This window comes from Camponotus floridanus, unplaced genomic scaffold (genome assembly GCF_003227725.1).
Source record: "Camponotus floridanus strain SB8 unplaced genomic scaffold, Cflo_v7.5 scaffold243, whole genome shotgun sequence".
Taxonomy (NCBI): Eukaryota; Metazoa; Arthropoda; class Insecta; order Hymenoptera; family Formicidae; genus Camponotus; species Camponotus floridanus.
In genome coordinates, this window is record NW_020229374.1 from 44719 (window position 1) to 99320 (window position 54602).

Here is a 54602-nt window from a genome sequence, read left to right on the forward strand (position 1 = left end):
AAGACTGTCAAGAGATAAATGAACAGGAATTAAGAGGAAAAGAGAATGAAACTGAATCAAATGTAGGACAAAAACAAAAGAATAATCAGGTTCAAGAAATAAGAAAGTCAAGTAGAGTAAAGAAAAAGCCAGTTAGGTATGATGAAAATTATGTTTACAATAACTGTATTTATATTAATTATTGTAGTGCAGATAGCCCGAATAATTTTGAGGAGGCGATAAATTGTGATGAATCTGAATGTTGGAAGCAAGCGATGAACAAAGAGTTTAATTGTCTAAGTAAAAATAAAACGTGGAAACTAGTCGATCAGCCAAAGAATAAGAAAGTCTTAGATGTAAAGTGGGTGTATACAAAGAAATCCGAAAATAAGTTTAAAGCTAGATTAGTAGTAAGAGGCTTTCAACAAAAGGAAGTAGTAGATGATATTTATTCACCAGTGGCTAAAATGCAAACGCTAAAAATTTTATTGTCATACTGTTGCCAAAAGGGTTTAATTATAGAACAAATGGATGTAGAGACAGCATTTTTAAATGGTAAAGTTTTATCAGAAATTTATGTTAAACAGCCAAGAGGTTACGAAGACGGGTCAAATAAAGTATGTAAGTTAGAAAAGGCGCTGTATGGTTTGCGAGAAAGTCCGAGAGCTTGGTATGAATGTCTTGATGAATTTTTAAAGAAACTAGGATTTAAGCGTAGTAAATATGACTATTGTTTATATGTGTTGGCTAATGACGATAATATAATATACCTAATAATATTCGTTGATGATCTATTAATTTGCTGTAAAAATAAAAAGATAATTGAAATTAAGAGGTCGTTGTCAAATAGATTTAGAATGAAAGATATGGGGGAAGTGAAGCACTATCTAGGAATTGACATTGAGTATAATTACGAAAGAAATGTTATGGCTCTAAATCAGAAATCTTATATTGAATCATTAGCCAGAAAATATCAAATCGAAAATTCAAAGTTGTATAACACCCCAGTAAGCAAAAAATTATTACCACAACGTTATTATAATGATATTCACTAACATAGTAATGTTGTCAAGTATGTAGTTTTTAACATTGTATGCAACATCATTATGAACAAACTTTGACACCAATTTAGAGGTTTCGGTAATGTTGAAATAACATTTTCTATGTCGTTACAAGTAATATTGTATTAATGTTGTTTTAACATTCTGATAATGTTTCTCATAAAATTAAATCAATAATAAAATAACATTAGTATCAACATCTACATAACTTAATATTAATATCACAATAATATTAATTCTAACATTAATTTAAGACTTTTAGAACTTTCACTGAAAAATCTGAGAATATTTAGACATATCTCTAAAAATAACTTACAATATATTATAACACACTGGAAAAAAACACTTTCCTCTTCTTTCGTGCAGCACTATACTCGCAAAAACACTGTAACTTACTTATTATGCGAGATCGTGTAAGAGCACATGACATGCTGGCAGCCGGCACGAGTGTTCTGAAGTCAAAGAACAAAAGAATAAATCACGCATATGTATAGAGTGTATACGCATATCCCACCGAATGTTGCTTCTCAGTAACGTATTAGGTGTCGTCATGCCCGTCACGAGGAAGAAATTAAGATATATTATGAAAAGAATAGTCTAAAGATATGTATGAAATAAATAATACGACGTTTAATAACAACGCGAACGAACTTGTAACTGGATGTTATATTTTTATTTATAATAAACATATTAATAACATATAAAAAACATTTTGACTAATGTTTCTAAAATATTTTATTAATATTTTAAGAGGGATGTTATTAAATAACATTTTTTAAAAATATTTATAAAACATAAATTAAAATATTTTTTAAATGTTATTAATATGTTTATTAGAATATTTTTAAAATATTTATAAAACATTATATCATAATGTTTAGAAAATTTATATAAAATCAACATTTTAGAATGTTGATTAAATGTTTCTTGCTTACTGGGACACCAATGGAAACTAACTTAAAATTGGAACGAGCGAGTGTCGTATCTAATGATATACAATTTAGAAATATAATTGGCGCACTTTTATACATCAGTTCTGGGACTAGGCCCGATATAAGTTTTAGTGTCAACTACTTGAGTAGATTTCAAAATTGTTACAATGCAACTCATTATAAGTATGCGTTAAGAATGTTAAAATATCTTTACTTAACAAAAGATTTAAAGTTAATTTATAAAAGAAATGAAAATGTAGAGATTATAGATTGTTATGTAGACGCAGATTGGGCAGGTGATTGTGAAGACAGAAAGTCGACAACAGGCTATATTGTAAGGTTTTTTGGAAATGTAGTATATTGGAAATCTAGAAAACAGGGTAGTGTAACAAAATCTTCTACTTCTGCTGAATATGTAGCTTTATCAGAAGCTGTAAGCGAGATACAATTTGTAAAAGATATTTTAGAGGATTTTGATATTTATATTAAGAAGCCGATTAAAATATTTGAAGATAATTCAGGAGCATTAAGTATTGCAAAATATGGCAACTTTACAAAGAATTCTAAATTCATAGAAGTTCACTATCATTTTGTAAACGAAAAGTATATGAAAGGTATTATTGACATTGTAAAAGTCGAGACTGAATATAATACTGCTGATTTACTTACAAAACCATTAAGTAAAGAAAAATTTGAAAAATTTAGAAACATGTTAAACATTAAGGAGTTTATTATATAAGCATTTTATCATAAGTACTATAAAAGAAAAACTAATATAAATGTAAGGAGGCGTGTTGAAGTATGTACATTTATATTCAATGACGCCATCTATGAGTATGTAGGGAGCGCGGTTGGTGTCCTGTCTTTGATGTGTGTATTCTTATGTTCTTGGAAGAATAAAGAGACATGTGGTGCAACGCAGTGGTGCGAGCACGTTCTTAAAAAGATATTAGAAAGAGCTATTATAAAGCCCCAGATTGTATTATATCAGTCCTTCTAAAGATCCCGGTAAATATGACAAATTTCATAAATGAAGATGCTTTCGGAATCCATGATAATATTATTCTCAATGAAGATGCTGAAATCGGTAATAAAATTCAAGAAAGAAACGAAGACGAAACACTTGAAAATATAAAACAAAAAAGGATGAATCAAAATAAAAGAAACAAAATTAAAGGAGGAAATAAAACTTATACAAATAAAAATTCTAACAATTTAACAATCCCTGAAGAGGTAAATTATCAAACCTCTTTAGAAAAAAATAATTCTGGAATTTCGGAGGGAAGTTTCCAAACCTCGACAGAAAATTCCAGCTCCGAGGTAAATTACCAAACTTCTTTAAAAAAAAATAATTCTGGAATTTCGGAGGGAAGTTTCCAAACCTCTTCAGAAAATTTCAGCTCCGAGAGAAATGACCAAACCTCTTTAGAAAAAATTAATTCTGGAATTTCGGAGGGAAGTTTCCAAACCTCGTCAGAAAATTCCAGCCCCGTCGATTGCAAGGAGGGAGGTTACCAAACCTCACTACGAAAATCGACATCTTATCCTAAAAAGAAAAGAAGTTCTTTATCCTCTTTAGACTTTACATCTTCAAAGAATGGATTATTTACAAGAAAAAATGATAATAATAAACTAGAAACCTCCTATGTTATAATAAAAGACCTCGTCCAAGAGGCTCAAGGAAATAATTCGAACATTAGAAAAACCGAAAATTCTCGAAAAATTAATCACAAGAATAAGCCGTCTTCGAAACTTTCTACGTCCTTATGTAATAAATCTCAAGAAATAATAGATAAATTTACGAGAAAACATAAATCTAAACACGAGATTGACATTACAACTTCTGAGCCGCATCATTGCTTGGTACTTTCCGAGGAAACTAAAGAAGATCGACTTTCTAAAATTATCGACTTATTGCGATTAAAGCATTTAAATGAAAAAGAACAGGAAAACGTAACGAAATTAATAGCAAATAGTCAAGATCGTTTCCACAATCCCGGACGAGCTCCCAAGATACACGTGTTACGCCCTTCCTTCGGGCCATCCTTCCTCGGGACTGGACGTAACAAATACATTCTTTATTAATTCCATAAAAACGAAACGTTTTACGAATAAAAGAGAAAAAAATGTATTTTAAATGTATTTTAAACATTTTTTAAACGTTTTTTTTGTTAGAAAAGAAACGTATCTCTTAACGTTCTTCAAGTGGACATTTTAACCAATCAGAAACATTTTCAAGAGTCGGTTATAAAACGTTTCGAAGAAACATTTGTGAAACATTTTTGAAACGAATATGTGCTACCTGGGTTGTAACTGCTGTATTAGTGCTCTATTTACTGTTTTTATTGATAATATATTGATTCACTTTTAAACAGTGTGTATGAATGCATTGTTTTATTAATTCCATGAGAAAACAAAGGTTTAACGTTAAAAAATTTTAAACATATAACGAACATATAACTAACGTTTAACGTAAAAAACCGTATTTTAAACGTTTTTTTATCAGAAAGATACATATCTCTTATCTTTTCAAGTGGATATTTTAACCAATTAGAAAGAAGTTTTCAAGAGTCGGTTATGAAACATTTCAAAGAAATATTATTTTTGAAACGAATATGTGCTAACTGAGATGTGTTCCTCTCTCTCGCCCTCTCTCTCTTTCTCGTTTTAAAATTTAGAGTGTGTATGAATGCATTGTTTTATTAATTCCATAAAAAAATAAATGTTTAACGTTAAAAGGTGTATTATAAACGTATAACGAATGTATAACAAACTCTTAACGTAAAAAACTGTATTTTAAACGTATTTTAAATGTTTTTTAAACGTTTCTTTTTATCAGAAAAGAAACGTATCTCTTATCATTTTTCAATTGGACATTTTAACCAATTAGAAACGTTTTATGAAACGCTTCAAAGAAACATTTTTAAAACGAATTGAAAAAATTTATAAAATGTTTTTAAAACGAAAAAATTTATAAAACGTTTTTAAAACGAATATGCACTACCTGGGGTAATTGCATAACAATATAAGCACTATAAATATTATACTGCAAAGCGAATTTGTATAGTTTCCTGTGTTTTATCGCGTAATAAAGTGTATTTCCTCTTTTTTTGTCTATTTTTCTGTCATGATTATAAATTTCACAGTATACGATAAATTTTAGCTATGAATGAATCAAAATCTAAGATTCAATCTTTCTACAAAGACAAGACCATCTTCATTACTGGTGCTTCTGGTTTCATGGGCAAGGTCCTTATAGAAAAGTTGCTATACAGCTGTTCTGATCTCAACAAAATCTATATCTTAACGCGAGCCAAGAAAGGTTGCAGTTGCGACGACTGACTTGAAGATATATTCAAATTACCTGAAAGATATTGTGTGAATTATATTATCCTTATATTAGCTTTATTGTATCCTTAATGTCAAGATAATTTTTCACAGGATAATGTTGCTGTACGAGGTGTGTTCAAAAAAAAAGATGACTTTTTATTTTTCTCAAAAAATATTTATTTATTCATTAATATCTATTTTGTCCCCTTCAAAGTAATCCCCCTCAGATATTATACACTTGTGCCAGCGCTTTTTCCAATCCTCGAAGTACTTTTGATATGCGCTTTTTGGTATGGTCTCGAGCTCTTCCAGCGATGCGATCTTTATCTCCTCAATCGTGGCAAATCTCCGTCCTTTCATGGGTCTTTTGGGAACAAGAAAAAGTCCAGGGCAGGGGGCCAAGTCCGGTGAATACGGTGAGGCATGGTTACGGTGTTGACTTTGGCCAAAAAATCACGAACAAGCAACGACGTGTGAGCTGGCGCATTATCGTGGTGCAATATCCATGACTGGTTCTTCCATAATTCCGGGCGTTTTTTTCGTATTGCTTCACGTAAACGGCGCATAACTTCAAGGTAATATTCCTTATTGACCGTATGACGATTCTCTATAACAATTTTCTTCACTGCTTCGACGTTGTCATCGGTTGTTGACGTGCTGGGGCGTCCAGGGCGGGCATCGTCATTAACATCTTCTCGACCTTCTGTGAAGAGCTTGTAAACATTTTTTTTGCTCAAAGTAGACTCGCCAAATGCCGCAGTCAACATTTCAAGTACGTCAGAGCACTTAATTTTATTTTTCACACAAAATTTAATACAGATTCTTTGATCCATTTTTTTCGATAGCAAAAAATCGCCAAGCACACCAAAACACGTCTAATCCTTATATCTGTGAAAAACAAACCAAACATGCAAAACAGCTGATAATGTCAACATATGTTGGGGACATGTATACCAACATAAAAAAAAAAATTCCAAAATCGAATGTACATAGCCCGCGAAATTTGAAAAGTCATCTTTTTTTTTAACACACCTCGTATATTCTGACATATTCTTATAAGAATCACATCACATTACATTTGTACATTTGTATTTTCCATTTAGATTTTATTAAATTTTTTTATTTGATACAACTAATTTTTATATTAAATTGTTAATTATAAATCGATTCTTATTCTTATCAAGATTTGTAATAAGAAAGCTATATCAACTGCATTGACTTATTAGCTAATATAATAATATAATATAATAGTATAATATAAAGAATACTTTAAGAATAAAAATGACTAAATAACATCTCTTATAAGAATTTTTCTATTTAGCGACATTTTAACTTTTCTAAGTACATTTTTTAATAACTTTTAAAAATAATATAAAATTTGTTTTTAGAATAAAATGTATTATACACACACAATTTTGTTCCTAGATAGCATGTTCGTTTTATTATACGTTTCTTAAACGTATTCAATGTTTTTTAATCGTAAAGCATTAATAAAAAACGTTTTTATAGAAACATTTTTAAAATTATAATTAAGGAAACGTATTTTTCACATTTCTATAGACAAAATAAGAATTAATTTTTAAAATTAATTTTAAATTAATTTCAAATTATACATACACATACACACACACACACACACACACACACACACACACAAAATAATTATATACAATACATATAAACACACATATGCGCGCGCGCACATACACACATGTATATACACATATGTATATACAGAGTGTCCCAAAAGTTTCGGAACCAAGCCAAATATTTCGAAAATAATGCATTTTAGAGAAAAATGTTTTGAACAAAAGTTATATGGCTCAAAATAAGGCACTTGATGGTGACCTTGACTTTGACCTAGGGGTCTAATTTAGAAGTCATTTTAAGGTGAAATTTTTATCGTACTTAAATTTTAATCATGAGAATTATATAAAACTTGCAAAGGGCTAGGTAGATAAAATTAAAAGTATTACTTCGATTTGATATCCGATACAATCTGAATAGAGGAACTTCAGATATTAAATCGATTTTATAAATCGGACAAATAAATATCAGGCCAATAAACAAAAATGATCCGTTTATTATATATTTAAGTAAAATAAATCATTATCTATTTAAGATGCATGTTTAATATATGTATGTAAATACAAATAAAATTTTTAATTTTATGCAAAGATAAATTATAATCGGGTGTAGTTCCGAAAAGGTCAAACCCCCGATTTTGCTGTTATCACGTATACTTACGTATTTTGATGCGCTGATTACGAAAATGATAGTTAAAGTTACCGACTATTTCATTTTTATGGTGGAAACCATAAAAAATCGTTAAAAATGACGTTTTTTGATTTTATTTTATCAAATACTGAAAATTTAAAAAAATGTTTCAAACAAAAGTTGTAGATCTCTTCGGAATATGCATTTTATGTGCTATTCATTTTTACCATACAAGTGATAGTTCTCTAGAAAATCAAACTTAAAGATATATCTCATCACACTACGATATGCTGTGTACGATAAGTTAACTTTCCTTTGGCATTACCCAGAGCTAACGACGTGGACGTAGAAAGTTTTTGTAGCTCCTTGTTTTTGTTTTTTTGTTTTTTTCTTGTTTCTTTTAATTTTTTTTTGCTTTTAATTTATTTTTTTTTACTTAAAAACTAATGTTAGATGCTATTGTAACTGCTTTCATATATATATCTATGTATATATTTCTTTAATACGTTACATTTTTCCTGGATAACATTTTTTAATATCAATAATTAATTGTTTGAAAGGATCTTCATTCAATTTTCGAACACGGCGACGCCACAAAAATTCGCATAAATGTTGTGCAATATTCTCCTGATGAGCACCACGAGATAAATGTCGACGCATCCAGCGCCAGGAAGACTCAATATTCTGAGTATGAACATTAGTTTCAGGGTCTACAAAATTCTCACAAGGAAAGGGTCGGAAGTGTCCCCCTCCGATTTTAATGAGCTTTGAATATGTTGTAGTCTAGATCAAAATAGGAGACACGTATTTTTTTATAAGTGCTGAGTCGGCCGTTAAGGGGGTGAAACACCTTCTTGAAAAAAATCGATTTTTTCATTTCTCAGCGGATACCGTCGAAGCGATAAGAGATATAAACAAAAGTTTCAAATAAAAGTTTTATGGTCTTTAATGTACTTCAAAATCATGTAATCAGATTTGTCGAAAATGTCATATTTTTCGAAATCCCCCCCCCTCCCTTTTAATGTTTGAAAATTTTTAAATTTGTCTCATAACAAAACTTATAGCTCATTTAACGACAAATTCAATCATATATAATAAAGTTGTATTCCGAAGTCATTATATATATGTATATGGAAATATTACATAAAATACCGTACATAATTATTGCATACAAGAATAACAAATATTCATGGTTGATATCGGTTACAAAGATGATGATCATGAAAGAAATGATTTATACAAAGGGATTTTTTACACCATGCGCAAGAAATTACAGCAATTTCACCGCAAATATCACATGTTGGTTTTAAATTAGTTTTGAAACAAAAATCTACTGGTGTATCAAATTCTTCTGGTTTCTTTTCTAAATAACCACTTTTATACCATGCATATTTGAATAAATTTTTAAACCTTGGTGATGAAAATTGATTATGTGTTAATGATTGTAATTTTAAAATATTGTTTCTTGAATGAAGCTTGACGTCAAGATCTAAAAGCATGATGGTATCTGAAAAATGTCTAACAAAATTTTTCCATAAACGAAAACCGAATACATCTAAAGGTTGTATTTTTCCCGTTGCTCCAGCTGGTATAGTTAACAAATTAATATTGTCTATAAAATCTGGTTTGTTTCTTTGAATTATATCAGGACAATGACCAGTCCAAGAATCTAATAATAACACTGATTTTGGTCCAACATTTGGAAAAAACACTTCTTTTATCCAGATCTCAAAATGATGCGATGTTAATTTTCCAGATTTTGATGCCATGACAAAGATATTATTATCTTTAAACATTGTTTCTTTTACTATTGGACCAAATGTTCCAGTAGGTTCTTTTAAAACAATAAACAGAGGCGATAATAATCTACCATCAGCTGAAACAATAGGTTGTATAGTATAACTATGTGTAGTTGCTGATATGGATTGTACTATGCGCTCTACTTTTTTAATACCAATAGGTGATAGTGAACGACCGGAATGAAATTCTAATTGAAATCCACTTTGGTCTGAATTATATACATTTTCAATTCCATATTGTATAATAGAAGATTTAACATTTTCGATAAATGACTTGCTTCGTGCTTCTAAATCTTTGTCTGACGCTAAATTTTTTTTTGTTATAAATTTTGTAATTTTTCTAGATATGATATTATGTGCAAGCTTAAACCTTTTTACCCATGATAATGATGCTGTAAACCCAAGTAGATTTACTTCCTTCTGTGCGCGAAGAGCCCATCGAGCAATATCAATGTCATGAATAATTATTCCCTTTTCAATACCTTCATGGAATTTATTTAACGTATATGTTGAAATTTCTTTCAGTTTATCAAATCTGTTGCCACCTTGATTTACTTGCTGCTCCCATCTTCTTAATTGACGTAATGACGTGACTTTCCGAAATCTATTTCTTATAGATGCAAGAGTTCTTGACTTTTTTGTTCCACTTCTCCATAACTCTACTGCATTTCTTTTATATTCTATTGGTACAGAATCCGCAACACATTCAATTTCTTTTACAAAATATGTGTCTTCTTCTCTTTCTTCATCAATTACAGGTTCTACTTCAGGTATATCAAATTCGTTTTGAAAATCTAATGATGATTCTTCATAAACTTCAAACGCTTCTTCATACATTGATCGAAGCATATTTTCCATCATGTCTTTTGTTTCATTTTCATCTGTTGTAACAGGACTTTCTGGGAATTCCCCAGTCATATACAGTGCAGTGTATAGCAGTACTGCTACATTTCTTGGATTAAACATTATCTAAAAAAATTATTAACATTATGTATATTTGTTTTATAAATATTAGCAAAAAAATACTTATTAGCAACAAAAATATTTTATTATTTAATGCGTATTAATAATTTGTTACGTTTTCCGAGTTTCATGAAAAATAGAACAGTTTTATCACATAACTTAAATAAAGTAATAAAATATTAATTATAATTTAAATACATTAAAACAAAACAGATAAACCGCAATTTTGAATGAAGTGTAAGTAAAAGCAAAAAACTATAAAAGTTTTAAAAATCGAAAAAGTACATACATACTGTATTGTTGTGTGCGTGGGGCACAATTGTTTTTTCAGGATAACGGCTAGTCTTGTTAATTAACTCGAGCACTTGTTAATTATTTGATAACTGATTTGTGACTGTCCGCCGCTTCTAGGCGGTGGCTTTTAACGCCTCCGGTTCTGAACGATTATCGGAGGAGGATCGCGCGGTGGCATGACCAAATAAAATCATTGGTTATTTCTAAAGTGGCGTGATCAAAATGCAAGCGAAGGAAGTCCGAAGACTTCCTCGCATTTTATTGCAATTCAGCGCTATTTCGAGAGTGATTTCTTCCTCTGTTTGATGACTTGGCCGTGTGATACTGGCTGTATCAGCACTTCGGGCAGCTGACTTTCTTATCGCGACGCATTTTTTCGCTCGCTTTATAAGTTATAATCCTTTTAATTATTTTCTTATATATATAAATATATTTACTATCGCGCTCGCGTATATTCGATAGACGCTTTAATAGTAATATGTGTTCCACTGCACGCAGTTGTTAATAAAATAATATATTGCACCAACTCATTTCGCGAATGCGACATCTGTTTATTCATAGAATTGAATCTATTAACATCGGCATCTGATCAATAATTTTCCTTGTCCGACTAGTTTTATTTTTCATGCATTAAAAACATTACTTTTCCATATAAATTATATGTATATTTATTGTCACATAATATAGACATATATTATAATTATAATTATTATATAATTTATAATTATATTTATAAATATAATTTCTATAATTTATAAAAATATATTCTCATAAATTATTTATTGCTAATTTATGGTTGCCTCTGTGAGTTTGCGAAGAAAAATGACTGTCGCTGTGAATAACGAGCGTCATAAGGCGGATAAAGCGGGCGTATAGTAGTGTATAGGGATATTTTTAATTTATTTCTGAAAAATGTGACTTCGGAATACAACTTTATTATATATGATTGAATTTGTCGTTAAATGAGCTATAAGTTTTGTTATGAGACAAATTTAAAAATTTTCAAACATTAAAAGGGAGGGGGGGGATTTCGAAAAATATGACATTTTCGACAAATCTGATTACATGATTTTGAAGTACATTAAAGACCATAAAACTTTTATTTGAAACTTTTGTTTATATCTCTTATCGCTTCGACGGTATCCGCTGAGAAATGAAAAAATCGATTTTTTTCAAGAAGGTGTTTCACCCCCTTAACGGCCGACTCAGCACTTATAAAAAAATACGTGTCTCCTATTTTGATCTAGACTACAACATATTCAAAGCTCATTAAAATCGGAGGGGGACACTTCCGACCCTTTCCTTGTCAGAATGATTTACCGTTTTATGAACATATCCGTGCTTATCCAAATTGATATAACCTTTCCAGCAATCTGTATGAATCTCTGTTCCAGGTGCCACATGTTTTTTTATCAAAGCTAGAAGAGTATCTTTGTCCCTTTTGTTGTCTGGGCAAATTTCAAGCCGATAATTAGCAGGATGTCCACGATGAATCATTCCAAGAATCCATGACCCCTCAACAATACGTCCTCGTTCATATTTTCGACGACCAATCTTACATTCGTCAATTTCTACTACTTCACCAACACCTCCTAAAAGATCTGTATTTTCGAAGTGCTCATCAAGTGCAGCCATGCAGACTTCTCGACAAAAAGAAAATCTATCAGCCACAGTTTCACGAGATATCTGTTGCCTATCACAAATGCTGCTTTCTCGAATTGTTTGCTCAAACGTCATATTGACCGAAAAACAATACGTTATAAAGATACATGCTGCAGGAGAAATATGGCATCTCTCAAACCATGTATTTTCAGCAACAGTTGCAATATGTCGATATTTTCCTTTTTTCATACAAAGAAATTGTCCACAAACATGCTGTGATTCTTGTAAAACCATATATTTTTTATGAGTTTTACAAAATTTTTGCGTCGGAATCAAACCAATATCTCTAAGCCATTGGAGAGTTGAGGAACGATTTTGAAGAATAGACGCCAATGAAAAAAAATTATACGTTCTGTCCATTTTTTTATGATAAACAAAACAGAAATAAACTTTTAAACAACCAGTGTTAAGAATGGTAAAGCTCATTTATCTATAATAAATATTAAAAAACCTTAAAAGGCAGGCTAAAGCAAATCAGAACTTAAAGATTTTGAACAAAAAAAATAGAAAAACAACTACTGCAATTGTCACAAAATTTATCTGAAACCAAATGCTGCTTTGCTGTAAAGCTCTATATACACTCTGACTTAGTGAGAAGAGTAGAAAGATATACAATATACTGGAACTTTTGGCGTGTGAACTGTTCGAGACTGTCCGCAGTTTCGGCCGATTTTTGATCTTCCGCACTTGTTAGTTAATATACTATAGTGTTCAAATACATGTTTCCTAATCGCGGAGCCCGCCCCTCGGAGCGGGGAAGGCGGTAGGGCGCGCGTTAGCGCGTCTATCGCCTAAGGTAGTTATTTTTTAGCGGGCCGCAGGCCGGTGCGGCGAGCGAAGCGAGCCGTATCATTTCTTTTTAGAGTGTTTAGGAGGGACCGTGGTCAATCGGGACCGTGGTGAATAACAGTAAAAATGAATAGCACATAAAATGTATATTTTAAAAAGATCTACAACTTTTCTTTGAAACTTTTTTTTTTTTTTAATTTTCAGTATATTGATAAAATAAAATCAAAAAACGTCATTTTTTAACGGTTTCTTTCTTTATGGTTTTTACCATGAAAATGAAGTAGTCGGTAACTTTAACTATCATTTTCGTAATCAGCGCATCAAAATACGTAAGTATACGTGATGACAGCAAAATCGGGGGTTTGACCTTTTCGGAACTCCATCCTTATAATCTAATAATATTGATTAAAACAATATTACTGATAGCTTTAGTAAAATATTATTAATTTACAGTGCTATAATAACTTATAACTGCTGCATCAATGACTCTATTTACTGTTTTCACTGATAATATATTGATTCACTTTTAAAGAGTATGTATAAATGCATTATTTTATTAATTCCATAAGAAAACGTTTAAGAAATAAAATAAATAAAAGTAAAAAAGAAAAACGTATTTAAAACGTTTTTTAAATGTTTTTTAACAGAAAAAACATATCTCTTAACATTTTTCAAGTGGACATTTTAATCAATTAGAAATGTTTTCAAGAGTCGGTTATAAAATGTTTTTTTCGAAGAAACATTTGTAAAACATTTTTGGAACGAATATATGCTAACTGGGATGTGTTTCTTTCTCTCTCTCTCTCTCTTTCTCGTTTGGAATTTTTTATCATAGTTAATTATATACATATAAATTATGTTTTATATAATTTGTTATGTTATAGTCCGAGAGACTATAACTTATTATGTCACTATAATAGAATATATAATAGAACACTCGCGAATCGTGCAAAATCGCCATCTCAGCAAACCACGCGCGAGAACGCTCGCCGGAAACGCGAAAGACGCTAACGAAGGGATTCGACTTTGAACCTCCTTCGCTTGCATTTGGACTTTGGACGCCACGAAGAATCCCCATGACCATACATGGTCATGTCGCTAGGCGATCCCTTCCAAAACACCCCCGAAACCGAGGAAATAAAAACCGTCCACCGCGAATCCGCGGCGGACAGTCGTTAATTATAAATCAAACAACTAGTGCGAGACCGAGGGCTAACCATTATATAGTACGACGAAACATCCGACGAAATTGATAAACACCCTAAATCTGAGAACGAAGCGATTTAGAAAAGGACGACGAAGAGAGGGCTCGAAAGAAACTGACTAATGTCGAATAAATGAATATATTTGTATAAAAGAAATTTATAATAAAAGTTGCACAAAAAATCCAGGAATTAACTTGAAATTCCCGGCTACCCCACACCCTGTGCCGCGTCCGGCACAACAGTTAAATTAATTTAATAGTACTTCAAAATGTTATAAGATTTCAAAAACTTAACGTCATTATTCTATTATTTGATATATGATGTGAATAAAAGGTACAAATGAAAATATTACGAAAATTTATTATTAAACTTTAAATATAAATAGATATAATTAATTAAGGTTATTCAAACTAAAATGTTTTTAAACAATGAATGGTAATATATGCACGAGATTAGCAATTAGAACTGATATTTTTATATAGATGTTTCAAAGAATACGAACTGAAAAGCCTCAAGTTTTGAAGTTTTGAAGAAAGTAATACCGTTTAATGGTGACATATGTTTGGATAACTTGGGTCTTACTGTTAAAGAACGTGACCATCTTATAAGTGAGATGAACATAATGTTTCATTGCGCCGCGAGTCTTCGAATGAATGCGAAATTGAAAGATGCTGTCGAAATGAATTTGGTAAGATATTAGCTTTCATAAAGAAATTTAAATCTAATTTAAGTCAATTTAAGTTAATTATGTCAATTTAGTCAATTTAAACAATTAACTTTATATTTTTTATAACGTGTTGTTAATTAGTTACTGTGGTTGGTTTTTTTTAACAAATTTTTATTTCATTTCTTTTACAATTTTGGGACGCCAAGCTATTCTTGGCGAAGACTTAGTAAATCGCAATTTCCCTAGTCTTTCTCCTCTACTATTGTAGGGTTCAGTCTGAGTTCCACTAGAACGTTTATTGGATGCACGAGGTGTTCTCGGAGGAGAGGAACAAGGCGTTGCAGGGATCGGAGAAAATGTCCTCGCTGTTAAATCTATCGGGATGAGTCTCCAAGGAAGTAATTGGATACTCTTTCGAGGATCGGTTGGCATCTGGGAGGTCTCGAGGATCCCGATGATCTGGAAGGTCTCGGGGATCTGGAAGATCTCGAAGATCCCGAAGATCTGGAAGGTCTCTGTGTTCTGGTAGATCTCGAGGATTCAGGGGATCAGGAAGGTCTCGGTGTTCTCGAGGATGCCGAGGATCCGGAAGGTCTCGGTGATCTCGAAGATTCCGAGGATCTGGAAGGTCTCGGTGAACTCGAAGGTTCCGAGGATCTGGAAAGTCTCGGTGATCTCGGAGGTTTCGAGGATCTGGAAGGTCTCGGTGATCTCGGAGGTTTCGAGGATCTGAAAGGTCTCGGTGATCTGGGAGATCTCGAGGATTCCGATGATCTGGAAGGTCTCGGTGATCTCGAGGATTCCGAGGATCTGGAAGGTCTCGGTGATCTCGAGGATTCCGAGGATCTGGAAGGTCTCGGGGATCTGGAAGATCTCGAGGATCCCGAAGATCTGGATGGTCTCGGTGATAAGGTATACCACAAGGGTTTTCAAAAAGGACAAAAAGACAACTCGCTGAGTAGCTAGAAGCTATTTCTGCGAGGTTACAAGTTGGTTGGAAAGTCGTCGACCGCATCTTCCTTTATATACTTCGCAATGTTTTTCAATAGCGAGAAAATTATCTTATCTGTCGCGCCCTTCAGCGGCATAAATTAAAATTGAGATTAATTATTTATTGAGATTGCGCCAACTTCATTACGCTGGTCAGCGCTTCCCGAGATCGCGCTCGATGTGGCGAGCGTCAGGGACGCCACACGATCCCCTCCGCTGTATATTAGTTAGGGATTTGAAAACGGATCGGTGGTTTGGAAGTTCGACCGCTGCGCGTCCGAAGTTTTTCCGGTTGCGGTTTATCCGTTATTTTCTGTTGATTTGTTAAGATATCATCTTCTTCAAGGATGTAAGCTGGTTTAACTCTATCTATGGACACATTGATATTCTTGCCGTTCTTGTTGATAGTGATAACTTTTTCGTTTCTTTTTATTACTTTATAAGGTCCTTCATACGGAGATCGAAAGCCTCCCCCAAGTGTCTCGTTACGCACAAAAACATGTGTTGTTGTTCTCATATCTTTGAAAATAAAGGTAGTTGTTCCTCCGTGTCTTTTGATCTCTTGAGGTTTTAATTTGTGTATGTTTTTCCTGAGTTCTTCCAAAATTTTCCCTTGGTTTTCTTCAAGAACTTCAGAAGTATTTTTTGTAAGAATTGGCCTGGCAATTTGATTGGCTCTCCATAAACCATTTTTGCTGTCGTTGCTTGCAGATCCTCTTTCCATGCTGCTCTAATTCCCATTAATATTACAGGCAAAATTTCAACCCAATTTTCTGTTTGATGACATTTAATAGCTGTTTTTAGTTGTCTATGGAAACATTCTACTAAACCGTTTGCTGCTGGGTGGTATGCTGTGGTCCTAAGATGCGTGGAGCCGGTTATTTGCATCAAACGTTTGAATAATTCTGCTTCAAACTGTCGGCTTTGGTCAGTAGTTATGCGTAACGGTATGCCAAATCTTGCCATCCAGTTTGAAAAAATGACTGTTGCTATAGTGTTTGCTGAAATGTCTGGAAGTGGTATCGCTTCAGGCCATCTTGTAAATCTGTCTATTATTGTAAGGCAGTATCGATGTCCTTTGGAGGATGGCATAAGTCCAATGATATCGTGAATGTGTTCGAAACGTCTTGAAGGAACTTGGAAATTTCCGATTGGTGCTTTATTATGTCTGGTAATTTTTGCTTTTTGGCATTGAAGACAGGCTTGCGCCCATTTGCGGCAATCGCGTTGAACTCCTGGCCAAACGAAACGTTGCATTATTAGTTTTGCAGTTGCTTTGATCCCAGGGTGTGAAAGACCATGCAACGATTGGAAAACTTTTCTTCGGAATGGTTTAGTTACAAATGGACGTGAGAATTTTGATTCTTCATCACAAAATAGCGTGATTTCTGTTCCTGGGATTGATACTTTTTTTAATTTTAGAGTTCCACTCCCATGCAGAAGTTCCAGGAGTTCTACATCGTCCTCTTGCGATTTAGCTAGCTCTTCGAAGTTTATCGCGTTATGAATGCTTTCCACTCTTGATAGAGTGTCTGCTGTTATGTTTTCTTTCCCGGAAATGTGTTGAATATTCGTGGAAAATTGCCCAATAAATTCCAAATGGCGTGCTTGACGTGGAGAACTACGGAGCGGATCTTTGTTAAAAGCGTAAATGAGAGGTTTGTGGTCAGTATAAATTGTAAAATTTCGTCCTTTTAGGAGATGCCGGTAGTGTTTAACTGCTAAATAAATCGCTAACAGCTCCCTGTCGTAAGGACTGTATTTTCGTTGTACTGGACTAAATTTTTTACTCATGAAAGCCAGAGGTTGCCAATCTTTTCCGATTCTTTGTTGTATTACTACTCCCATAGCGTTATCGGAGGCATCAGTAGTTAGAGCTAACTCAGCCTGAGGATCCGGATGAGCTAGGAGTGTAGCTCGGGATAAACTCTTTTTTGTTTTTTCGAAAGCTTGTTCTAAATCTTGAATCCATATAATGGGTGCTTTCTTTTTTTTAAAAGTGCCAGATAGTGTTTCATTTAATTTGGCTTGGTCCTCAGCTGCCCCAGGAATGAATCTTCTGTAAAAGTTTAACATTCCTAGGAATTGACGCATTTCTTTAACTGTCTTGGGTTTTGGGAAATTTTCAATTGCCTTCACTTTTTCAGGAAGAGGTTTGGTTCCTTCTGCTGTAACCAAATATCCTAAGAACTTTACTTGGTTTTCCCCGAAAATGCATTTTGTTTGATTTATAATTAGGCCGTATTTGTCTAAACGCTGGAATACTTCCCGTAGATGTGTTTCATGTTCTTCTTCTGATTTAGATGCCACAAGGATATCGTCAATATATGTATAGCAAAAATCTAGTCCATGCAAGACTTCGTTAATGAAACGCTGGAATGTTTGAGCTGCGTTGCGTAATCCAAAAGGTATATATTTGTATTCAAAAAGGCCGAAAGGAGTTGCAATTACCGTTTTGGGAATATCTTCTTCATGTACAGGTATTTGATTGTATGCTCTAACCAAGTCTAAGGTTGAAAATACTCTTTTGCCTTCTAACGTCTGCGTGAAATCTTCTATGTGAGGTATTGGGTATCTGTCTGGTACGGTTCTTGCGTTTAATTTTCTATAATCTCCGCAAGGTCGCCAAGAATTTTCTTTTTTGGGTGCCATATGGAGAGGAGAGGCCCAGGGGCTTTTTGAAAGTTGAATTATCCCTTCGTTCAGTAAAAGATCGAACTCAGCTTTGGCTGCTTTTAATTTGTCGGGAGCTAAACGGCGTGGGCGGCATCCTTCTGGTGGACCTGCCGTGGTTTTGATGTAGTGGACTGTTGAGTGTCGAGTTTCTTTTCTGACTCCGCCTAATTTAGTTATGTCGGGAAATTCCGCGAGAAGGTATTTTATCCGTTTTGGTAAAATTTTTATGGAGCTGATGTTCCCCTTCTCGCCAACGGGTTTAAGTTTTTGTGTAAAAAGTCCTGTTTTCCCGTCGATTAGTCGTCCTTTTTGCAAGTCTGGAAGCAAGTGGTAAAAAGATAGAAAATCAGCGCCGATGAGTGGTTGTGTGACATCAGCTATGATAAACCGCCAAAGGAATGTTCTCCTTAGTCCAAAATTTGGTTCCAGCGTTATTTGTCCAAAGGTGTGTATAATCGTTCCATTAGCTGCGTAAAGTTGATATGCGCTTGACCAAAGCGGACCTTGGACTAACTTGCGAGGATAGACGCTGACATCTGATCCCGTGTCTATTAGGTATGGGACTTTGGTTTTGATATCTGTGATTATGAGGCGGCAAGTATGAGGATTCGAGTCATTTGCCACCATTAATGACTCTCCTCTTCGTTTTCCTTTTTGAATTTGCAAGGTTGTTGGCATTTATTTGCTTTGCTTCCGAAACGCCGATGGTAGTAGCAAATTTCTTCGTTCTCTTGATTTGTTCGACTCTGAGATCTACTCTGTGATCGCCTTCTAGGCGACCAATTTTTGGATCGACTTCTTGATCGATAAAATTGCCTGTTATTTAATTTTGCAATTTGTTCCGTTAGTTTTTTAATTTGGTCCTCCAAAGTTTGTTTCTCAGTGGTGCTGTTTGTAGTGGCTGCTACAGATCGGCTAGTTACTTCAGCTATTCGGTCGGCTTGTTCAGCAACTTCTTCAAGTCTGTCTTCAGTCCTTGTCGTGAGTATGATTTGCATTTGTGAGGGCAGTCGTCCTATCCATAAAGTGCGGAGGAGTTGTTCTGGCACATTTGATCCGGCGAGTGTTCGTAAATGCCGTAAGAACTGCGACGGTTTTCTATCGCCAAGTTCTTCGTGTTCTAGTAACTGGCGGGTCCGTTGTTCTTGAGTAATCGTTAGTCGTTGTATTAGTGCTTTTTTTATTGCTTCATACTTTCCGGCTTCCGGGGGTTGTGTGATTATGTCTCTCACTTCCCGAGCGTACTTGGTCTCAATGTGTGCTATTACGTATAAATACTTTGTTGCGTCTTGCGTTATTCCTCCAAGTGCAAATTGTCCTTCAAGTTGAGCGAACCAAAGTTCTGGTTCCTCTGGCCAGAAAGGAGGTGCTTTTATTGCAAGGCGGCCAATATGTTGGTTATCTCCGTCCATATCGGGGTCACCAATTTGTGGTTGGTTTTTTTTTTAACAAATTTTTATTTCATTTCTTTTACAATTTTGGGACGCCAAGCTATTCTTGGCGAAGACTTAGTAAATCGCAATTTCCCTAGTCTTTCTCCTCTACTATTGTAGGGTTCAGTCTGAGTTCCACTAGAACGTTTATTGGATGCACGAGGTGTTCTCGGAGGAGAGGAACAAGGCGTTGCAGGGATCGGAGAAAATGTCCTCGCTGTTAAATCTATCGGGATGAGTCTCCAAGGAAGTAATTGGATACTCTTTCGAGGATCGGTTGGCATCTGGGAGGTCTCGAGGATCCCGATGATCTGGAAGGTCTCGGGGATCTGGAAGATCTCGAAGATCCCGAAGATCTGGAAGGTCTCTGTGTTCTGGTAGATCTCGAGGATTCAGGGGATCAGGAAGGTCTCGGTGTTCTCGAGGATTCCGAGGATCTGGAAGGTCTCGGTGAACTCGAAGGTTCCGAGGATCTGGAAAGTCTCGGTGATCTCGGAGGTTTCGAGGATCTGGAAGGTCTCGGTGATCTCGGAGGTTTCGAGGATCTGGAAGGTCTCGGTGATCTGGGAGATCTCGAGGATTCCGATGATCTGGAAGGTCTCGGTGATCTCGAGGATTCCGAGGATCTGGAAGGTCTCGGTGATCTCGAGGATTCCGAGGATCTGGAAGGTCTCGGGGATCTGGAAGATCTCGAGGATCCCGAAGATCTGGATGGTCTCGGTGATAAGGTATACCACAAGGGTTTTCAAAAAGGACAAAAAGACAACTCGCTGAGTAGCTAGAAGCTATTTCTGCGAGGTTACAAGTTGGTTGGAAAGTCGTCGACCGCATCTTCCTTTATATACTTCGCAATGTTTTTCAATAGCGAGAAAATTATCTTATCTGTCGCGCCCTTCAGCGGCATAAATTAAAATTGAGATTAATTATTTATTGAGATTGCGCCAACTTCATTACGCTGGTCAGCGCTTCCCGAGATCGCGCTCGATGTGGCGAGCGTCAGGGACGCCACAGTTACATTGGATGCGAAGTTCTTGATTACAGTGTAATTGTTTTTCAACTACACGCAATAGATTTTTATATAAAAAATATAGATAAAGATATTTATTTTTAGAAAACCTTATATTAAAGCAACATAAAAATCAAAGGATTTCGCACAAATCTTATAAAACAATGGTCTCAGTGAAATTGTCTAAAAGTTGGATATCTTTTAATTTATGACTACGTGATCAAAAGTCCCAATGAGCAGCGATCTTTAAAAATGATTTTTCGTTATAGACGTTCAAAATGGACAGATTCGCTGAAGATGTATTCGATATTACATATGGAAATATATTGAAAAAATACTTTATACTATGCTTTATATATATGTATATATATATATATATACGTACACACACACACATGCTTTATATATATATATATATATATATATATATATATATATATATAAAGCATAGTATAAAGTATTTTTTTTGCTAAGTACTTTTCGAGTTATGAGGTTCGGAATAATTTCTTAATTTCACATAAACCATAAAATATCTCGTAAAATATTTATTTTTCGATTATATTATCTCAATATTTTTATGCGTGAAATAATGAGAGAAATTAATTTGTATAATGAAAACACATAGTTGTTTTTAAGAAAAATATATAATTTGAAATTGTTACGTCCAGACCCTGAAAGGGTGGGCTGTATGGAAGAACGTAACTTACTTACGCCGTGACACACTTTATTCGGGCGTATGTATGGATCGGGTCGAACGAATGTGAAGGGCCTGACATAGGTTAGCGACCGAAGGTCTCTTTAACTCTGCGTTTTTACGCCTATTCGTTCGGTGGTCCCTTTTCGGTAAAGGAATTTAATCCTTGTTACACGGGATAGGACCTAGTGCGATCTTAGGATTTAGGGAAGAGAATGGGTTAAATAATTAAATTCTACATTAAATTAAAAAATACATATATTATATAAAAAAAAATAAGGAAAGAAAAATACATCTTAGCAGTTGTAGTTATGCATGAGTGAGTATGGGGGGGGGTGTGTGTATATATATATTCGCGTATGTGTGATAGTTAGAATTAAAATTTTCTAAATACGCTGAAGCACAGGTCCAAATTAAAATACAATAATAAAATTTTAAATAAGAGATTCGCCAAGTCTAAGTTCAAAAATTATTAGTTATTTCAAATATTATTTATCTATTTCAACGGTTTCTCCCAAAAGTAGTGATAATACAAAAGAAAATGATAAAGAGAGAGAAAAGGGAAAGAGAAAAAATTAAAGGAAACTAGTGGAATGAATTATTCTTCGGAATCTTCGGAGAGCGGAAGAATATTCGCGAATTCCAATGCTGAAATCCAGAGCGAATAAATAAAAGAAATATTCGTGAATTCCAATGCTGAAATCCTGAGCGAATGTATAAAGATCTTAGGAGATTTATTCGCGAATTCCAATGCTGAAATCCAGAGTGAATAAATAAAGGAAATATTCGTGAATTCTAATGCTGAAATCCTGAACGAATGGATAAAGCTCTTAGGAGATTTATTCGCAAATTCCAATGCTGAAATCCAGAGCGAATAAATAAAGGAAATATTCGTGAATTCTAATGTTGAAATCCAGAACGAATGGATAAAAATCTTAAGAGATTATTCGCGAATCGCCTTTCGGAGAGTCTAGGCGAATTAGGAAGAACAAGGAATGAGGCCGGAGGAAAAGTGAGACAAGGATTGATTGATTGATTGATAGTAATTAGTAAAGATTTAATGAACTGTTTAAAATTATTTGTCAGACATAGGTTTTAGATTATGAGATAGTAAGATGTGGGAAAGGGAGAAAATAAAAATTACTCAAATTTATTCACAACTCGTTGGGATCACAAAAATAAGTGCGTTGATAAAATTGCAATGGCTGAAGTCGGAGGTTTATAACATGAAGAGCCGAATAATGGAGATGTTCCTTAGAAATTTCACATAATGCACAATTAAAATGCAAACATTAATGTTAACAAAATCATTTTCACTGTGATATAAAACAAATTAATAACTTAATTGCATAATGCAAGAAAAGGATCCCCGAGGCTATATAATTTTAAAATTGAATGACTGAATCTTGACTGGAGCTGTCAACTGTACTGCTTATAGTGCTAGTTAGTGCTTATTAATGAACGCTTAGTGAACTAGTGAACTAGAGAGTAAGTGAGCTAAAGAACTAATGAACTAATGAATGCTTAGTGAACTAGATAGCAAGTGAGTTCTCGCGCCTTGCGCTTGCATTTTTTAAAGTAGTTGCTCCTCCTTCTTACTGGATGGTGGGAATCTTTGAAAATCGAATCAAATGATTTCTATTACTCCCTTCTTAGGGCCAAGGAGTTAGATTTTCAGTAAGAGAGGAGTATCTTAAAGTTCTAATTGGTTAAGCCCTTTTGCTCGAGATTTAGCTCCATCGAGTAGAGAGTGGGAGCGAGGAGCTGATTATCTTATCGCTTAATGATTTGACGATTGAGGATAGACTGTCGAACGAGCGTACGTGCAGTATTAATTTCACAGTGTTTGTTTTATGTTTACCTTTGGTCAATTTCTCGAGGACCACAGGTTCTTTGTTTAAAATCTCTAAAATGAAGCAAATTATAGCCATAGATACGGGTGGTTCGAATTTCTTATACTTCCGAGTCTCAAAAGTTTATTTAAAAAGTTTATTTAAATTTATAATTCAAAAGTTTATTTAAAGTTTCTTTAGCGCTATCTCGACTGGCCATTCTCAATATTAGATTTAAATGATTATATACGCGGGTTAGGTTTCCGTTTTTCTATGCGCTATCATTATTCGAACAAGGATTGCTTTGTGCTTCAAATGCAAACCGATCCTTGATTTTTCTTTCACGGTATCATTTCAAAGAAAGAAAAGAATCGTGGAGTCCACCGGACGTAACAAAATTAATGGTTACATATTTTTTCTTAAACAACTATGTGTTTTCTTTACACCAATAAATTTCTCTCATTATTTCACACATAAAAATATTGAAATAACATCATCGAAAAATGAATATTTTACGAAATATTTTATGGTGTGTGTAAAATTAAGAAATTAGTTCAAGCCTCATGACTCAAAAAATTCTTAACAAAAAAATTCTTTATTGCAATGTTTTGGAAAGCTCTTGAGATAAATTATAAGAATGTACGATAAAAGTGTGAGTTCCATTTAAAAAAACAAAGTTGAAATCCATATGATCCTAGCACATTCACTCAATGTCGAATCAATGTCGCTCAGACGTCCCTTTCCAAGCTTTACAACTTTTATCTAAAACATTGTTTCATCCTACCACTTCCTGCGATGTTAATCGAGTGCACAATTAAAACGAGATGTGTATATACATATCCACACATACATAATATTGTGACATCTTCAGCGTACGTAAATCTAATTGTCCGTTTTGAACATCTATAATGAAAAATCTGTCCATTTTTACAAATCGTGCACATTGGGATTTTTGATCAGAAAGTCATAAACTAAGACAACTTTTACACAATTTCACTGAAATCACTTTTCCATAAGATTTGCACGAGATCCGTTATAAATAATGAGACATAATATATTTTCTACACAGTGAAAAATTTTGTGTTAAATTTAACATATTTCACATGTCTCAATTTATCCACTCTAATTTTAATGTTAATTTAACAGAAGGCAAGTATGTAAATAAATAACACAAGTAATATGTTTAAAAATTAACACAAAAATGTAACACTTAAACTTTATCTGAAAATAAAGTTTAGGTTAAATTAACATATTTATAATGTTAAATTTAATTAAAAGAAAATGTTATTCTTACATTTTTATAATAAATAACAGAAAAGATATGTCGATCTAACATATGAAAACTGTTATAGAGAGAAAAATAACACAACTTATCTGTTCATTTTAACTTATTTTTACATAACATATTTTATCAAAAATTCGTGCATTTACATATTAATTGTGTTGTTTTAACTCTTAGAAACGGTGAATATTAACTCAACGCAGCAATGTCAAAATAACGCAATGATAATATGTTATATTAACATAGGAGTATGTTAAAAATTTAACACAAAAATTTTTCACGAGGAAATTTTAACAGAAATACAAAATGTTTTTTATCGTGTAGACTTAATTTTGCATATTATAATATTCTTAATAATTTATAAGACATGAGATTTTGACTTAATTTTCAAGAAAGGTATAAAAAGGGTACTAAACTTGGGAAAAGAAATGAAGCATCTGCAAGCTTTTATATATCTAAGCACAGCCTTCTGTCACGTTGATCAAAAGGAAGTAGGCGAGCGTATATATGATTCCTTTATTGATCCCTGAGGATATCATGAGACTCGTTCAATGCTTAGATGAAGATACTATCGATCTTATTACGCAAAATAATTAAAAATCGATGATTTTAATCATTAATAACATTCAGCATAAGCGTATTATGCAAGTGTACAGGGTGTCATGAAAGTGATCATTATTTTAAAAAATTAAGGTAGATTAAGGCTCAAAGTTAGAAGAAAAGTCTTGTGCAGTTATGCAATATTCGCAATAATTAACGAGAAATAAATTAAAAACCGCTGTACTGAGCGCCGCCATTATATTACAATGAGACCGCCTTCGCACGCTTCTATTTACGCAGATTGGCCAATTTTCTTTAATTTCTTTCTCGTTAATTATTGCGAATATTGCATAACTGTACAAGATTTTTCTTCTAACTTTGAGCCAATCTACCTTTTTTAAATAATGATCACTTTCATGACACCCTGTATATTTTATTTAGTCATTAATAATGTATTTTTTTAATTATAATTTTTTTAATTATTTAAAATATATAAAAATTTTAAATATTTAAAATTTTGAATATTTAAAAATTATTATATAAATTAAAGAAATAAACAAACTACATTGATGAAAGAATATAAATAACAGTATTAGTGTAAGTATAATGTGTATAACTAATGTTTATAATGTTTAATTAAATTAAGTTATTTCTCTCTCTTAATTGTGTAAGTGAAAATATATAAGATTTTGCGTGTTTATCTTTGCAATCTTTTTAGATTACTATATCCGCATTCAAATACTTATTCATATTCAAAACATCTGGCTGAAAAGTTGGTAGCTAATGAATTTCCCGAATTGCCATGTTGCATTGCTAGACCATCGATCGGTAATTATCGATATATCATATTAAATATAAAAAGATTATAAAATATAATATCTCAGCGGGTACTCTGACTATAGACAAAAAAGAATATAAAAATTAATAAATCTCGTCGCAGTGCTTTCACAAAGCTCTTACAAGGAGCCATTACCAGGATGGGTCGACAATTTAAATGGACCTGTAGGATTACTTGTCGGTTGTCGGTAAGGGTGTTATCAAATCGCGCGCGCGCGATGCATTGCAATGGCAATTATAATGCCGAAATAATACCAATTGATCTTGCAATTAACGATTTAATCATAATTGCATACAAAATAGCCACTAACCTGAGAAAGTAAGTTTCCATTTTGATCAAACTTTTCTTCTACAATAGTAAAATATATCACAATTTAAATTAAAGTGAAATTTAATAATCTAATATTATGCTCGTAATATAAACAAATTTTTGTCACTAATGCTCCTTAAAATATTTTTAATATCAAGATTATATAATATTTTAAATTGTTATAAAATATTCTAAATTAAAGTATCGTAAACAGTAAAATATTTCATTTATTTTTTAAATTTTATACTTTTCTTAAATTTATTGTCGTGATTTATTAAAAATAAATTTACAATTTTTAAATTATTTAATATTATGCAATAAAGAGAAATGTTCAGAAGCTTTTCATATATTCTTTAATCGATTACATTCTTTAACTATTTTATATTTGCACAATTGTCTTTCATTTATAAATAAAAAAAATATTAATTTTTTTCTGTTGAACTTGAAGGATTCTGTTGGAAATAACAAACAAGGAAAACTAAAACAAATAAATCATTGTGATCATACATACAATGTATTGGATTAGCGAACGCCTTTATCAGTTATTAATACAAACAATGGGATGACATACCCAAGGAAAAGGCAAGGATTCTCTGTTCAATATCAATGTGGTTGTGTGCAAACCATTAACTAAAGAAGAAATACAAAGTACAACAAAGAGTCAGGAAATTGTAGAAGAATCAGATAAATTGCAGTCGATAGTTGAAGATGAGAATTCACTGTAACATTTTCTTGATGAAAATAAACAATTGCGAAGCGAAATGAAGCAAACGGTGGAAGAAATATTAAAAATAACCAAAAAGACTGATGCTAGTATTAATATAAATTTTGACGAACATTATACAGAAGAATATAGAAAGTTGTGCGAAGAAAATTCCGAATTAAAACAACAGCTTAAAATTCTAAGCGAATGTGTACAACTTACGGATACCGTGTTAACTGAGAATCAATTATAAATTTTAAAAAATGGAAATAGTAAAGATTTAAAATGGTCCAAAGAAACAATTGTAAAAGCACTGAACTTGCGTTTTATTTACGGCAGTACAGGCTACAATTATGTTAGAGAAAATGTTGCTTCTTTTCCGTCAATCAGAACTTTACAATGCAACGAGAACATTTCTTTTGAATCAGGACTTTTAACTGATGATGTTTTGATTCTAATTGAAGAAATGGGAAAACACTTGAATAACATTCACAAATTCTGCTGTCTGGTTTTTGATGAAATGAGCATTCAAGAAAGAGTTGATTTCGATTGGAACAGTAAATCTTATATTGGATATACCACATTACCTGATTCACCCCGAACGACAGCATCAAAATTAATGGCTTTTCTTCTTAGCGGTGTGTGTAAAAGATGGAAGCAAATTATAGCATATCATTTCAGCCTTCACAAATATGTAGCAGCAGTATTAAAAAAGTTATATTAAGCATTTTAGAACAGTGTGAAAAAATAGGCCTTATTGTACTTTGCGTGGTTTGTGATATGGGAAATCATGGCATTTTAAATGAGCTTGGATTTAGCTGCAAAAAGAATAAAGTGATATATAGTATTCCTCATCAATTCCGTTCAATTTTTCAAGAAATTTGTATGCTATTCCAGATTTTATTCATACTTTCAAAAATTTGAAAGAAATGCTAATGAAAACTGGTATTATGGTATTACCTAAAGAGATTGTTAGCACATATAATTTAAAGTCAGATGTAGTAGAGTACAAGATATGAACTATGTAGAATGGCTTGAAGATAAGCAATCCAACATGAATCTAAAATTTAATTCACAATTAAAAAAAAAGGTTTAAAACCTAATCACTTTATTAAAATGAAGGTAGCCCCAGCTACTAATGCTATCAGTCCTCAAACAGCAGGAGCTCTTTTTCGCCTTAATGAGATCATGAATGATTCAATTATGAAGACAACGGCGTGGTTTATTTTAATGTCATGACATTTATTTCAAATTATGACGTCACGCGATAGACTGTTTGCATTAAGTTTTAATAAAGTAGATTGGTATAATACAGCAATAGAAATTATTCGTCTATTTATTTATATTTTCAAAAAGGCAATTATTGAAGGGACTTAGAAAGTTACTCTTACCCATATGATTATGTGTTTAGAAGCTATTTTAGAAATTCAAGAACAACTACTTTCAACACAATCATTGGATTTTTTATGTTTAGCCCACTTTACCCAAGACTGCATTGAAAATGAATTTTCAAACATTCGTATACAAAGGCCGAAACCTTCTGCTCTAGACTGTAAAAATCGCTTGAAACAACTGGCCATATCTTAAGGCTGTATCAATAAATAACTTTAGCTACAACTATGATGGATCTTCAACACTAATTGATCTTATTTCAAGAAATACAAAATTAAAAAAAGTAATTACTTTACCATCAATTACATTTCCTTCATTGAATGAAATTGAATCGTTAACAAACGAAGAAGAAATTTTATACAAAATGTGTGGCTATGTCGTATTAAAACTTAAGTAGCGAATAAAATGTACTGATTGTTTTTCAAAACTAATGTATTCAGGTCCAACTCTTCCTAGAAGTGGCTTTGTAAAGGTTTGTGAATTTTTTGAGGGAGCTCTTATTTCAGTCTCAGATGAAGTATTTCAACTTTTAAAAAGTGTAGAATTAATTTTGCAAGGTATAAAGAATAAAGTCAAGGATGTAAAACAATCATTAATAACAAAACTAGAACACCACATAAAAAAAGAATTGATTAGTTTCAACATAAGTACTTGCCATAATACTAAGAATCTTTTGATTTCGAGATATTGTAGCATGAGGTTGCGTCAGTTATCTTCAGAACTAAGCAGCACTATTGTTAACAAAAACACTACGTCTGCCTTTGGTAGCAAAATCATGGGATCGAGACTCCTGGCTGATAATTTCAATCCAAAAAAAAATTTCTACTGCTCAATCAATAATGAGAAACTGCGATACTATGTGCTGTATGATGTTTTTTTATAGTTAGTTTATTAATGTTAATCAATATTATAATGCGCGTTATTTAAAAGATATTTTTTGTTTATTTAAAATAAATACAAAGTCTGAGTATGAAAACTAAGCATAAAATCTGAAATGAGTTATTGATAAAAAACTTGCAAATTATTTTTATTATTTGTTATATCATTTATTGTATTTTATTACATTATTGTACTTTGTATTGTACTTTTATTGCATTATTGTACTTTGTATTGTACATTGTATTTTATTGTATTTTATTGCATTATTGTACTTTGTATAACTTTTAGAAGACAATTTGTTTTACGGAAATATATATCGATTACTTAAATATACGTTATGTGAATGTACTATGTAATCCTATGAAAATAAAGATAATATTTATGTAAAGAAAATATATTTTCTTATTTAAATATTCCCGCGCACATGCGTAGATAAGATAGAGACGGCGGCGACGGCGATAGTTTACTGCGGCTGAGATAAGAGTCGAGATAACAGCTGAGACGAGCCAGTTATAATTGGAGAATCTTTTTAGTCATTGTAAAATTATATTCGCTATAGAAATTATAAACTTTAATTGTCGTTTTATAAGACCCTTCCTATCTTGAAGGGTTAGTTAATTCATCTAACTCAATTGTGTTGCTCTGTAAACAAAGTTCTTTTATTAATACCAATTATCTTAACACTATATTTACATAATTTACAGGCACTCTCACCTGTAAACAAAGAAACGACAATTAAAGTTTATAATTTCTATAGCGAATATAATTTTACAATGACTAAAAAGATTCTCCAATTATAACTGGCTCGTCTCAGCTGTTATCTCGACTCTTATCCCAGCCGCAGTAAACTATCGCCGTCGCCGCCGTCTCTATCTTATCTACGCATGTGCGCGGGAATATTTAAATAAGAAAATATATTTTTTTCTTTACATTTATAATTGATATTATGTTTACAAATAAAATTACATTTACAATTAATGTTAATACTTATAATTTACAATTTAAATATATATAATATTTTAAATTTTAATTTATTAACTTTATTTCAATTTTTTTCATTTTGCAATATGTTTTGAAGCAGAGAAATAGCTGAGCTCAATATATCATTTTCTCTGCATATTTTTTCTATTATTTTCTTTTGCTTCTCAATACAATTGTTGTTATTTCCAACAGAATCCTATATTTCTTCCTTAGTTACTGATTTGCAAGATTGCACACAACCGTATTGATGTTGAACAGAGGATCCTTATCTTTTCCTTGGGTACGTCATCACGTTCTATGTATTAATAACTGATAAAGGCGTTCGCTGATCCAATGCATCGTATGTATGATCACAATGATTTATTTGTTTTCCTTGCTTGTTATTTCCAACAGAATCCTCAATAAGGCTTCTGGATGTTTGTTTTTTTCTTGGATGTTCTCGATTCTCCGTAGTACATGTACAAAAACGAGAGGGAAAGGCTCCAGCTTTCACTCGTTTGCGCCCAGCAACAAATTCAATGTCCGAAGGCATAAAATGTATCTATGAGAGTAAACGGCACCGACGAGCACAATGCTGTAGAGTAACTACTCAAGATCTCTCAAGATCTCTCAAGATCTCTCTAGTAAATAATATCCCCATAATAACAGTGGCAGATGGACCTTAAGTAGGGCCATTGGGCCATGTAAGCCTCCAGAAAAGAAAGGAATGTATATAGGAGAAGGACGTGTCTATATGCCTATCCAATGTGCACCGTAGATAGGGTTGCCAGATTTGAAAATCCCGAATGGAGGACACAATTTTAAACCCCCCCCCCCCCAAAAAAGGAAATCGAATAGGCAGATAATTATAATTTAATAGTTTATAAGTAATGAAAAATTCACACTCCGTTTAACGTACGATGTACGATGTCCAATAGTCAATTGGAAGAATCGTTTCTTGCGGACAAAACTATTCTTACATAGAGACACTAAAAAGTGAAACCTTCTAGTTCTGATCAGCATCCACGGATGCACGGATTACCTACAACTACAAGTTAAACTACCGTCCAACTACCGTCTAGAAAGAAAGCAGGGAGATCTCTAGTTTCTTTTCAAATAGCACCGCTCGACGAAAAAAAAAAGAGGAAAATATTTGTCAAAATTAGAGGACAAATAGTGTCCTCGGGAGGACAGAAAAAATTTTACTAAATTGGAGGATTGTCCTTCCCATTAGAGGACGTCAGGCAACCCTAACCGTAGAGGTTGCCGATCGGATTTTGCACATTGTGTGTGTGTGTGTGTGTGTGTGTGTGTGTGTATTACACTATAGAGATAAGGACCCCACAGTTCGTCACTCCCGTAGTATTTAATGATTCCAATGCCCTCTCCGCTGTGTGTGTGTGTGTGTGTGTATGTCTATGCACGTGCGTCCGTGTACACACGCACGCACGCGCATACACACACACACACACACACACACGATGTGCAAAATTCAACCAGCAACCTCCACCTCCACACATTGGGTAACACTAATGTCGACGGTATACGTCATTTCACATAAAAAGAATGTTGGTTTCGAAGTTATGTAGCTCGGTCAATAAAAATCGTAGGAAAATTAAAAAAAGAGCATTTTGTAGGCAAAATGTTGTAGTTTATTGAATTTGAGTTGAATTTTTCGAAAAAAATTTTTTTATCCAACTGCAAAGTGTCAAAAATATGTGATCTTAAGGAACAAAACAATGTTCTTTTTTAAAACGCAGAATAAAGAAGATAATAAAATTGTTAAAAATCACCAACTTCGCGTTAAAGTTGAAATTTCAAGCTTCAAAATGCTTTCTTAATTTTTGTCTATAATGATTTTTCAACGAGTTTTAGCGGTTTGAAAATAATCCAATTTTTAGGGTTCAAAAAATATTCCCTATTTTCTTTCGACTAATTGTGGTGAAAGTACCTTAAAAAATTGCAAACGGCGAGCGCGAGCGAAAAGAGTCGCGACTTTAATAAGTCTGTGGTTTTTAAATAAATTCTATTGATTTTAAACAGCACAATTCTATTCGGATCAATACACTATTTACATTAATTTATAGATTTTTATTAATTTACAAATGAATATTGCTGTGAGCAATTGAATCGTGAGCAACGGAAGATTTTAATCTGTAAGTAACGTAGTGATCGCCTTTGTGTATACGACTGAAGTTCCGCCAGGTGATCTTCGCGTGACTCTCTTATACAACACATCCTTCGAGAAAGATTTAGATTTTTCGAGAAATTTACGTGTTTCCGCTTGATTGTTTCCTTTTGTGTTTTTTTTTGTGATTTGAACCTTTTTTTTTTTAAGAAGATTTGTGTGTTTGATTTGGGTTCGCGAAAGGTCGGCTATCGTGGCCGCCCATGATTAGGCGCCAGTGACTTCGCGCGAAGGGTAATAGACGCGCGATGACGCGGAAATTCTCACGTTTGACTTGCTCGAGTGGAATCTATCCGTGACGTCACACGCGCGAATTTTGCCCGTCTATTAATTAATGATAATAATTGCGAACACTAGTGCATATTTATTTCATGATAATTTAATAACAATTTTTAATTTAATAATAACTTTCGTTTTGTTATCTGCATATTTATTTATTTTATATTGTTATAGTCCGAAAGACTATAACTTTATTTTATTTTACCATTAATAAATTTTATATAATTAAAATGCGATGGAATGTTCGCAAACCGCGTAAAACCGCTATCTCAGAACCATGCGCGAGTTCGCCGGAAATGCGAAAATGCCAACGAAGGGATTCGACTTTGAACCTCCTTTGCTTGCACTTGAACTTGACCGCCACGAAACTCTTCCATATATGGTCATGTCGCTAGGCGATCCTCTCCAAAATACCCCTAAAGACGAGATATTAAAAACCGTCCATCACGAGTCCGCGGCGGACAGTCGTTAATTAAAAATAAATTGATAAAGAGTGTGAATCTGGGCTAGTTACTATTCAGCGCGACTATAACACTTAAAATCTAACGGAATGAAGGAAGAGGCGACGGAAAGAAACTCGATACTCCTGAGAAGGATTACGAAATAAGATATATTCAGACCTTAACCAAATTGTATAACAAATCTAGTAGAAATAAACGATTTGATAAAAAAAAGGGAAATGAAGAAAGTAAGAAGGTGTTGAGGCCTCTACATAGATTAACAGGTTATCCCGGCAATATCCCACATCTCGTGCCGCACCCGGCACAACAATATACTTTATATATTTTTAACGTAATTCTCGTTTCTCAATTTTAACTTCTATAGGTTCAACAGAAGATAATGTTACGTCCATATTTAATTTAATTTCATCTATCTGAATGCGTTTATCTACTTTGAATATAAATGTTCGTATCAAAGTAGCTAAGACAACTTTTATTAAAATCATCGCATATTTCATACCTATAAAAACTTGACAGTTATATACAAATAAATTTTATGTGTAATATATGTTTTGTAATTCATTTATGCTTACCGATACAATTTCTGGGTCCTAAAAAAAATGGCATGTAATAATTGTTGTAAGCTGTTCCTATTTTTTCAGGGAGAAATCTGTCCGGATCAAATATCAATGGATTATGCCAATACTTTTCATTTCGGTGAACACTTAGTATTGGCACTACAATTTCAACGCCTTTTGGTAAAATAAATTCCCCTAAAACATATATTATTTTGTATTTAAATATTATTCTTATAATTTGAAAGACTATAATTTTATTTTATTATCAATATACCGGATGTAACAGGAAGGACACCGGATTTCGAAAAATATGAGTTGTACAAAAAAATGTTTCAAATAGTCAAGTTATAGGGCTTGAAATGGTCTATGTACTGATCTTATCAGTTTGACTTTGGATAGTCGTTTGAAAATCACATGAAGGTCACCTTTAATTTTTTAAACGGAATCTCCTACTTTTTATTAACTATTCTTATAGCTTGCCTCAAGAGCTTTCCAAAACACCTTCATGTGACCTTCAAATGATTCTCCGAGATCAAATCATTGCCACCATCTGATGGCTATCTTCAAGCCATACAACTTTTCTTTGAAATATTTTTTTTATTTAACACATCGTTTCGAAGATATTTGAGTGTATTATCTAAAATGGGATACCCTGTATATATAGGGTATCCCTGAACACTATTTCACGCACTTGTGAGAAAGTAGAGCACAGTAAATTAAATCCCTAAAAAATTACCCTTTTAAAAAAAAGGTAAAAAAAGTGCTAAGTCCGCGTAAAAAACAGTATATGTATTTGCAAAATAGTATATTATTAACTGTAAAAAACTACTGTATTGTATATCCTACAAAAATAATGATATCAAAAAAGTTGCGCTAAGTGAAAATAAAAGCTAATAAAAATACTTTAACCAAAAAAAGTTATACAAAATAGCTGATTTAATTTTCTACATTATATCCTAGAAAAATAATGATATCCAAAAATTACGCTAATTAAAAATAAAAACTTAAAATAATTTAACTAAAAAAAATTGTAAAAAATAATTGTTTTAATTTCATACAAATAATATTAAAAAGTTGCGCCAACTGAATAAAAATTTTTACTATAAAATAGACATTTTTCTTTTTAATTTTCAATATTAAAAGAAAAATGATATTAAATGAATTGTAATATATCTATTATAAAAAATCGAATTGAAAATATGAACAATCATATACATTGCAATAATCATATACATATATCCTGAAAAGTTTAATTAAAAAAAAAAAAGAAAATGATAATACAAAATACAAAATTAAAAATTATTAAAAAAATTAAAAATTAGAAATTAATAAATAAAAAATAAAAATTTATATAAAAATTAAAAATTAATACATATAAAAAAATTTTAGTTAAAAAACTTAGCGCTGCTACGCTGAACAATGTGCTAATGAAATTAGCAGCGCTAAGTTTTTTAACTAAAATTTTTTTATATGTATTAATTTTTAATTTTTATATAAATTTTTATTTTTTATTTATTAATTTCTAATTTTTAATTTTTTTAATAATTTTTAATTTTGTATTTTGTACTTTTATACTTAACTTTTATACTTAACTTTTATCTTAATACTTTTACGTACAAAATAATAAGCAGAATCAAATGGTGTAAAGAAAACATACAGTTGTTTAAGAAAAAATATGGAATTGTTAATTGCAAATTACATATTTTTTCTTAAAAACAACTGTATGTTTTCTTTACACCAATTGATTCCTCTCATTATTTTGTACATAAAAGTATTAAGATAAGATAATCGAAAAATGAATATTTTACTAGATATTTTACGACTTATGTAAAATTAAGAAATGATTTCAAGTCTCATAACTTGTAAACTACTTAATGAAAATTAACTTAATTATAGTATTTCGGAAAGCTCTCGAGATGAACTAAAAAAATATGCAAAAGCATATAGGAAGTCCCATTTAAAAAGTTGGATGTGATCTTCACGTAACCTTCAGGTGACTTTTCAATGCCAAACCAATGACACCACCTTATGTTCCCCTTCAAGCCATACAACTTTTGTCTGAAACATTTTTTTGTAGCTGATGTAGTTTAGGAGAAATTTGGATCCATCGATTAAAATGAGACACCCTGTATATAATAGTCTTAACATCACGGAGCGCCGCTAGCGCAATCTTACGTCGAATGCGGCAAACGTACAACTTTTTACGCTTGCGCATTGGGGACTTGGGCGACGATGACCAAGGAGACGTTTCTTAATGAAAATTTTTCATATTTCGACTTTGGATCATAATATTGTTGTTCACGATGCACGTAGAGCAAAAATAAAGATACTTTTCTTATATAAATCAAACTCAAGCTATCCATTAAGCCTAATAAGAACTCGATCCGTTCAGCGATTATTTCAATATGATAATCTCGAACATCTCCAACTATCCGACTCGCGTAATGATACACGGCGCGTCTTGTTGCTTACGCGGGACTTAGCACAAGACACTACCGTGTCTCTTGATAAAGAAGTCCTATTCCATGTAACGATTTTTGCAATAATAGTAATATTAATTATTAAAATCGGACGAATGGGAGAAGCGCTTGACCGCTCAAGCTATAGCACGGCCCACCGTATCAAACATTGCCTGCCGGCGCGCGGCGAAACGTGAAAATGGTGATGGCAGTAATCATGGATAGTGGCTCAAATTAAGAAGGAAGGACCTCTATTGTTTTGTGATTGTCGCAATAATTAACGAAAAATTAAATAAAAAAGATCGGCCAATGCGCGTGGCTAGAAGCACACGACGACGAAGGCGGTCTGACTGTAACATAATGGCGACGCGCGACAAAGCGGTGATTGGGGAGGGGAGGAGCCTCCGCCATGCGCTTACACACTCATCGCTCCTTCCCCACGTGCATTGGGGAACCGAACTTCTTTATTTAATTTTTCGTTAATTATTGCGACAATCACAAAACAATAGAGGTTCTTCGTTCTTAATTTGAGCCAATCTACCTCCTTACTTTGTGAAGGTCAAAAATTCCCTGACACCCTGTATATATATATATATATATATATATATATATATATATATATATATTATATATATATATACATATATATATATACACACATATATATATACATATATATACATATATATACATATATATATATATACATATATATATATATATATATATATATATATATACATATATATATATATGTATATGTATAAAATTACAAAATAATTATATTTAAAAACAAACCCATTTTTACATCCTCTGTTAGATGTCGTCCAATAAGAGGAGCAGCAGGAAATAGTCTCATAGTTTCTTTGATGAAACGATCCAAGTAATTCATATGTTGCAAATCTTCATATTTAATTCGGGCAGATTTTGGAGTTACCGTCCCATAAATTTCCAATAATTCTTTATATACTTTTTCCTATTATAAAATTAAAAAGTAAATAAGATACTTAATTACACAAATATAAATATATGTAATATACAAGGTGTCAGGAAATTTTTCGCATTCCCGAAGTGTGAAGGTAGATTGGCTCAAATTAAGAAGGAAGGTCTTCTACTGTTTTGCGATATTTGCAATAATTAATGAAAAATTAATTAAAGAAGATCGACCAATGCGCGTGGTGGTGAAGGCGATCTTACTGTAACATAATGGCGGCGCGCTGCGAAGCGGTGATTGAGAAGGGGAAGAACCTTCGCCGCGTGCCGTGATTATATTAGAGTAAGACCGCCTTCACCGCCACGCACTTTTAGCCACGCGCTTTGATCGATCTTCTTTAATTAATTTTTCGTTAATTATTGCAAATATCACAAAACAGAAGTAGAAGACCTTTCTTCTTAATTTGAGCTAATCTACCTTCACACTTCGGGACTGCGAAAAATTCCCTCACACTCTGTATATTATAAGAGAGATATAGTCTTTTTAACTATATTAATATAATTAATCTTATTAAATATTCATATCATTTTGATATAAATGCCGATAACAATAAAATCAATGTAGACATCCCATGCAGAAAATAATTGATATTAGATATCCATTGGATATTTTTTATGGATATTAAAGATATCCAAATATATGAGAAATAGCTGAAAGATGCTATAAAATATTCAAATGTCCACAAAATGAGGTTTCATAAGTATCCCTAGGATATATAAGCCAATACCCACTGAGTATCCATACAACATTCAGTGGATATTTATGTATATATATATATATATATATATATATATATATATATATACAGGGTGAGGCATCTAAAACAGGCCACCTGAATAACTCCGTTGGTAAGCCGAATATAAAAAAATTGTTCAGACAAAAGTTGTATGGTTTCAAGGGGGACATATGATGGTGTCATTAGTTTAATCTTGAAGAGCCACCCGAAGGTCACGTGAAGGTCAGCTCCAACTTTTTAAATGGGACACCTTATATGCTTTTGCATATTCTTGTAGCTCATCTCAAGAGCTTTCCAAAACACTACAATTATGTTAGTTTTCATTAAATACTTTCCAAGTTATGAGGCTTGAAATCATTTTTTAATTTTACATAAACCGTAAAATATCTTGTAAAATATTCATTTTTCGATTATTTTACCTTAATACTTTTATGTACAAAATAATGAGAAGAATCAATTGGTGTAAAGAAAACACATAATTGCTTCGAACAAAAAAATGTAATTGTTAATTGCAAATTACATTTTTAAAAATTTCGGATAATGTATACTGACACGGACAGTCTCATATATCACATCGAGTGCGCGGATGTGTATGAGAATATGAAGCGCGACATCTCTAGATTCGATACGAGCGATTATGCGGTGGATAATGCGTAAGGTATACTGCTTCTAAATAAAAAAGTACCGGGTCTGATGAAGGATGAAAACAACGGTGCCATAATTACCAAATTCGTCGGGCTCAGAGCAAAGATCTACGCGTTACGAGTGAATGGAAAAAAGGATACGAAGAAAGTTAAAGGCGTCAAGAGCAACGTTGTCGCGAGAACGATAACATTCGACGATTACACGCAGTGTTTGAACGAAGAGATTGAAATGATGCGTCAGCAGTCATGTATACAATCTAAATTACACCAAGTATACACGATCCGCGAGACAAAAATTGCTCTGAGTCTGTACGATGACAAGCGATATATCGTACCCGATACCACCGATGCGCTACCGTGGGGACATTATCGGATACCGTTGTAAATAAATGTATATTTTGTTTATTAATTGTATATTTATATTGTGTATATTTGTATATATTTTGTACATTTTATATTATATATTTATTATATATTTATATTTTAATAAATTTTATATTTTATACGCATATTTTATGTTTCAATAAATAGTTATAATACATTATTTTTATGAATCCAAGAGTTGTATGATTTATCCATTCCCAACCATTTCACATAAACCTCGTCACCCTTTTTTTGTAAAATTTTTTCCACGAGATATACGTCGGGATTGACGACGCGTTGTAACTCGTATTCGTAGAATCCTCCAGCGACGGGATTTCCCCGCGAATCTTCGAGTATGAATGTCGCGGGATTAGTTTTCTGCACCTTGATAATCTTAAAAATTTCAGTCATCCAATTTGATGTGAAACCTTTTTCAAAGATGGTCTTGTATTTGCTCACGCGTATCGAATCGCCTACTTTAAATTTTGCCGGAGCCGCAATTTTTACGTTGCTGTACACCGTATTTAAAAGTTTTTCGGCGATCGCCGGAGTGATGTCGACAGGTCTCATACCGATAGTGCGATGTTTTCGCGTATTGTACTCTGCAACGAGTCGAGATAGCTCGTCGATCCATTTGTAATTTCCATTCAACGTAAACATTTTCCACATATTATTTTCTAAAGTACGATTGAATCGTTCCACGACCAAGGCTTTCATAACGGAATATGTCGAGTAATGATTAATGTTGTGTTTCTTCATGAGTTTCTGTACACTCGAGTTGTAAAATTATTTTCCTCTGTCGGTTTGAAAATTTTTTGAACACCTTTTATCGTCTTCAATAATCTTTGCGATCGTTTCGGACATTTCGTTCCCGCTCTTACTCTTGAGCGGTACGCATACTTGCTCAACACATCGATAACCGTGAGTATACAGGGTGAGGCATCTAAAACAGGCCACCTGAATAACTCCGTTGGTAAGCCGAATACAAAAAAATTGTTCAGACAAAAGTTGTATGGTTTCAAGTGGGACATATGATGGTGTCATTAGTTTAATCTTGAAGAGCCACCCGAAGGTCACGTGAAGGTCAGCTCCAACTTTTTAAATGGGACACCTTATATACTTTTGCATATTCTTGTAGCTCATCTCAAGAGCTTTCCAAAACACTACAATTATGTTAGTTTTCATTAAATACTTTCCAAGTTATGAGGCTTGAAATCATTTTTTAATTTTACATAAACCGTAAAATATCTTGTAAAATATTCATTTTTCGATTATTTTACCTTAATACTTTTATGTACAAAATAATGAGAAGACTCAATTGGTGTAAAGAAAACACATAATTGCTTCAAACAAAAAAATGTAATTTGCAATTAACAATTACATTTTTTTGTTCGAAGCACTAAATATATATTTATAACCCTTGTTGAGTCGAGAGTACGAACGCATATCGATCACGTCCGCCAGCCTCAGATCGTCGTATCCGCGTACAATGACGCGTCTTCGTGGAAAATTTCTTTTCGCCGGAGCATGTAATTCCTCGACTAGTTGTCGCTTTTCGGAGGTGTTTTTGTTCTCTCGCATGTTTGATCGAGGCATAATTAATATACGATATTAGTATATCCGTATATCTCGCTTACTGTGTCGAGTCAGATGTTGCATATCTCAGTACATTCTTTATCTCATCCATCATTAATCGTAGCGCCTGCACGTTTGTTTCAAGCGCGATTATCTTTTGTTCAATTTCTCTCTGTCGATTTCTCAAAAGTTTATCCATGTATCGTTTGTTGACGGCGTCGGTATTAGCTTCCGATTGCGCTATGCGTTGAATCTTGCGCGACCTTGCGTCAAAGCCGGTAGTAGTCTGGCAGAGAGCGTTATCGCGAACGTAATTTCTCAATAATCCATTCCATTCATAGTACAAATTATTCGATGTTCTTAGCGATAATCCAAATTTATTAATCGACATTTCGGTACCGAAAACATTGACCGAATGACACGTATCGTCGACGCATAGTTTAATTTATAATAATGCCAGTCTCGCGAAGTTCTTCGATAACACAGGCCCACAAAAAAAAGTGAAGTTTAATGTCCATAAAAGAAACCATTGTATTCCTAAGTAATTTTTCCCGCTGAATCCGAATCTGAAATCGGTTTGACCGTATCACGTCAAGTTTAAGGTCATTTCAAGGTCAAATTGCGAAAAAATCACATGCGTAAAAGAACAATGTGTATGTCTATATTTTTGGGGTCGCTGAATTCGAATCCGTAGTCCGTTTGGTCCGACAAGGTTCAGATCAAGGTCAGTTCAAGGTCAAATGTGTTAATTTTGCTTAAAATGAATTTTTGACTGCAGATTCTGAAAGAACGGAAAATTTTACGTTCACATATGTATTTTAATTTTTTTTTTTGTATCATAACATATCAAGACAAACAGCCACAACACTTATGATCTTTTGCTTTTTCTCACTCTTTTGTCTTCAAATGATCTGTGTACGGGAACACGGATGCGCACTCACATGCACATATTTACAAAAAAAGATGTACGCAAACGTACACAGACGTATACAAAAATGCGTGTATGCTTGAAAGAGCCAACGCAAGGCTGTACATATATTTCCATTAAGAAATCTCAATAATTCACTCACAGCACAGTGAGGACGATTGCGAGCCCGCTTGCTCGCCGAAACTCATCGCCGATACTCGGGTTCTGAATCCCTGGATCGTAACCGATTTCTGTGTGCCTACCATGACGGCAAAGTAAAGTCTTCATATCTGCCGAATTTATCTCTGAGGTACGCCGATTTACTTGCAGTTTTTATGATTTTAGTGGTAGTCATCTGGTGGTCGACTACCAAACTTACACTTGGAACACTTCCCGAGTAGTAACTTAACTTATTTCCTATGATGAAAAGAGAAAGTACTGTAGATGGAAAGAAGAGAAAGCGAAATCCACTACACAGATCATTTGAAGACAAAAGAGTGAGAAAAAGCAAAAGATCATAAGTGTTGTGGCTGTTTGTCTTGATATATTATGATACAAAAAAAAATTAAAATACATATGTGAACGTAAAATTTTCCGTTCTTTCAGATTCTGCAGTCAAAAATTCATTTTAAGCAAAATTAACACATTTGACCTTGAACTGACCTTGATCTGAACCTTGTCGGACCAAACGGACTACGGATTCGAATTCAGCGACCCCAAAAATATAGACATACACATTGTTCTTTTACGCATGTGATTTTTTCGCAATTTGACCTTGAAATGACCTTAAACTTGACGTGATACGGTCAAACCGATTTCAGATTCGGATTCAGCGGGAAAAATTACTTAGGAATACAATGGTTTCTTTTATGGACATTAAACTTCACTTTTTTTTGTGGGCCTGTGTTATTGTGTAATTGTAGCATATAGCGACAAAAGCTAACAAATTATTGGAAAATTACACTGATTGCTGGCGATTTTTTTTTGATAACACCAAGCTTCGAATGTATGATAGCCTACCCGGCTGTGTGGTGTTTATTGGTGACTAAAAAAAATTACTTTCATTGTCGTTGCCTACAAATAATATAATATTTGAAAAGCTTCAACTTGATAGCATATGCTGTGGCTTTCCTTACACTACTATAAACTATAGCCTTAGAAGGAAATTCTTGTAAGGAAAAATATTTCAATAATGTGAAATGTACAAAGCAACATTTTTTTTAAATTATAGCAGAAAGTAAATTGCCTTTTCTAAAATGATAAATTATTCATATATTTTGTCATATATCTTATATTTATCATATCTGATCACGATATTCCAATGAATATCATTAGAAAAAGACGCCTCAGTACAAATATCTCATTTGCATATATCAGAGAGACGAAAAAAATATATTATGATTGCGTATGCAAATGGACGATGAAACCTATTATATTATCGATATAAATCTATTATTTCGATGCTTTTGAGACAAAGAATGTATTAAATTGAAAATATATTATATTATTTATAAATTTTATGACATTACATCAATTTGCATAAAACATTTTATATTGTTAGCTTTTGATTATATCGATTTAACAAACGTCGTGCATAAATTATAATTTGTAAAAAGTTATATGCAAATATCTTTTTTATTGTATATACAGAATGTCGCAGAGTACTGTACATATATAAGCGCTTATAAAGAGCGCAGTAAATTGAAGAAACAAGTCCCAGCATTTTACAATTTTCGCAATAATAAAAAGAAATAAAATAAATTAATTAATTATATAATAATATTAAATAAAATCGAATGTGTATCTACGTGTGTGTTTGTGTGTGTGTGAGAGAGAGGGGGAGAGAGAAAGAGAGAAACGCTCGGCCGTTCGAGCTATTGCATGATTCAGTGTGTTAGGCATTTTGTCGGCGCGCGGCAAGGGGAGGGACAGCGCGGCGCAGCGATGACGTTGTAACGAATGACAACTTATGTCTCGCTGTTCTTTCTTCTCCACGTGCCGACGACATGTCTAACACGCTGGATCATGCAATAGCTCGAACGGCCCAGTGTTTCTCTTTCTCTCCCTCTCTCTCTCACACAAACACACACACACACACGTAAATACATATTTGTTCGATTTTATTTAATGTTATTATATAATTTATTTATTTTATAATTTTTATTATTGCGAAAATCATAAAATGCTATGGGACTTTTTTCTTCAATTTACTGCGCTCCTCACAAGCACTTATATATATATATAGTACTCTGCAACACTTTGTATATACAATGAAAAGGATATTTGCATATAACTTTCTACAAATTACAATTTATGCACATTTGTTAAATCAATATAATCAAAAGCTAACAATATAAAATGTTTATGCAAATTGTTTGATGTAATATCGTATTCGTGAAATTTATAAGTACATAATATTTATAAATATTTTCACAATATATTTTTATTTATATTTTATTATATATATAAAGAGACATAGCTAAACGAGAGCAATGATATTAGAATTATGTTTAAATATGTACGCAGTAAAGACAGATCTATGCTTTAAATTGCTTGTGCGAGACGATAGAGTAGTGAAAATGCAACATATTTTTTGTTTCAATAAATCAAGAGACATGATAGTATCTTGTGCTAAGTCCCGCGTAAGCAACAAGACACTCCGTGTATAATTATGCGAGTCGGATAATTGGAGATATTCGAGATTATCATATTGAAATAATCGCTGAACGGATCGAGTTTTTACTAGGCTTAATTGATAACTTGAGCTTGATTTATATCAAAAAAGTGTCTTTATTTTTGCTCTACGTGTATCGTGAACAGTATTATGATCCAAAGTCGAAATATGAAAAATTTTCATTAAGAAACGTCTTCTTGGTTAACGCTCAAGTCCCCAATGCGCAAGCGTACAAAGTTGTACGTTTGACGCATTCGACGTAAGATTGCGCTAGCGGCGCTCCGTGATGTTAAGACTATTATATCTACAGGGTGTCCTAGACCACCCGTACACTCCTTTTCTTTCAAAAACTAAGTATTTTAGAGAAAAACGTTTTGGACAAAAATTGTATGGTTTTTAGGGAAACATAAGATTGGTTTGACCTTGGATAGCATCGTTAAGGTCAGAACTTTTCGATTTATAAGGTTTAAAATAATATCTTAATTTTACATAAACTATAAAATATCTAATAAAATATTTATTTCTCGATTATCTTACCTTAAAACTTTTATGTACAAAATAATGAGAGGAATCAATTGGTGTAAAGAAAACATACAGTTGTTTTTAAGAAAAAATATGTAATTTGCAATTAACAATTACATATTTTTTCTTAAAAACAACTGTGTGTTTTTTTTTACACTAATTGATTCCTCTCATTATTTTGTACATAAACGTATTAAGGTAGGATAATCAAAAAATAAATATTTTACTAGATATTTTATAGTTTATGTAAAATTAAGATATTATTTTAAGCCTTATAAATCGAAAAGTACTCAATGAAAAAATACTTTATTATAGTGTTTTGGAAAGCTCTCGACATAAGCTATAAGAATATGCAATAAAAAATTGGTAGTTCTATTTAAGAAATTAAAGGTGTCCTTGACCTGATCTTAACGATGCCATCCAAGGTCAAACTAATGACATCATCTTATGTTCCCTTCAAAACCATAGAAATTTTGTCGAAAACGTTTTTCTCTAAAATGCTTAGTTTTTGAAAGAAAAGGGATATACGGTTTCTAATGACATATTGATTTGTAGTTATCCGTTATTTTTGCAATAAGAATAGCAAAGAAGTTTGAAGGATCTGAATATCTATATAGTAAGCAAAGAGGACCGTCTAATTTTAATGAAATATGACGGGGGTGATGGCGGGTTCTTTGCTCATTTATTTAAAGATGTTTAATATATAGTACAAAAAAGAGTGATATCCCTAAAAAATTACCCTTTTAAAAAAAAATTAAAACAACTATTTTGTATAACTTTTTTTGGTTAAAGTATTTTTATAAGTTTTATTTTCACTTACCGCAATTTTTTTGATATCAATATTTTTGTAGGATATACAATACAGTAGTTTTTTACATACACAATATAAAGAAAAGTTTTTATATTGCTCTTTCCAAAATATGCATGTCTTTATATTAGTGTGACGTCCCGACCAATAAATTTTCTCTTTTTACTATACAAACAGATTCCTTCTTTACCCTGTTGGAATTTGTTCAATTCTATCTAATCACGAAAGAGCAAGATTGAAGTAGATATTATTTTTATTAGTATTAACGTTATAATTGCATTTATCTTTAATAAATCTTACTCATATTCTAATTACTTAGTTACTTTTAATAACTATTTTAACCAAATTCATTAGAGTTATAGTATTAAAATTATGAAGATATAAAAGAATTATAAATTCGTCTACGAATAATGCATTGTACAAAGGAGCGATTTTAAAACGCCTTCGGGATTCAGTTGGCGTTTATCTATCATGGAATGTAAATCATAATCACAGATAATGACCATTACTGGTAATCCATTTCTCATTATGACATCATTTGTAAATTTTTTGGTTAATTATTCCACTTAAGTAATATCAGGTCTAGGTAATAAGAACAAAAACATTCAAAATTGTACATAGCCAGCGTTGAAAGAAGAAAGTAAATCTGTAATAAATTGTAAGGTTCATCCATGTAATTTTCACACGGCGACTCGCTCTCGCTAATCAGCTAAACATAACATCTGCAAGAATGGCAGATCGATATTCGAATGGACAAAGGAGATGATGAAATTCGCCTTATCTAAGTCCCCACTGACTCGTATCAAGGAGGACCAACGCCTACCGGTCATGGTCACGGAGGACCAGTAGATTTTTCTCCGGCCTACAGTTAGGACGAACTCTGATTTTCGCTGATTGTTCACTGCATTATTCTCTGACTTGATTGTATTTACCTATACACTCATATTTTATACAATATACGTAGAGTTAATTGGAAAGTTCTACGAGATTTTATTGAGAACCACTTTCTACCGCCGAGTTTTAAAATCTGTCATCCCTTGGAAATTGCACGCTACTGGATCTTTGAATTCCGAGCGCTACTTCCGACAGATTTAGAAGGAAGGAAGAATCTCAATTTTTCTCCCAGTAAGAAAGGAGTAGTTAAAATTTTGGTGAGTTAAAATTTATTTTTATTCTATCCCTTTCTTTAATAATATTATAATAGAAATTAATGTTATCAATTTAATTTCTATCGAATTATTAATTATTAATACGTCTTTGTCATTATTATCTTACTTGGTATAATTACTCTGTACAATTCATTATTACCATAGTTATAATTATTATTTTAATTTATAGTTATTACGTTGATTATCCAATTATTTAAGATCAATTATTATTGCTTAATTATTATTAATTATTAATACGTATAATGAAAGAATTAGTAATCTGTGTATTGATCTTGGTTATTTTAATTCTACTCATTCTAGTAGCATTACTTCACGATCAATTGCGTTCTCTAAAATAATTTAATCACCTAGTTATATTATATTATCTTATTTTATCTTTTCATCCTATTTACTCTCATTTAGAATACAATTTAAATTTGATAATAGATCACAATCTCCCTCATCCCCAGTAAACCCGATGAATGCAGGGTGACTAAAAAACACGGGAGGCATTTGAATAAAATAATTATGTTAACCATCTCGGTATTGTAGTTCTCTATTACTTTGTAACCGGGACGTAACATTACCCCAATAACCAAGCATGCTAATTGTAAGCACGTTCTGCCAGCGCATCATGCAATCAATATGCGGTCTCTGTGCCATCTTGTATCGATAAAGCAGGCAATGTTCGCACAGTGTCATCAGGTAACGCAATCATGCGATGAAAGCATTCTGTAAGTACGATATCGCATTAAAATAAAAGTCGTCGTGCGAATAGGTGCCACGTGCTCAGCAGTCTGCAATTTTTCCAGATTTCCAGGTTTTTTACGCAGGTTTCCTTTTTTTGTTATACTTGAGGAGAGTATATATTTAAGTTTAATTTTTTATAAAAAATAATCCAATATAATTTAAAAGTATTCCTATATTTTTATAATTGATTATACGTACAAACAATACATAACCTCAATTTATATTCCATTTTTTGATAATATATATATATATAAATTAACTTTTGATTAAAATTAGTTTGTTTTTTTATAATTTGCAGTATGTATAAATTACAGAAAATACGTTCTCGGAAAATTATTCATAATGTTTCAGTTGGATATAAGCAGAAATTAGCTTGAACAGTTCTTGCTTTGCGTAATGAAATGATAAATATTGCCGAAATATCTTCAAAATCTAATAAAAGAGAGAATGTTTTAAAACTAAATGCTTCAACCAATTCGCTTATTATGCAGGAATGTCAAAGTACGGATTTTTTTCAAAAATCTTCTTCGAATAATGATATAGAATATAATAATTTTGATTTAACAGTTGAAAACAAAAATAAATATGAGACTGAGAATTCTTTGATAGTTACAGAAAAAAGAAATTTTGAAGGTCGACTTGCTTCTGTATTTTTAAAAACAGGGATTCATCATGTCCAGGCTAAAGAGATTTTGAAATTCCTCAGAACTCATTCTTGTTTTTCGCATCTTGCAAGCGATCCAAGGACAATTCTGAATACTCCTCGCACATCATGTCATATTGATAATATAACTGGAGGGCAATATCTTCATTTAGGTTTTCAAGAAGCTATTAAATCTATTCTTCAAAATACTTCTTTGAATATGATTCCTAATAATTTTGAAATAGATTTTCACATAGATGGGATTTCTTTAGATAGTGCAAGTAACATACAGTTATATCCTATACAAATTAGAATTGCAAATATTCCTCAAAGCAAGCCAGAAATCGTAGGAGTTTGGAAAGGATCTTCGAAACCTACAAGTGCTGCAGAATTATTAAAACCTTTTGTCAATGATGTACTAGAAGTTAGAAACAATAATTGGATTGTTTTTAATGGAAAAAAGCATACATTTGATCTCCGTTGTTTTATCGCAGATGCAGTAGCACGTGCTTTTATATTAGGGCATCAAGGCCATAAATCAAAAGTTCCATGTTCGAAATGTTGGGTTGTAGGAACAAGTATTCGTCAAGGTGTTATGATATATAGTGGTGTTGACCATAGGTTGCGAACAAATGAAGAATATATTATGTGTTTAGATGGAGAACATCATATTGAAGGTGAAGCCTATATTTCACGTCTTTCTATAGATTTAGTAAATCAATCTATTTTCGATTATATGCATTTAGTTTGCCTCGGTGTTATGGAAAAAATATTTTTAGCTGTCGTTGATGGGAAATATGCTTCTTCTGCAAAACTTTCACCTGTTTCGATAAAAACTCTTTCTGCTAGATTGGAGATAGCCAAGAAATTTTGTCCACAAGAATTTGCAAGGAGGCCAATTAATGTAACAAAACATCGTACTTTTAAGGCTACAGAGCATCGTCAGATTTTGTTGTATACTGGTCCTGTCATTTTTTATAAACTTCTTAATGAAGCAACATATTTACATTTTTTGTTATTACATTCTGCGATTCGTATTTTAGTAGACACTGTTTCTTGTAGGAATGCAGCAGTCATTAATGAGGCAGAAATAATGTTAAAAATTTTTGTTTCAAGAGTTCCTGAGCATTATGGTATAGAATTTCTTTCGTATAATGTTCATGGCCTTCTACACTTAGCTAATGATGTTAGAAATTATGGTCCTTTAGATTCGTTTTCAGCTTTTCCATATGAAAATAATATGAATTATTTCAGAAAAATTATCAGAAAGCCAAATCAACATTTGCAGCAAATAGCAAATAGACGTTCCGAAGAAAAAAATGTTAAAAAAAAAATTTGTTGCTTTTACTGAAAATTTCATCCATTGTTCAGGTTTGCATAAAAATGGACCTGTACCTGCAGTTACTTTTAATAATTTTTCTCAATATCGAAATTTACATTGCAGACAATTTACTTTATCATTAAATGGAAGGGATGATACAATAATTCTTAAAGATTCTAATATTTGCATTCTTCAAAATATTATTGGCCATGATAATGAGTATCATCTTGTAGTGAAACGTTTCCGTAAAATTGAAAATTTCTTTCATACTGTAATACCATCTTCTAATATAGGAATTTTTCATTGTTTCTCACTTGACGATGAGTTAATAATAATTAATTTCAATCAAGTTGCTGGAAAATGCTTCAAAGTTCCTCTCTGTGATATAATACATACTGCAAATTCTGATGATTATGTTGTTGTCAAAATTTTATCTTCTTTTAATTAACAAATTTATTAACGTATTATTTTTTTTGATTAAGATAATTAATTTTTTTGGCGGGTTTTTTTTCAGTTTCCAAATGAATAAAAAAAGTCACCATCTTGTGGGTACGCTTGGATCACAACAAAGTATGCAAAATTTAAAACTTGACATAGAGAATGCAAAGAAGACGTTGTCATTAGATAATATGGAATCTCAACTATCACCATCTTTGATTAATCCTTATAAAAAGAAACCTTTAATTGAAAATAATAGAAATAGAAATGATGGAGCTGAAGTTTCAAGTTTAACAATGTATGGAAAGAAAAATTCTATTAAGAAGACTTCTCAAGAATATAAAGCATCGCAATCCATTCAAAAAGATGAATCAGTTTCAAAAAACCAGTCATCACAAGTAAATATAATATTTAAAAATGATAAAATATGTTTAAATATTTATTTTAATAATATGTTTAACATAACCTTGTTTGTTACAGAATTATATGCCTCAATGTGAACTTCGCGAACAACTACAACCTAACAAAAATACTTTTAAAGTAAAAGAATATACTTCTAAACAGCGCTTTAATCAAATATCCATACCAACAAATCCTGCTTGTGTAATACAATCGTCAGCAACAAGCGATAAATCAATTATTCCAAAAGCTTCCAGTTCTTCGAATGCAAACACTAATATGATTCAACAACAACATATTATTAATGTTTTTCAACAATTATTTAAGTAAGTATAATATAAAGTATATTACGTTGGGTGAAATATTTCTTGTATAATATCTTTTATTTATTATATCTATTTTTAAACTATTGTATGATTAAAGTTTCGTACACTCTTTAAACAATACAAAAGAAAAGAAGGAAATTTAATATATACTTTATTTTTTATAGGAAATTAAATCAACGCTTGGATATTATTGAAAAGAGAGAAAGGTATAACGTTATAAAAATCAAACTTCTGTAGAATTAATCTGTAGAATTACTTTACTCATTTACATTTAAAAATATTTTTTTACATATACTTATTTTTATTTGTGTAGTGAAAATCATGTAATGTTGTTGCGATTAACAAAAGCAAAAAATAGAAGAGTCCAATTGATGCCAAAATGTTTTCCATTTAAATCTATTGAAAGTTTAATAAACTTTGATAACGCAACTGATGAACTGTACGATGAAGTTGTAAGTATATATATTGTAATTAATGACTGAAGTCGTTTATATTAAGAATATAAAATATTTCAAGTAATTTACATTAAGAACATAAAATATTTTCTAATTAAAAAGCAATTTTGTTGCTTTATTACAATATGATTCTGTAATTTTGTAACAGAATTTTTATGTACAGGATTGAAATCCAGAAAATTTAGAGAATCGCAAAAGTTATCGACATATATATTACTATCATCAGTACGTTTCGTGTAAGATATTTTCTGAAAAATATTTCATTATTTAATCTTTATAGCTTTGCACTATATCAACTTACAATATATAACCATGACTGCATGTTTACTTTATTATGAAAGTTCTTTTTTTTATAACTGCGTAACTATATTTTAAATTCTTTTCCATTCTAAAGTAATTTAAAACAAGAGTGGATCCAATTAATAAAAGCAATAATAATAATGTTCTATATTGCATATATTCTATATTTCTAAATATATATATCTTACAATACGCAATACGTCAAAAGCTTGAGCATGATTTTTGAAATATATTTCTGTTTTACATATTTATGCTTATATTTATGCATGACAATAATTAAATTGTTGAACAAAAAATATCTATTACTTATTTTGTTTTTATTTTTATTTCAGGTAGATTACTTCATTTATATAGGTGGATTAAATCCTATTGATTGTGCTGCAATGTATTTCAAATATGCTTTTCAAAATGCTGAGCAAATTTCGCTGCAAGTAACTTGACATGGAACGAAACAGTTAAAAGCTTTAAAACATACTCGCTTCGCACATGCTTGTGAAGGTAAATAAATATAAAATAAAATATATTATAGATTTATATAAATAATTAAAATTTTACAATATAAAAAAACAAATAAATATGTTTTTCTTTTAGATGCAATCAGCAGTAATTTTAATTTTCCAAAACCACGACGACATGAATTTGAAGATGCTATGATAAAAGCTCTGAAGAGCACGAAAGAGCGTTTTTGCCGACAACAAAAAAGATCTACATGTGATGTAGAAAATGACGATAACGATGATGATGATAACGAGCCCAAAGAATTTGGGAAGAAGAAGAAAAATTGTTAGAGATGAGCGAAAAAATGACACACATAGTCAATCTAATATTGATTATTCTGATGATGCTCAGCAAGAAATAATAGAAGATGAAGAATATCAAGCAGATATAATTGAAGAAAGTTATAATTCATCTAATGATGATTTATTTGGCGAAATTTAAATTTCATATGTTTTCTAAAACACAATGTTTTTTTTTTTTTTCAAAAATTCTGAAAAAAAGTTTTTTTGTTTGCTTAACAGTTTATATTATATAAGTTTTGTTTCATACATCTAAAAGTTTATAAAATTCTTAAGAAAAGTTTTTTTTGATTACTTAAAAGTTTATATTATACAAGTTTTGTTTCATACATCTAAAAGTTTATATAAGTTTATATAAGTTTATATAAAGTTTATTTAAATAATTTATAAGTTGATATATATAAATAATACAAAACGTATAATATATTGATAAAAAAATGATTATATATTTATATCATATTAAATAAAAATGTTTTGTATGAATAAGTCTAAATAATGTTTTTATTTTATTAAACAATGTTATATATATAAAATATATATTAATAATTATAAAAAAAGCATTTATTATCGTTTTACAAATTTGTATGTTTACACAATGCTGACATTTTGATGTGCAAAATGCTTGCATGTTGTCTGCACTATCTGCTAAGTGTGACGTGCCAAGCATATACTTGCCAGATGCGGTTGCATCTGGCCATCATAAGACAGCACGATAACGCATGCGTGCGTGCATCGTGCGGTTACCGTGCTAACATTTAGTTATCGGGGTAGATAAGATTGTCGGTAACATAACTATAAGTGTTGGTAATGTACCGACACTTTTTGTTATGTTAAAATGAGAGCGCCTACCCGTCGAAGTTCGGCTGCGACTCCGGCATCCCCTTAAATATCTTTCTGATAAATAATAATGTATTGATATATTCAAAAAAAAATTTTTTATGAGATATTAAAATATTTTATTTATTTTTATTTATTTATATATTTGCTATAAAAAAATGGAATAAGATAATATTAAAAAAAATATTAAATAGAATTTGCCTCGTTTTTTAGTAATAAAATAGACAGATTTAATAGTAAAATATAATATAATTTTACTCTTCCTTTTTTTAATTTTACTCTTCCGCTTTTTCTGCTATTTATTTCCTTTTTATCTTATTTATTTATGACACTAAACGACTATTTCAGCTGTTAATATTTTAAATTTTTTTATATTTATTTTAATGAAACTTTTTATATTATGATATAAACTTATATTATGATATAAACTTTGTTAAAAGTATGAAAAAAATTCAAAGTTCAAAAATTTAAATATTATATTTAAATAGTTAACATTTTTGTAAAGTTTTTCGTAAAAAGTATTACTATTTTGTTTGTTAAGGTCACAAAAATTCATACATTCCACATTTCAATTATATCATCTATACGATATTGTATAATGTTTTTGCTTTATTTCATGAAAATCTAAGAACGATGCAGGTCTATTAACTCATAACTTATATTAAAAGAAGAGTGAGAGTAGGAGAAAATCGATATTTGCTGATTTTATTCAAAAAGAGAATATAGCCTAACGCAATTGTAACAATTTATCATCAAGAATATATATAAAATATTATTCGTCTATCCCCCAAATCTACGAGTAGAGTATATAAAACCAAAGACATATTATATAATTCTTATTTTTTAAAGTTTTTAATTTACAATTACATAATAAATGTAATACGTATTAAATCTATATCTTGTAGTTTATGAACGTTAATTAATATATTTTGTAATCGTTATCCTGCATATTATAAATTTTTTTTCTTTTACAAATTGCGTTATTTAGTATTAAATGACGCAATTTCTAGAAAAAATAAGATTTAATAAATTATACGGTTAATCGGCTGGAATAATTTATTAGTAGCAACTGCAGTACAATATTCAACACGGATTACGCTAAAGCTCAGTACATTCACGAGCACAAAATACGCGCGATCCATTCTCGTAAAATATAATAAACGCAGATAAAATAGAACAAAACATCATAGGATTACTCGTAATCCCGATCGAAGGAAATTAAATCGAATGTGTAAAATATCGTCAACAGGTATCCAATGTCATTCTTGGCTATGTTTTTTATCGTTATTTTAAAACAAAACTAGTTTCAAATCAATTTTCGAATTATTTTTTGCGACGTACAAATATACTGATAAAAAAGATGTTAATCCGATGATTAAACTTGCTGACAGATTTTGAAATTTTTATTCAAAAAATTGACGCATTTTAACATACTTTGTCATTTACATTCAATTTCCATTGATAGATTAAAATATAAATATCAGACTTTTTGTTATTTCTTTTCGACACATTATTATTTGTATACAACATATTAGGAGGTTTTCATTATAATTTGAATACTGCAATAATATGGTAATTAATTTTGAAAT

General features: G+C 31.8%; 2 protein-coding genes and 1 pseudogene across 2 annotated transcripts; 2 read left to right on the forward strand and 1 right to left on the reverse strand.

The window, feature by feature from the left end:
* The first annotated feature begins 5134 nt into the window (after positions 1 to 5134).
* On the forward strand, positions 5135 to 33371 carry LOC112637058 (annotated as a pseudogene).
* A 315-nt stretch (positions 33372 to 33686) lies between these two features.
* LOC112638096 (cytochrome P450 4g15-like) lies at positions 33687 to 41883 on the reverse strand. The gene is made up of 5 exons (XM_025409146.1): positions 41759 to 41883; positions 41581 to 41599; positions 37175 to 37352; positions 33933 to 34112; positions 33687 to 33859 (listed from the first exon to the last, which is right to left on the reverse strand). The coding sequence occupies exons 1-5, from the start codon at positions 41881 to 41883 to the stop codon at positions 33687 to 33689; spliced, it is 675 nt and encodes a 224-aa protein (XP_025264931.1).
* A 5608-nt stretch (positions 41884 to 47491) lies between these two features.
* LOC112638093 lies at positions 47492 to 52331 on the forward strand. Its single transcript, XM_025409143.1, has 7 exons — positions 47492 to 47580; positions 49976 to 50297; positions 50380 to 50624; positions 50789 to 50830; positions 50938 to 51076; positions 51712 to 51877; positions 51971 to 52331. The coding sequence occupies exons 2-6, from the start codon at positions 49983 to 49985 to the stop codon at positions 51817 to 51819; spliced, it is 849 nt and encodes a 282-aa protein (XP_025264928.1). The 5' UTR covers positions 47492 to 47580; positions 49976 to 49982; the 3' UTR covers positions 51820 to 51877; positions 51971 to 52331.
* The last annotated feature ends 2271 nt before the right edge of the window (positions 52332 to 54602 follow it).

What these genes read in the sequence shown, in the direction of transcription:
- LOC112638093 (XM_025409143.1), top strand. Translation starts at nt 49,983, where the DNA reads ATGAATAAAAAAAGTCACCATCTTGTGGGTACGCTTGGATCACAACAA. An exon ending in CAAAAAACCAGTCATCACAA is followed by an intron (nt 50,298 to 50,379) that starts GTAAATATAATA and finishes TGTTTGTTACAG; the next exon opens with AATTATATGCCTCAATGTGA. An exon ending in GTTTTTCAACAATTATTTAA is followed by an intron (nt 50,625 to 50,788) that starts GTAAGTATAATA and finishes TATTTTTTATAG; the next exon opens with GAAATTAAATCAACGCTTGG.
- LOC112638096 (XM_025409146.1), bottom strand. Translation starts at nt 41,883, where the DNA reads ATGAAGACTTTACTTTGCCGTCATGGTAGGCACACAGAAATCGGTTAC. An exon ending in AACAGAGGATGTAAAAATGG is followed by an intron (nt 34,113 to 37,174) that starts GTTTGTTTTTAA and finishes TATATGTTTTAG; the next exon opens with GGGAATTTATTTTACCAAAA. An exon ending in AGGACCCAGAAATTGTATCG is followed by an intron (nt 33,860 to 33,932) that starts GTAAGCATAAAT and finishes AAGTTTTTATAG; the next exon opens with GTATGAAATATGCGATGATT.